General features: G+C 42.2%; 2 protein-coding genes across 2 annotated transcripts; both read right to left on the bottom strand.

Moving 5' to 3' along the window:
• Positions 1–10084: 10084 nt before the first annotated feature.
• On the bottom strand, positions 10085–17539 carry LOC139707483 (intelectin-1-like). The gene is made up of 7 exons (XM_071618785.1): positions 17479–17539; positions 15724–15825; positions 14519–14766; positions 14035–14193; positions 13525–13645; positions 12481–12584; positions 10085–10237 (listed from the first exon to the last, which is right to left on the bottom strand). Exons 1-7 carry the CDS (start codon positions 17534–17536, stop codon positions 10085–10087), a joined length of 945 nt encoding a protein of 314 aa, XP_071474886.1. The 5' UTR covers positions 17537–17539.
• Positions 17540–35077: 17538 nt separating this feature from the next.
• LOC139707482 (intelectin-2-like) lies at positions 35078–48293 on the bottom strand. The gene is made up of 7 exons (XM_071618784.1): positions 48221–48293; positions 46802–46912; positions 44634–44881; positions 43715–43873; positions 43072–43192; positions 40386–40489; positions 35078–35230 (listed from the first exon to the last, which is right to left on the bottom strand). Exons 1-7 carry the CDS (start codon positions 48276–48278, stop codon positions 35078–35080), a joined length of 954 nt encoding a protein of 317 aa, XP_071474885.1. The 5' UTR covers positions 48279–48293.
• Positions 48294–60948: the final 12655 nt, after the last annotated feature.

Raw genomic sequence — 60948 nt, 5'->3', positions numbered from 1 at the left:
CCAGGCTCTGATCCCCAGTACTGAAAAAACTAAATAAATAAAGTAAAAAATGCACAGTGAAAAAAACATTTTTCCACACACATAACCAACAAATGATTAATATCGATTAATACTAATTAATGAATAAAGACTTTCTATTAATCAGTCAATAAGATGAGAAACATGGCAGAGGTTGTGTCTCAATGCTAGAGCACTTGCTTAACATGTGTGAGGCACTGGGTTCAGTTCTCAGCACCACATATAAAGAAATAAAAATAAAGGTCCATCAACAACTAAAACAATTTTAAAAAACAAAATAAAATGAAAAACAGATAAATAATCTAATAGAAAAAATTTCAGAAGTATGAATGGGAGTTATACAGAAAAAGAAACATATAAACCCAATAAATGTGAAGAAATAGTCAATATCACTAGTAATGGGGAAATGCAAATCAAGAACATTTAATTAGAAAAAATAAAAAATACTGGTAATAACAAGTACTTAGAGAATATGGATCGATTGGATCAGTTATATATTGCAGATGGAAGTGTAAATTGGTACAATTTGTTGGAAACAAATTGATATTATCTTGTAAAGTCAAATATTCATAAAGCTAATGATCTAAAAATTTAACTTCTAACTATATACCTTTATACCCAAAAGAAATTTTAGCATACATTGTTATGGTCTGGATATGAGGTGTTCTCTGAAAACTTATGGTAAGATTATGAGATCTATAATCTAATCAGTGGACTGATCCATTTGATAGGTTAATTGATCCATTTGATAGGTTAATAACTATCATACTCAGTGGTAACTGTATGCAAGTAGAATTTGGCTGAGGAAGTAGGTCACTAGGGGCATGCCTTTGGGGTATATATCTTGACCCCAGGCTCCTTGTGCATTCTCTCTCTCTCCCCCCTCCCCCACCTGTCTCTTCCCCTCTCTCTACCTCTCCCTCTCCCTCTCCCTCTCCCAATTGCTGGCTGCTGTGAACTTGACATCTTTCCTCTTCCAGGTCCTCTGTCATGATGCTCTGCATCACTCAGGCTCAGAAGAACAGAGCCAACCAACTATGGATTGAACCTCTGAAACTGTGAATCCAAATCAATTTCTCTTCCTCTAAGATGTTCTTGTCAGATCTCAGTCATAGCAACAAAAAGCTACACCTAGAAACACACACAATGATGCTTATAGAAGTATGGTGCTTAATTTAGAAAAGCAAAACCACTAGATTCAAAATGAATGCCCAATAATTGGATAATAGAAAAACAAATCATGATAAATTCATACATGGAACTGCAATAGCAATGAAAGTGAATGGGTGACTTTGCCACAGCATTGGAGGTCATAGGGAAATGTCATAGGGAAAAAGTATGCCCCAGAAAACAACATGCAACATAATAGCAGTTTTATATAATTCAAAAACAAAGAAATTTAAAAATACATTTATTCAATATGTTACATACTTGTGTTGATAAAAGTAACTTAAGCAACAAAACAATAAACACAAATTGGCATTATGGCAACACCTGAGGGGGAAGTGAGGTGGAGTGACGCAAAGGAGCACTGGGGTAGGGGTAGGTGACTGATAACATTAAAGTTCTTGGGTTATGTCACGGGTTATAAGTATCTATTGCATTATAAGGGAAAGGAAGAGGAGGCAGAGGCAAGAGGACCACAAGTTCAAAGCCGGCCTGAGCAACTTGACAAGGCCCCAAACAACTCAGCAAGACCCAGTCACAAAATTAAATAAATAAATAGGGCTGGGGATGTAGCTGAGTGGTTAAGGACCCCTGGGTTCAATCCCCAATTTCAAGGAGGAAATATTTGTGTTTTGGCTCATGGTTTCAGAGGTTTCAGTTCATGCCCAGTTGGCTTGATCACTTTGGGCCTGTAGCGAGGCAGAACATTATGGCAGGGAATGTGTGGTAGGGCAAAGCTGCTCACATCATTATGGCCTGAAAACAGGCAGAAAGAGATGGAGGGAGGGGAGAGAATGTGACTGGTGCCCCAACATCTCCTTTGCAGACGTGCTACCGATGTTGTGATTTCCTCCCTATCTCCTAAAAGTTCCATCTCTTCCAATAGTGCCACAGGCTGAGAACCGAGCATTTTATACATGAGCCTTTAGGGAACACTTCCGATTAAAACTACAGCAATTGGCTTGATGGTAGGTTTATAGGCAAGGTAGAAACTAATAGTAGAAAAACAGCACTCCATATGATACAGCAGTGAAACAAGTTCAAACCAGTAACTGTGGGAACTTGGAAGTACATACCATACCTAGTTCACTTGAATCCTAAGGAGAGACATCAGAGAAGCAGAATATTCACCGGGTGTCACCCGTCTCCAACGGCCTTTGGTAATATATTACAAAAGAGATACCCACAGGGGGAAAAGATGATCTGTTTTGCAAGTAGGAATGAAAGAAGTAACTGAGTCAGTGTCTTTGACAATAAATATATGGAAATTTTTCATTAGTAGATGACCTTCAATAACGACACACAACACACTACACACACACACACACACACACACACACATACGAATCTAGCTGCTGGGGGAACTGGGAAATATTGTTCCTACTCTATATATTAAACTTCTACAATCTGACTTCCGAAATTTTTTCAAACAAAATAGATTTCAAAATTATCTTTTAGATGGAATAATATTTCAGAAATTCAATTTTTGAAGATGCCATGTGGCTTGATTCTCTGCAGAATATTGATTCTAACATTTGATCATTGAGGAATAGATAACCAAAGGGTATATCCAGTAACCGCCACCAAAAAGACATGTAATTACTGGAATAGACTTCTAGAAGTCCTGAAACCAGGATCTGGTGGGAGGAGTGATTGCAATATAGGTTTGCCATGGGTTGATATTCTGGAATAGAGTACCATTAAGTTCCAAAATACCAGTATTTGAGGGACAATAACATATTTTTAGTGCTTTTGAAAAAATATGAAATCTGAATCTTACTATCTATCCAGAGAGGTGTATTCTGCATTAAAATTTTATATCAAACAAAAATATACTCCTTTTTAAAAATGTTCATCATATCCATCCATTGTTTTAAAACCTCTGATAATATGTTTGTAACTTAGCTTTGAAAAAACAGCATGTGTGCTGGAGTTCTGAAAGTTTGTTTTATGGTCACAACATCCTAGTAGCAAACCCAGATTTTAGCTTGCTGTGGTCTATTCCAGCAATTCTCTTTAAAAAAAAAAATCTTACATATTAGAATATTCTTTTCTCATGTACATTCATCTGAGCATAATGTGCAATTCATTTCCTTGATACTTTAAAAATAAAAAAATATATATTACCTGAGCAAACTGGAAACCAACTTTTCCTAAGAATTATAAAAGACAAATAAATCTTTTAGGGCTGAGGTACAAAAACTCTCCCCCAGAAAGTTTGCGAAGCACAAGATCCTTATTTAGCGGAGAGCTTTCAGTTCCAGGAAGTAACCATGAGCTGCCTGTAACTGATAGCTGTCTGGTAAATGGGGACTCTGTGGAAGGAGCCACCAGGGCCTGATCTGGGTTGGTAATGAATTCAACCCATTCATCTACTGACAGACACCCAGACTGGTTCCATAGTTTGGCTATTGTGAATTGTGCTGCTATAAACACGGACATGCATGTATTGCTACAGTATGCTGACTTTAATTCTTCAGGGTAAATACTGAGGAGTGGTACAGCTGGGTCATATAACACGGTTCCATGCCTAGTCTGTTGAGGAACCTCCATATTGACTTAGAGATTTGCATAGTGGTTATACTAATTTACAATCCCACCGAAACTGTAAAAGTGTTCCTTTTTCTCTACGTCCTCTCCAGCATTTATTATTTTTTAAACTATGAGTCACTTCCTTATAGTGAGTAGTTCAGTAGAGCACAGCTAACGCAGTTATGGAGATATTCCTAGAACTACCGTTCTGAGAAAATTTCATGTTCCTTAGCTGTTGGAAGGACTCTAGAAAATGAGAATCTGAAGTTGTTGGAATTGGGCATAGCTTTACTCACATTTTTTCACATTTTTATGGCAGTAAAATGCACAAAACAAAATTTACCATCATGACCATTTTTTTAATTTTTTATGTTTTAATTAATTGTACATGACAGTAGGATGTATTTATGCACTTTGATATATCATACATAGATGGGATATAATTTCTCATTTTTCTGAGTATGTGTTGCAGAATCATATTGGTCATGTAGTCACATATATACACACAGTAATAATGTCTGTTTCATTCTACTATCTTTCCTATCCCCACATCCCCTCCTCTCCCCTCCCATCACTTCCCTCTGCCTAATCTAAGGTAACACTATTCTTCCCTAGTGTCCCCCCATACCTTATTGTGAATTAACACCCACATGTTAGAGAAGACATTCTGCCTTTGGTTTTGTGGGGTTGGCTTATTTCTCTTAGCATAATATTCTCCAACTCCAACCATTACTGCCAAATCCCATAATTTTACTCTTCTTTAAAGCTAAGTAATATTCCATTGAGTATACATACCACATTTTCCTTATCCATTCATCTATTGAGGGATACCTAGGTTGGTTCCATAGTCTAGCTATAGTGGATTGAGCTGCTAAAACATTGATGTGGCTGTATCAGTATAGCATGCTGATTTTAAGTCCTTTGGATATAAACCAAGGAGTGGGATAGCTGGGTCAAATGATGGTTCCATTCCCAATTTTCTGAGGAATCTCCATACTGCTTTCCATAGTGGTTGCACCAATTTGCAGACCCATGAGCAATGTATGACTGTACATTTTTCACCACATCCTCTCTAACATTTATGGTTGCCTGTATTCTTAGTGACTGCCATTCTGACAGGAGTGAGATGAAATCTTAGAGTTGTTTTGATTTGCATTTCTCTAATTGCTAGAGATGTTGAACACTTTTTCATATATTTGTTGATCAATTGTATCTCTTCTGTGAAGGGTCTGTTCAGTTCCTTAGCCCATTTATTAATTAGGTTATTTGTTTCTTGTTTTTTTTTTTTTTTTTTTTTTTTTTGGTGTTAAGTTTTTTTAGTTCTTTATATATCATAGAGATGAATGCTTTATCGGCGGTGCATGTGGTAAAGATTTTCTCCCAAACTGTAGGCTCTCTCCTCACTTTATTGTTTCCTTTGCAGAAAAGAAGCTTTTTAATTTGAATCCATCCCATTTATTAATTCTTGATTTTACTTCTTGCGCTTTAGGAGTCTTGTTAAGGAAGTCAGATCCTAGGCCAACGTGGTGAAGATTTGGGTCTATTTTTTCTTCTGTTAGGCATAGGGTCTCCATTCTAGTGCCTAAGTCTTTGATCCACTTTGAGTTGATTTTTGTGCAGGGTGAGAGATAGAGGTTTAATTTCGTTTTGCTACACATGGATTTCCAGTTTTGCCAGCACTGCTTGTTGAATAGGCTATCTTCTCTCCAGTGAATGTTTTTGGCACCTTTGTCTAGTATGAGACAACCATAGTTATGTGGGTTTGTCTCTGTGTCCTCTATTCTGTCCCATTGGTCTACGTGTCTATTTTGGTGCCCATACCTTGCCATTTTTATTCCCATAGCTCTGTAGTATCGTGTAAGGTCTGGTATTGTGATGCCTCCGGCTTCGCTTTTCTTCTTTTTAAGCATGTAGTTCAGTGGCATGACATTCATACTGCTGCACCACGGTCACTGCCATCCATTCCCTGAGCCCTTTTCACCTTGCCAAGCTGAAACTCTGTACACATCTGTCATGGTTTAAATATTAGGTTTTCCCCCAAAAAAGCTCACGTGTGAGACAATGCAAGAAGATTTAGAGGTAAATGATTGGGTTGGGAGAGCCTTAACCTAGAACTGAGTGGTGACTGGAGGCTGGAGGAGGTAGATCATCAAGGGTGTGCCTTTGAGGAATGAATTTTGTCCTTGCTGAGCAAAGCGCTCTCTCTCTCTCTCTCTCTCTCTCTCTCTCTCTCTCTCTCTCTCTCTCTCTCTCTCTTTCTCTCTCTCTCTCTCTCTCTCTCTCTCTCTCTCTCTCTCCTCTCTCTCTGCTTCTTAGTGGCCATGTTCTGAGTCACTTTCCTCAACCACTTTTTCTGCCATGATGTTCTGCCTCACCTCAGGCCCCGAGGAATAGTCAGCCATCTGTGGACTAAGAACTCTGAAGACATGAGCCCCAAATAAACTTTTCTTCCTCTAAAATTGTTATTGTTTGGTTACAGCAACCAAAAGGCTGACTAAAACACCACTAAATAATAAATCCCCATTCCCCTCTCTCCCAACCCCGGTCAACGATTCTATTTTTGTCTCCACAGATTTAACTATAGGTACCTCAGAAAGTGAAATCATACAGGATTCATCTTTTTCTAACTGGCTTATTTCACTCAGTTTAATGTTCTTAATATTCATCTATGTTGTATTTTGTCTCAGAATTTTTTTTAATTTTTTTAATTGTAGATGGACAAATACCTTTTATTTTATTTGTTTATTTTTATGAGGTACCAGGGATCGAACCCAGTGCCTCACACATGCTGGGCAAGCACTCCACCACTGAGCCACAACCCCAGCCCCTGTATCAGAACTTTATTCCTTTTGAAAGATGGATAATTTTTCATTGTATTTATAGACCACATTTTGCTTAAGTGAACATATATGTTGCTTTCATGTTTTAACTGTTCTGAATAATGATGCTCTGAACATGGATGAACAAATGACTCTCAAGAATCTGCTTTTAATTCTGTTGAATATATACATAAGTGGAATTATGAATTGCATGGTATTCTATATTTAATTTTTTTGCTGTTCTTCCCAGGATTGAACCCAGGAGTGCTTAACCAACGAGCCACATCGCCAGATCTTTTTTTTTTTTTAATTATTAGTTGCTCAAGACAATACAGTGATCTTTATTATTATTATTATTTATTTAGAGACAGGGTCTCACTAAGTTCCTAAATTACTGAGGCTGGCTTTGAACTTGTGAGCCTCCTACCTCAGCCTCTTGAGCTGCTGGGATTACATGTATGTGCCACTGCACCCAGATCTTTAATTTTGTGTGTGTGTGTATGTGTGTGCGTGTGTAGTTCCAGGAATTAAACCCAGACTTTACTACTGAGCTACATCCCCAGCCTTTTGTTTTTTATTTTAGGACAGAGTCTTTTGAGTTGTCCAAACTGGCCTTGAACTTGAGATCCTCCTGTCTCTGCCTCCTAGTTGCTGAGAATACAGGCTTGCTCCACCATGCTTGGTCTATGTGTAATTTGGGGGGAACCTCCAAACTCTTTTCCACAACACTTTCCCACAACACAAGGATTCCAATGTCTCCACATCCTGGCCAATATTTGTTATTTTCTGCTTTTTTGTTTTGTTTTGTTTGTTTTAATAGTAGCCATCCTAATGGGTATGAAGTGGTGTCTCATTAGAGTTTTGGTGTGTCTTTCCCTAATGATTAGTGATGCTTAGCACCTTTTCAAGAGCTTATTGGCCACTTGTATTTCTTCTTTGGAGAAATGTCTATTTGAGTCTTTCGCCCATTTTTGAATTGAGTTGTTTGAAGTTGTATTGTTGAATTTTAGGAGTTCTCTTTAAATTCTGGATATTGGTCACTTACCAGTCATATGATTTGCAAATATTTTTCCCATTCTATGATTGTTTTTACTCTGTTGATAGTGCTTTTTGGATTGTATATATTTGGTGAGGGGTAGGAAGGATACTAGGGATTGAACCCAGGGACACTTTGCCACTGAGCAAAAGTCAGTGACCCTCAGTCATTTTTATTTTTTATTTTGAGACAGGGTCTCAGTAAGTTGCTGAGACTGGCCTCAAACTTGTGGTCCTCCTGCCTCAGCCTCCCCAGTTGCTGGGATCACAGGTACGTGGCACCACACGCTGCTAGATGGACAGAATTTTTAATTCTCATGAAGGCTAACCTGTCCACTCTTTCATTTGTTGCCTGTGCTATTGGTGTCTGAGAAATCATTGCCAAATTCACTACTATGAAGACTTTGACCTGTTTTGATCTAAGAATTTTATAGTTCTAGGTCTTAAATTTAGGTTATGGATCCATTTTTGAGCTAGTTTTTGTGTGCAGTGTTAGGTAGGGTCCAGCTTCATTCTTTTGCATGTGGATTTCTAGTTTTTCCCATTGAGTGGACCTGACAAACTTGTTCCAAATCATTTGACCATAATGTGAGGGCTAATTTCTGAGCTCTCTAGTTGATTCCATTAGTCTCTGTGCCTGCCTTTATGCCAGTAGCATACTGTTTTGATCACTGTAGCTTTGTAGAAAATTTTGAAATCAGGATGTGTAGACTTTGTAATTAATTGCCAATAAACTATTTTCCTGGATTCTATGAGCCACTGTAGCAAACTATTAAACCCAAGAAGGATGTCTCCTAGCCAGAGAGGAATAATGGACACTTACAGTAGGGAAGAATAGGAAGGGTTGGTTATACTCACAGTTGCATTCTAGAGGAAAACACAATAAAATGCCTAACATTTAACCAAGGGCTAGTATTGATGTCATCCCATCCCACCTGTACCAATAACACAGTGGGGATGATTGGGTCACTTGGCCCCTTTTGAACAAGGCCCTGAAGATGGGATCCCAGGAGGGTTAGCCACTACCCTAGAAGAGGCATCCTCAGAGGCCTGCCAGCCCCATCCTTCCCTAAGGAGAAACCCACCACCAAGGCTGACAGACACCAGATATGGATATTAGGTGTCTTTTCCTTCTTTATTGCACCCTCAACCTCTCTCCCCCGCAAAAAGACTATTTTCTTCTTTAGGAGTTTCAGGTTGAGGATGCAAATTGAGCAGTCCATATGAGTAAGTTAAGAGGGAGAAGGATAAAATGCCTCTTCCTTGACCTTTATTCCACTGGCTGTTTTAAAGGGTTACCAGAAGGGAGTTGGGGGATGGCATATTCCCCTATTAGTATTTCTAAGCCCTAACATTCCAAGCACAAAAGTGATTGAAGTAGAATTGTTCAGAGCAATAGACAGTGTCACGAGCTGTCCACGGGTTGCATGTGGGTCACCGCACATGGAAGCCTAGTGGATAGAAACATCTGGTGTCTGGGAATGACCAGTGGACATTCTCTCTGGTCAATTGCTCAGGGACAGTGTGAATTTCTACTGTGCTCTGCTGTGGCCTACACAGCACCTGAGATGGGTATGTCCTGCCAAGATGTCAATCAACCTTCTGACTGCAAGACATTTCACAGAGCAAGACTTCGCCCTTGAAACCTGCCTTTGATGTACCCCCTTAAGTAAACCACCAGAGCCACCTTTTCTCTGTCTAGTTCCCGAGCCCACGTTGACTAGACCTATCAGGGGCTTTGCTGTTGTAAATATATTTCTGACTATTTGTGTTTGTTATTCACTCATTATTTGGGACATTAAGTTTTAGGGTGGCTTACGTTCTCCTGGGCAGGAAGAAGAACCCTCCAATGAGATGCTGGCCATTGACCCTGTTAAGACAGTCTTTTGAAATCTCCTAGAATTCATAAAAACACTTATGGTTTGGATATGAGGTATCCCCTATATTAATTCAGGAATATTCAGAAGTGAAATAACTGGTTTATGAGCACTGTAACATAATTAGTCCATCCTAATTTGAATGAACTGACTGGGCAGTAACTGTAGGCAGGTGGAGCATACCTGGAGGAGGTGGGTCACGGGGGGTGTGCCCTAGAAGAGTTCTTCTTGCCTGAGACCCCATCCTACTCTTCTTTCTCTCCCTCCTTCTTGCTTCCTCTCTCCCTCTCTCTCTTTCTTCCCTCTTCCTGGCAGCCATGAGTGGAGTAACTTCCCTCCACCACACCCTTCCTCCATGATATTCTGCCTCATCTTGGGACCAAAGCAATGGACTTGATCCACCATGGACTGAGTCTCTGAAATCGTGAGCCAAAATAAACTGTTTCTCCTCTAAGTTGTTCTTACCAGATATTTCAGTCACAGTGACACAAAGCCAAGTAACACAAACCCCAATCCCTGAATTAATATGATTTATTCTTCTTTCCTCTGCTACATTCTAGCTACTGGGCAAGTGGTTCTCCATCCTTGGGACCCCATCATTAAGAGAAGAGCTCTGGGTCCCGTAGTCTGAAGTTCTCAACGATAGAAGAGAAGCACAGCTGCCTCTGTTATCTCCCGGCTGCTGCTGTAAGAAACATGAGCTCCATATCCATTCCAGTCAAAAGCAGAGAAGTCTCCACACTGATAGGGTTTACTCTCTGGGAAGTACCCTCCTCCACCGATGCAGTGCTAGGAAACAAGGAGTGGGGGGGTGACAATGAGAGGTCTGCTGATGAGCCCAAAGACCTTAATGGCCAAATCCAGAGGAATCTTTGCTACTCATCAATTCTCCATGGGCAGTGTTGATCTATGTCTCCCATAAAAACTTCTCTACCCCTAGCTTTAGTGACATACCATCTCCTCTTGACTTTCCTTCAACTTTTCTGAACATTCCTTCTTGGATTCCCTGGATGGACTCTTTCTTCATGAATTCCTTAAGTGCTCCTCCCTAGGAGGGGACACATCTCCCTTTCCTTTATAGATTGTTTGATCCTCTTTGGCTACAGTTACTGACAATTCACTGATGGCCCCAAAGCTCTATCTCCAGTCCTTTCTTTTCTTGGGCTGAAGACCTCAAACTCTATCACTGGGACCTCTCTGAAGGCACTTCAAGCTCCCTCCAACCAAAACACAGTTAATTACCTCCAGACATCATTTAATATGGGGATACTTTGTAAAAAATGCATCTTTGGGCAATTTTGACACTGTGTGAACATGATAGTTTATTTACAAACTAAGATGACCATGATGTCACAAGGTAATATAATCTCCTGGGACTTTTGTCATATTTGCAGTCTGTCATTGATCAAAATATTGTTCTGCAGCAGCATATGACTGCATATCCTTCATTGACCCCAAACCTGTTCATCATCCAGACACCCTGACTTAATAAATGATATTCTCTTACCCAAATGAAAACCATGAGCTTATTCTAGACTTTTTCTCTTTCCATCCTCTGTGTTCAACTGGTCATAAATTTAAAATCTTTGGACTTCATCAGTACCTCCTGCTCATTTATTTCAGGCCTTCTTCTGAACTATGCAACCACCTCAATACTGGTCTCCTGGTCCTTAATCTCACCCCACTAGAATCTGTCACCACTGTGCTACCAGCATGCTTGTCACAAAGACAATCAAGTCAATCTTCCTGTTCAAGTATTTTATTGGCTCTCATCAACTATAAAGTTCAAAATCTTTGTTGTGATGTTAAAGTCTCTTCTTAATTCAGTTCCTGTCACTACCCCCACATACATCTCATGCATCAAAACTGCAAAACAGCTTGTTGCCCCCTGAATGCCACATGCCCTCTGAAACACTGATGATTCTGAACACATTATTCATTTCCTAAAGTGCATTGAGAACTCATAAAGTTCTTTCTCTCCAGCTCTCAAGACTCAGCACAGAAGTTCCCTTTCCTGCAATCACTTCCTTGACACCTCATCAGAGTTAGGTGTTCTTATAGCCCCTAGTTATTTGTTGTTGTTGTTGTTGTTGTCATATTGTTTTGTTTTGTCTTATTTTTGTTGCTGAGGGATGAACCAAGGACCTCACAAAAGCTGGGTAAGCACTCAACCACTGAGTTACACTCCCACCCTCCTGGTTTATATTTCTACTAAGACCTTGGGTTCATCAGATAGTAATTTCACCTTTGTGTGAAAGTCTGCCCTGTTGGATGAGAGCAAGGAATATATGTGTCTCCTGTTCTAGTACAGTGTAGGTGCTCAGGGCAGGTAAGAGCAGGTGTGTGCTGGCACATGTGCACACTACATTACACATGCCTGAAGCCATGGCTTCAAGGTGCCAGGGGAGCCAGATAGTCACAACAGACCTGCTCCTTTAGTGTTTCCATACTGAAAATTCCCCATCATAACCCCAGGGTCCTTCTTGATGATGAAGCTGCCTTGTCCTGCTCTGGCAATCAGTCCCCATGGTAACCTCTGGCCAGAGAAAGTACCTGTGGTAGGGAGTTGGGATGGCCTGAATGAGGTTCTAGCAGAATATATCCAGGACTTTCCTGGTAATGTGTCAACACATGGTCCATCCATGCAATCTCTGGACAGGGGTGGGAAGGCCAAGGTTGACTCTGGCAGCTAAAGCTCAGGTGGAGAATAACAACACCTCATGTTTCTCAAGCACTCTCAGCTTCAAGAGGTTTCCATGGGTTGTCCCTGAACATAATCCTCACCCTAAATCCAGGTAACAGAATGTTTTATCCCAAAGGGTGAGCATGCAACTTGATATTGATCCTGAACAGTACAGGATGTCTGTGCCTGGACAGGAGGTCCTGCAGCCCTGGTCCCTCAGAGACTCAGCAAGGAGGAAGGGAAGTCACAGTCCCACATGTATACATATGCTCACACTACACTCAACACACATACGCACCCACATACTCAGCCTCATTCATGAGCGCCTTTGGTCCCCACAAAGACTCACAAATTCAGTGTTACATCCGGTGACCCTCATTCCGGCACACAAGGCATTGGCTGCTCCCTCATTATTAAATACTCTGAACTGGATAAATCCTGCAGTGAATTCCTCTGAAAATGAGATGCAGAAAACAGCACTCAAGTCGGATGCCAGAAATAGCTTCCTTTAGGCTGCCCAGAGAGAGTGGATGCCAGGCTGAGGCTCAAGAGTGGAGGCCAGCACTACTGTGGTCATGATTGGTGCATCCCAGCCCCAAACTTCACCAACCTTTTCCCAACCCCAGAACTCAAGAAGTGGATCTCAGAGGCAGCCCCTATTCTACTAGAATTTGTTTAGAGAAATTCAACAATATTGGGGAATCACAAACAAAGGCTCGTTGCAGCAATTAGTTTTTCTTGCCTGCCCCCCTTTCTTTTTTGAGACAGGGTCTCACTAAATTGTCCAGATAGCCTCAGACTTACAATTCTCCTACATACACCAGGATTTTAAATTCTCAAGACCTAAATGTATTTACAACAGCTTTGAATTCTATAGAATAGGCTCAACCTCCACAAAGGTGATGTTACCAAACTTAGATTCACACTAAACAAATATTTATCCCTCACAATAGAAATAAAACTGTCTCACCATTTTGTCTGTTGTTTGTTGTTGTTTTATACACGAACCTGGCCTGGTCTCAATAAGTTGCTGAAGGGTTGATAATGGGGTAGCTAAGAATAGAATCTGGAGCCAATTGGTCATAAATTTAAAATCTTTGGAATTCATCAGTACCTCTTGCTCATTTATTTTAGGCCTTCCCAGCCCACATGCTGCCTCTCCTGCCTGTGCACTGTGATCTCAGGTAGGTTCCTGAACCCCTCAGTGCTTCAGGTTTCTGGTCAACAAAGTGGAGTTCATAATAGTCCTCAAGGGTAGTTGTGCAAATTAAATGTGACAAGACATGTAACACTTATAGAAGAGAACAAGGCTGTCGTGATAAATAACTTCTCCCTGTCATAACTGAATTTATCATCTTTGCTATGAAGAGTTCAAGGAGCATTAAGAACTCACGCTGGCCATAGGGTGAGTAATACGCTGCAGTTTTCTGAGCATCGCCAAAATCGTAGACCACAGGTATCGCTGGACCATTGTCAGTCCAACACTTTCCTATTCCATATTTCACTGGGTATTTCTATAAGGAACAAAAAAAAATCATTGAATAAGGACAATAGTTTTGGTTTGGGTAGATTACTGTCATTCATAAAGAGGAAGCAGTGTTTTCTCAGTAGCTGAGATTATTTCAAAACCAGTCAAAATATGAATCTTTCCTTTTTGCTGTATTTCTCCAACAGCCCCAGCCAAGTGGTGCACTTTCTCTCTCTCTTCCTGCCCCAAATATCCTCTCCCCTGGGTTTTTATCTTCTCTGGCTCAGAATTTCTGAGGAAAGTGGGTCAGAAGCCATCAGCAAATTAGGATGAGGGGACATGAAAGGGCCATGGAAAGGTGCTTCCTGCCCAACCTCACACACCTGCCTCTCTCTACACCCAGGACAGCCAGTCCCAGCCCACAGCCCTGTGTACCTGGTAGAGGCCAAACAGATTATGTTCCAGATGCTGGAAGAAGCCAGTTCTGGTGCGGTACCTCAGCAGAGAGCTGTTCCGCCAGTTCTGCATGGGGCTCTTGTTGGGCACATGCCAGACGCCCAGGTCTGCAGCCTGGATGTCATAGTAGCCAGGGTTCTGGAAAGCAACCAACACTGAGACTGACCAGCCCAGGTCCCACAGGGGCAAAAGACACACATGGGCTCCCTCAGCTGAGCTGACAGCTCTGGGCTCCAGGGGGACAGATGGCCAGCTGTGCTCACACACACCCACCTCCAGCAGGTCATGCCCCCACCACCACCCCACTGCCTCATGGCCTTGTGGGAGGAAGCTGGGATTCAAGGCATGTGACTATTTCTCTCTTCTGCTCCAGCCCCATGTCCGCAACCCCCCTCCCAACTTCCCTCCTGCATGCTGTGGCGCAGCCACAATCAGGTCCTCACCCTTTCCCAGTGGCACCCACCTTGTAGTCGTCACTGGTGGCCGCCTCTGCAGACCCGAAGGTGTTGTAATTGGCCCAGTTGCCATCCCCCTCTGGGTAGTCTGCTCTGTTGCCCTGCTGGCTGGACCACCGATCGCCCACCGTGCACTTCCCAGCCATGTTGTTCTCGTGCACACTGGCCACCAGGGTCCAGCCACCACCCGCAGAGGTCATGTCACAGAAGGTCTGGTAGACGGCACCATTCTTGGCCCGGAGGAAATACAGGCCATCTGTGGAGAGAACAAGCCCAGATCCTCCCTGTCTGGGAGCTCATGCCATCTCAGTGCCATGACCAGGACAGCTCTGGGAACTAGAAACATGGCCTAAGGGCTCCTCTCCTGAGTCCTGTCACTATGCATCCCCAAGTTCAGAAGACCACATCTCTCTGATTGAGGCAGAACATAAAATTATCCAATCTCTCAGCAATGTTCTTCACAGAGTTAAGCACAGAATATTTACATGACCCAGCAATTCCACTTCTAGGATATACTAAAAGAATTAAAAACAGAAACTCAAACAGAAAGTTGTACACATAACATTTATTGTAGCATTAGTCACAAGACTCAAAAGATAGAAACAACCCAAATATTCAACAGATGAATGGACAAATAAAACATTGAGTGTATATGTAGATCTACACACACACACATCATACACAATATATAGAATGCATACATTGACATATATATCTATACACAATGAATAAAAAGGAATGAATTATTTATGCTTAGCAAAAACATTATGCTTTGTGAAATAAGCCAGATGCAAAAGTATAGCTACCTCATGATTCTACTTATACGAGGTAACTAGAATAGGCAAACTTATAGGACAGAAAGTAGAACAGAAGTTACTAGGGCCTTAGGGAAGGTAGAATGCAGATTTATTTCTTAATAATTATGGAGTTTTTGTTTGGGGTAATGAAATTTTTCTTGAGATGGATAGTGTTGATGGGTATAGTGATACAAGGCTATGATACCAGCAACTGGGGAGTCTGAGGAAGAAGGATCACAAATTGGCCAGCCTCAGCAACTTAGGGAGACCTTGTCTCAAAAACAGGGAGGGCAGGCCTTGGGATGTAGCTCAGCAGGTCCAATCCCCAGAACTTAAAAAAAAAAAAAAATTTAAATAAACTAAAAAAAAAAAAAAACTTCACAAAGGACAAAATTCTGACAGGGCTTGTTACTTACCATTTGCACCAAAGTATTTCTCTTTGATTTCTTTGCAGCTTCCAGGCAGAGATGCATACAGTGAAGACCAGGTCCATTTCGTGGGAACAGTACTGACCACACCTAGAGAATATGCAGAGTTTCATTCTCTTTGCTGCTTTGACACAAAACCCAGCCTTCCCTTACCACTAATCCCAAACTCACTCCACCTCTGTGGCAGAGCCTCGCTGCCTGGGTTGAAAGACCCTGAGCTATCCAGCATCATCCACCAGCCCATCTGAGCCAGCATCCAGCACAGGTTTACCTCCCTCCCTCCACACGACCTCGTGCTGGGCCAAGCCCTGACCTGGGCACTTGGCATTTAAAGAAATTCAACATCCCCAGGAACTTACCTCTAGAGGGAGTTGCCAAAACCAACAGAAAATTCTATTAAAAGGAATGAAGGATAAGCTCAGGAGAACAAGAGAAAGGCTCTGAGATGAGAATAGAGAAGTCTGAAGGGAGCCGGGGGTTGTCTGGGATAGGATGACTTAGTGACAGAGGCTTTCTAGTTCTGGTGACACTACAGTGTACTCTGAGAGAATAGACATGATTCATCAGTTGGAAGAAAGAAAAAAAAAAGAGAATTCAAGGCAAAGACAAAAACATGTGCAAAGACCTGGAGAAAAGAATGAAGCAAAGCCCGGCTTGAGGAGGAAATACAGGTAGCTTAAGGTGGTTGAGGCAGAGGGTGAGGTGACAGAGCTGAGACTCTAGCCAGGAGACCAGCAGGGGCACAGAATGAAGAACCTTGTACACGAGTGTCAACTCTGCAAACCAGTCTAAAAGTCTGGAGGGGTGGAAGCATCAGAAGCTTTCAAGTCAGAGGGATTCAGGCCTAAGTAGCTCAGGCTTCCAGGGCAGAGTCCTTGGGTTCTATTTGCCACACCTGAGCCTCAGTTTCCTTCTGCCTAAGATGAAGCTAATAACTAGTATTTTTGTAAAGATCAAGTGAGGTTATATGTAGAAACATGCTTTTCTCAGCCAGGCATGGTGGTAAACACCTGTGATCCCAGTGACTTAGGATGCTGAGGCAGAAGGATCACAAATTCAAAGTCAGCCTGGGTAACTCAATAAGACCCTATCTCAAAATAAAAAATAATAAAACATGCTGGTGATGTGGCTCAGTGGTAGAGTGCCCCTGGGTTCAATCCACAGTACTGAGAAAAGAAACAGGCTTTTCTCATTAAAAGGTAGGTAGATAGATGATAGATAGATAGATAGATAGATAGATAGATAGATAGATGATAGATAGATAGATGATAGATAGATAGATAGATAGATAGATAGATAGATAGATAGATAGATAGATAATAGAAAAACAGATTGTAAAATGCCATTCCTATTCTTGTTGTAGAGAAGAGTATGAAGAGAACATTCTCTGGACACAGAGCATACCCCACAATTGCCATGGAAATCCCAAGGCCAAGGCACTCCATTTGAGTTGGAAATAGCAAGGAGAGAACACGGTTCTTACAAGGGTCCCCTCAGGACCACACAGAGACAAAGAACCAGATCCAGGATAGGTCTTAGCAATACTCTCACTGCTAGAAATCAGCACTCAGACTACATCCAAGGTGGCCTCTGTGCATCTCAAAGACATCATCTCTGGTTCAGGAGAGTCCCCCATTCTGGAATCAACCCTACCTAGTTGTGTTTTCTTTGAAAGCTGTATGCAGGTGAGGGAGGGTGCGGGGAGGGACGGGGGTGGACTGGGCCCCTAACAGGGAGACTCACCAGCACTGCATCCTCTGCTGGCCACAATGAGAAACAGCAGAAAGCTGAATTGGGTCATTGTTAGTCTTAAAAAACAAAGATGAAAGTCACTGTCTTGATTATCTTTTTTTCTTTAACCCTGTCCCCACTCCTTTCTAATCTTAGAAAAATTCAAAGCTCTCTTTGTCTCTTTCTTTTAACTCCAAACATCTCTGGAAACTAAATCAGACCTGAGCTCCCCAAGGGCTCCCCAAACTCACACAAAGCAAACACCTTCCTTCAACACAAGGCCAGGAGCTGAAGTTCCCAGCAAGTGGAGACTGGATCTTTCTCTGCAGAGGCTCCTAATGAGAAGTGAGAGCTGAGCCCTTTATGGAGAAAACACAGGGGGCACAGCCCAGGTCTCCAGACTCACCCTCCCCTGGCATGATGCCCAAGGAGGTGAGGCCTCTGGTTATGACAGGAAAGATACACAGTGATAATTCATGGAATTAGCAGGACAAATATTAGAGGTCAACTACTAGCATTGTTCATACATTTGCAGATTTTGTGGACTTGTGTATTTTCAAAAAAGACAATAGAGAAGACTAACAAGAGTTGATGTTGATTTTGGCTTTTTGTTTGTGCCTTTCTTTCCTGCTAAGTAAAAACTATTTTTCAAATACCTATCATCATCATTTCATAGAAAAAGGAAACTTTAACAACAAAATAGGAAAGGTATCTTTTCAGAATGAATATAAGCCTTTAGCTTGAATAAATGTAGTTCCATACAAAGTTTTGCTATTTTGTCCTTAATTTTCTCATTTTGCCACAAACTAGTAAAACTTTACTGCACACTGCATTTGGGATTAAATCAGTAAAAAAGCCCCTTTAGTTCTTCAAACCTCTTATATCATTCCTGTCCCAATGTTATCCAAGTCCCATCAGCTTATAATAAAAGTAATCAGCTCCTCCTCAGTGACACCACATCCCTAATATATAACTTCATTGTCGTACTGATAACATTGCAATCCATAGGAAGATTGTGAACCTCTCTTTGATTAAGCCAGTATTTTTATTTTTGTAGATCCAAGATAATCAGAGATATTGAGAGAATAGAATAAAACAGTGTCCATGAAGGAATGCCCACTTCTGCCCCTCTCCTCTCCGTGCACTGCCTGCAATGCTAACAGCAATCTCCTGCTCAGCATTATCGCCAGCCTCAGACCTCTCAAGAAGTCCGAGTTCATCAAAAAGAGGAACACAAGGCTCATTCAGCTCTAGTCAGGCTCTAGTCATCATTTCATAGAAAAAGGAAACTTTAACAACAAAATAGGAAAGGTATCATTTCAGAATGAATGTAAGCCTTTAGCTTGAATAAATGTAGTTCCATACAAAGTTTTGCTATTTTTCCCTTAATGTCAAAAGTAAGAATAACCAATAGAAACCCAGGGATATCAACAACTGGGTTCAGAGAAGATTCGAGGGTCACAGATTGATTCCCAACATTGGTTATGGGAGCAACAAGAAAGGAAAGTCCATGCTACTCAGTGGCTTCTGGAAGTTCCTTGTCCCCAATTTCAAGGAGCTGGAAATGCTGCCAATGAGCAATGAGTCTTATTGTGCTGAGATTGCTCACAGTATTTCCTTCATGAACCTCAAAGCCATCGTGAAAAAAGAAACCCTACTGGCCCTCAGAGTCACCAGTTCCAATGCCAGGCTGCACAGTGAAGGAAATGAATAGGAGACTCCTGTGTGTATTTCACTTGTACTTAAATAAACCCAGAAAAAACTGCACACACACACACACACACACACACAGAGAGAGACACACAAAGAAAATATATATTCTTTTAGTACTTTTCTTATTAATTCTCAGATTTTTTTTCATATTTTGACATCTTTAGTATCATTATACATCCCATCTTTAGTAGTGCACACATCATGGAACAGTCTACTACTGACTGATTGAACCTAAGAATCTAGGAAAATGGTGGACCTGTTTGAGGGATATTATCCCTTCTAACCATCAGCATTCAGTCAGCGACTGTGTCCCATCGATTGTACCTCCTACTTCCTCTGCAATCTGTTCCCTATGCCACCTCCTCCAAATCCCACTGCCCTTGACACTTGTTTAGTTAAGGTCTAGATTATATAGGACACATTCAGTGGTGATTAATAGAAACTCCATCTCAAAGTGGCTTAAACAAAAGTAAATATATCACTTAATGAAGTAAAAAAATCTAGAAAGAGGGTAGGATTTATGCTTAACTGACTCATTAGCTTTTGTCCACCAGGCTTCATCCTATGACTGAGTTCAAGATGGTGACTGGTATTCCAGGCATTACCTACAAGCCGAGGGAGGAGGCTCATCTTTTCCTGTGGCTCCTTTTCAGGAGACAGCAAGCTTTCTCCAGAGTCCCCCAGCTTCCTGTTCCTAATGTCTCATTGGCCTGAGATGGTCACATGTGGCACTCTCATTGTTTAGAGCACACTCAGACTGGTCCTCTAAACAATGCCAACCTATTTTCTCACAGTACTGGAGACTAGAAGTTGAAGGTACACATGCCCAGCTCTAGTTCCTTCTGAGGTCTGATTCCTTCTGAGGCCTCTCTCTTTAGCTTATAGTAGCCACCTCTCTATGTCTTTACTGGTCTAAGCTCTGAGTGCAGTGCATTCCCGGTGTCTCTCTTTCTGTCCGAATTTCCTCTTCTTATAAGTATACCAGCCATATGGGATTAGAGTCCATCCTAATTACCTTATTTAAACTTGATTGCCTCTTTAAAGTCCCTGTCTTCAAATGCCATCACATTCATACTCAACATTTAAATATGAGAACATGATTCACTCACACACCCATTCCTGAAGCAATCCCTGGCCAGGGGAATAGATCTGTCCAGATTGCCCAAAACCATTCATCTGGGCCTGTGGTTAATAATGGTAAGTCATATAACAATGCTTTCCCTAGTCTCTATTTCAAACATTCCTAACCCTCTTCAATCTCTAGTATCGGCCCCTTTCAATCCCTTCTCCATATTTGCGCCAATAAGAATCCTTGTAAAACACAAACCATCCCTACAATCCCATTAAAAATATTCCTGTTCTCCTACATCAGCTGGACAACCAAGTTCAAAATCCACGGCATTGGAGTTGTATCGGTTATCTATTACTAATAACAACATGCTCAGGGGCTGTGGTTGTTGCTCAATGGTAGAGTGCTTGCCTGGCATGTGTGTGAGGCACTGGATTCAATCCTTAGCACCATATAAAAATAAATAAAATAAAGGTGTTGTATCTCCTACATCAGATGGACAACCAAGTTCAAAATCCACGGCATTGGAGTTGTATCGGTTTATCTATTACTAATAACAACCTGCTCAGGGGCTGTGGTTGTTGCTCAATGGTAGAGTGCTTGCCTGACATGTGTGTGAGGCACTGGATTCAATCCTTAGCACCATATAAAAATAAATAAAATAAAGGTGTTGTATCCATCTACAACTAAAAAGAAATAATAATTTAAAAAAAAAATACACTCCATAACATAGTGGCTTAAAATAACAACCATCTTTTCTTTTACTTATTAGTGCAATTTGAATGTGGTTTGTCTCTGTTGTACATCAGCTAAAATATTTAAGTGCCTTCTCTTATGTTCACTCATTAACAAATAAACTATCACGATGGGATTTTAGGGTTGATCTATTCAGACATCTGGAAGCAATAGTGTGCCCATAGCTGGTGGCCAGGGGGGTTGAATGGATGCTGGACACTTGCTCTCTCCAGTCTTTCTCTTCCCCACTTTGGTCTTATATGTATTTTAGCTCAATTTCCTCCATCACTGAATTTCCATATGCTGCAGAACACAGGAATCAGAGGAGTTAAAAGGATAACTGTAGGACCAGTAAGGACTATTTTAACATTGGCAATGACAAGTTGAGGACAGAGGAGAAAAAATAGTAGGAGAGAGCAATGGTAGCCAAATGAACTTTCCACTTACACTACAATCTATGTTGGGGTACAGGAGGGGGCTAGTTTGAGGCTAGATTGTATGTATGACAAGCTGAGAGTTATTGGGAGGTGAGGGAATGCTGATAGGTGTAGAAAAGAATTAGAGCACTTGCCTAAGCATGCACAAGACTCTGGGTTAAATCCCAGCACTGCAAAAACAAATAAAAGAAGGAATAGATGATGGTTTTGACAGAACAAAGCTTTTGAAGGACTTAGATTCATCATCAATGGCCAGTGCATGTCAAAATAATTCAAAATGTACCCAAGACAGGAAATTGACAGTATGTATATATGTGCATCAAGAGAGAAGCATGTGGAAGAAAGTCCCTCCACCCCCACCTCACTCCAGCCCAGTATCTATCTCTAGTGACTTGGTTATACTTTCTTATTTTAAAAAAAGAAAGCTTTATTGTAAACACACAGAGAGAGAGAGAGAGAGAGAGAGAGAGAGAGAGAGAGAGATCAATAAATTACAAAAAGGGTCATTATTATCCTGTTCAAGAAATAGAACTATCAGCACCCCAAAAGCTTCCCATATGCTCCTTTTAGATTATAAACCTGTATCTTCTCCCTAAAAGTCATCATTGGCCCAACTCTTATGGTAATCAGATTCTGTGCCCATGCCACACTGTCAAAAATATTATAGATTTGTAGCCAGGCATGGTGGCACACACCTTATATAATCACAGCTACCGGAGGGGTGGGAGGGAAAAGGCAAGAGGAGATCAAGTTGGAGGCCCACCTAGGCAACTTAGTGAGACCCTGTCTCAAAATTTAAAAAAAAAATTAAAGGAGCCGTGTCCTGTGACTTATGCTTATAATTCTAGTAACTCAGGAGGCTGAGGCAAGAGGATCACAAATTCAAAGCCAGACTTAGCAACTTAGTGAGGCCTTGAGCAACTTACTGAGACCCTGTCAAAATAAAATATAAAAAAAGGATTGGGGATGTGGCTCAATAGTTGAGTGCCCCTGGATTCAATAGCCTATAGCCCCCCCCCCCAAAAAAAAAATAAGGGCTAGGGGTGTAGCTAAGAAGTAAAATTCCTCTGGGTTCAATCCCTTGTTCAGAAAAACAAAATAGATAGATAGATAGATAGATAGATAGATAGATAGATAATAAAGTGTCTTAATACCCATTCTTCAAAACTGTCTTGGTGACTACTGGCCTTTGCATAAAACTTTTTTTTTGTTTTGTTTTTCAATACTAGGATAGAACCCAGGGTCTCACACATGCTAGGACAGTGCTCTGCCACTGACTGCAACCCCAGTTCTTACATAAAACCTTTTAAATCTACTTAAATCACACACTCCCATACAACACACACAAACCTTTGGGATTTTTATATGAATTACATTGACTCTATAGATAATTTTGGAAAGAACTGATGCCTTTAAGGTATCAAATGTCATATATCTCACATTTATTTGGGTTTTTATTGCTTTCTCATAATATCTTAAAAGTGCTCTGTAAGGAATTTTGCATATCTTCTTTTATATTTATTCCTATGTACCTGACTTTTTGTTTTGTTTTGGTACAGGGTATTGAACCCAGGGACACTTAACCACTGAACCACATCCCAGCCCTTTGTTGTATTTTGTTTAGAAACAGGGTCCCACTGAGTTACTGAGGCTGGCTTTGAACTTGAGATCCTCCTGCCTCAGCTTCCCCAGGTTGCTGGGATTACAGGCATGTGCCACTATACCAGGCTTGTTCCTGACATTTTTAGTGCTATTGTTAAGTGCTTATCATTTTAAATTTCATTTTCTGTTTGATGGTTATGTAGAAAAATACAATTGATTTGCATATCAATTTCATATACAGCAAACACTGTCTTCTCTCTTACCCATTCTGATCACGGATCTGGAGATTATTTGGAAAATCTGCATAACATCTGAAAATAAGGAGTATCATTTCATCCTTGCTCATCTCCACACCTTTTGTTTCTCTTTCCTGGCCTACTGCACTGTGGTTACTTTCTGTATCATGTTGAGTAGCAGAGAACTAAGTAGAGATCCTCTTCTTCCACCACACAAGAAAGATTTCAATGTTGCTGGGGGTTTTGTTGTTGTTGTTGTTGCTTGGTTGATCGGTTGGTTTTTGTTTTGGTACCAGGAATTAAACTCAAGAGCATTTGACCACTGAGCCACATCCCCAGCCCTATTTTGTATTTGATTTAGAGAAAGGATCTCACTGAGTTGCTTAGTGCCTCACTTTTGCTGAGGCTGGCTTTGAACTCAGTGAACCTCCTGCCTCAGCCTCTGGAACCGCTGGATTACAGGCATGCACCACTGCGCCCACATTTATTAGATTATAAGATCCCCTTTTTAAACTAATTTTCATTAAGAGTGAATATTTAAAATATCTATAAATAAATGTTTTATCATGAATGAATCTTGGATTGTATGTATCACCTTTCCATCTATCAAAATTATCATATTATTTTTTACCCCCATTTTGCTACAAGCCAATAAAACCTACTTCTAGAGTGACACTGGTTCCCAAGTTGCATTTTAGAATTATTGCTCCATATGCACTTCTTCCAACATCTGCTCCCTCCCCCTGTCCCAGGCTCATTCCTCATCTCCTTGAGCTTAAGTGTTACTTACAACTCTCCTTTCTCATTACTGGAATAAAACAGATTAATTCTTCCTGAGTGTTCCCTCATCCCTCCTGCAGAGTTGTATTAATGTAATACCATCATCACTTTATTGTTTATTTTCCTCTCACAGCAGTTCTTAGGAAAAAAATTTATGTGTCACTCTATTTGTTAAGCCAACACTTTCCCTGAAGATTTACACACCTCCTGATGTATCAATAAGAGCAAATAGAATTGTATCCGGGACTGAGACAATTGTTCACATAAAATTTATACTTCCTATTATACTAGATTTAACACTTTACTATCTCTGCTATCAAATGCATCTTCATTCAATGGCATATCATAGTTTACTTTTCACCTTGAATGGTACATAAATAATGATGCAGTCTATCACCTTAGATTTGATGAGAAATGCTCGCTCTGACTTTAGCAGAGAGTTGGTGTGCTGGAATGAAGAACTTCCTGCAAGCCCAAAGACTTGAGTCCAAATTCTGGATGGGGTACTAATTAGATATGTGACATTGGGCAAACCACTTCATCCCTCTCAACTTCAGTTTTCATATCCACAAAATGTGTGTAATAAGCTTTACCTCAGGGATGAATAGAGGTTCACTGGAGTAGACAAAGAGGATGAAGGGGGGTGAGAATATGAAAGATAGTGGAATCAAGTGGACCTAAGTTTCCTGTGTTCATAAATGAGTACACCAGCAGTGAAATTCCACATCATGTACAACCACAAGAATAAGATCTTAATCAGAATAAGATATATACTCCATATGTGTATAATCTGTCAAAATATACTCTACTGTCATGTGTGTCTAAAAAGAGCAAATATTAATAATGAAAAACAAAATAATCTCTAATTACAGGATTGCTTCGAGGAGGGAAATGACGAGCAGAATGAGAATGAGAAAAAACGACCTCAGAAAACCATGACTTTTCTTTTCTCCCACTGACAACAGAAGTTCACTGCAGCAGAGAAACTCAAAACTCAATTAACAAGGGGATATGGAGCCTGCATTTCACACAAACCTTCTGCTCCACACCAAGCACACTGTATAGCATTTAAGAGGATTCAGGGGATATTTGTACAAGAGACAAGGAAGGAAAGAAAGGAAACACGAAAGGAAGTAAAGAGAGGAAAGATAGAAGGAAGGAAGGAAAGAGAGAGAGAAGTATGGAGGAAGGAAGAGAGGAAAAGAGGGTTGGAGGGGAAGTGTCTGCAAGTTTAAGAAAAGGCGTCAAGTATATCGAAAACCATGATCTGCCAGGTGTTATGGTACACACCTGTAATCCCAGCTCCTCAGAAGAAGGAGGCAGAAGGATCACAAATAAAAGTCCATCCTCAGCAACTTAGTGAGACCCTGTTTCAAAATAAAAAATAAAATGGACTGAGGACATAGCTCAGTGATAAAGCGTCCCAATCCCCAATATGTATACTTGTGTGTATAGACACACACACACACACACACAATACACATATATACAAACTGGACTGAAGAAGGGATCAAGGAGTACAGAGAGAAGAGGGAAATTGACTTAGGGCCAGCAAGGTTCTTTCTTTGTTTAAAAAAAAAAAAAAAATATATATATATATATATATATATATATATATATATATATATATATATATATATATAAATTAGTTTTTGATAGACTTTTATTTTATTTATTTATATATGTGCTGAGAATCGAACCCAGAGCCTCACAAATGCCAGGCAAGTGCGCTACCGCTGAGTCCCAGCCCCATACCCCCCAAGCTGGGTTCTTGATAAGTAAGTAATAGAAAAGAATTTCAGCCCACACCTGCAGAGGAATAGTCAGAGATTAATTTAGGGAAGTAGATAAATACTTAAACAAGAGAGAACGAGGACAATTTCAAGAGAGCGGCGATGCCTTTGGGGATCAAGCAAGAAATACACATTCAAGAGAGAATGTGGCCCATCTCCAGAGCGAAGGGCATGTTTGAGGGATTCTGAGCTCTTCTCTCAAAGGAAACTCGAGGAGGGGTGAGTATGAGATGGTGTGTAGTGATGATATCAACCTGGTGATCTCTCTGGTGGTCTGTTCAGCCTCAGGATCCTCCAGCTGCTGTGGTCTTCATTATCTGATGATAGATAATGCTGGAAAATCCCCTAAATTATAGGTTCCCCAAGGCATCCTATCTCTCTTTGCTTACTCTGTATATTGGGGGAGTTAATGAACAGTGCACAGGTAGATTTACAGATTCCCCAAGAATCTGCAAGGAAGACAGGCTGGGGTAGGGGGGTGGGGAGGTCACAGACCTGGAAAAGTGTGGGGAACTTCTGAATTTGAATCTTTCCCCCCGTCCTCCCTTTATGTCTCCTCCTATTTCTCATTCCTCCTTTCCTACCTCCATGTACCTTTCCAACATCATCACCTCCTACTCTGCTCCGGGCTTATTCAGCTTCTGCTGCTCGGGTTCCTTCTGCTCCCTGAACACAGCGGACTCACCTCCACCTGAAGTGTACTGCCTGTGCTGCTCCCTCCGCCTGGGACATGCTACCCCAGACCCCTTCATGGCTCAGCCCCTCACAGGAATCTACTCGAAACTGAAAACCACCACTCAACACATCCAAGTCCCTGCTCTACTCTCTTTTTTCTAAAATACCTGTCAAAGCTTGACATTCCATTTACTTTATTTATATTGTATGCTTTCCAGGACTAGAGCACAATCCTCAGGGAGGCAGAAAGTTGTGCCTGTTTTGCTGCTCTAACCCCAGTGTCTAGAACATGACCTGGCATGTAATAGGCTCTTGGTTAATTCTTGTAAAAAGAATGAAATTTATCTGGGCGTGGTGGCACACTTTTAATACAGTGACTAGTGAGGCTGAGGCAGAATTGCAAGTCTGAGGCCAGGGTTTAGTGAGACCCCATCTCAAAATAAAAAATAAAAAGGGCTGGGAATATCATGGTAGAGCATCTCTGGGTTCAATTCCCAGCACCAGAGGAAAAAAGTGAAGTTTATGAATGAATGATTAGAAGACATTCATAAAATATGCTGTTAATTCTACAGTAACCACTAAAAGAATAGAAACAAAGTACATAATTTTAAAGCTCATATAGAGGAGAAAACAAATAACAAAACAAAATTGTAGCTAGGCATGGTGGCACATGCCTGTAATCCCAGCTACTTGGGAGGCTGAGGCAAGAGGATATCAAGTTCCAAACCAGCATGAGCAACTTAAAAAGACCCTGTCTCAAAATCAAACAAAAGGGCTGAGGATGGGCCTGGGGTTGTGGCTCAGTGGTAGAGCCCTCACCTAGTACATGCAAGGCCCTGGATTCAGTCCTCAGCACCACATAAAAATAAATAAACAAAAGGTATTATGTACAACTAAAAAAATAAAATATTTTTTTAAAAAAGAGCTAAGGATATGGCTCAGTAGTAGAGCACTGTGGGTCTAATCGCCAGAACTGCAAATAAATATTTAATATTAAACAAAAGAGAACAAGGAACAAAAACACAATTGTATTAATTCTCCATGGTTGTTCAATCAAATTACCACAACTTGGGTGGTTAAAACAACAGAAAGTTATTCTCACACAATTCTGGAGATTTGAAGTTCAAAATGTAGGCATCCTCAGAGCCATGTTCTTTCTAAAGAGCCTCAAAAAGGGTTTTTTCTTGACTCTTTCTACTTTCTTTTTGTTGTTGTTGTCCCAGGGATTGACACAATGGGTGCATAACTACTGAGCCACATCTCAAGCCCTTTTTTAGTATTTTATTTTGAGATAGGGTCTTGCTGAGTTGCTTAGGGCTTCCTTAAGTTTCTGAGGCTGGCTTTGAACTCACAATCCTCCTGCCTCAGCCTCCCTGAGCCACTGGAATTAGGAGCGAGCCCCACAGCACCCAGCTCCTGGCTTCTTTTAGATTGGATCATCATTCCTTGTTGAAGCCGTGACATTACAGTGTGCACATCTACCTTTGATTTGAATGTGAGGGATAGCGAAGCATTCTAGAAATAATTTCTGCCACAGTCTGGCTGGGCACAAATCAGGAGCCACTGAAGCAGGAACAAACTTTTTCTGAACTCCACAAGCACACTCCACACACGCTCCCCGGGAACTCTCCAGAACGCCACACAGCTCCTGCAGGAACCACCAACCGGAAATCCCTCCTCCGGAAATCCCTCCTCCCGCACTTCCCCAACCAATGGAAACTCTCCGGGAATCCCCACAAGAGCTCCAAAGTAGCTCGAGAACTCCAAAGTAGCAGGCCGAGGTGGATAGTAAAGGTCTAATATACAACCGAATCAATCCAACATCATCTTAATGGCTTGCCTCTCAACCAATACTATTGGCAAAATGCCAGGGGCCATTCCGATTGGGCTGTGGCTCTCAGCAATTTCTTTCTCTTTTATCTGATTCCAACTGGTTGAGCAGAATGAAAGAGTCTGACATCATTAGCACCTAGGGACCAAAGTGAAGGGGAAATGGAAGCAAGAATTTCATGTGTGTCATGATCATTGAAAGAGCTGGTAATGAATGGGGCATTTCAGAGGGGATGGTGTCCTCTGCCTGGCATTGGCTCTGGTAACTGTCACCATCTGGCATTTCTTGACCTGCGGCAACATAACTCCATTCCTTGCTTCCATCTTCACAGGGCCATCTGCCCTCTGTAGGTTTCTGTCTCTGTCTCTTCTCTCTTTCTTATAAGGACACCAATCATATTAGAGCTAGGGCCAGGCCTAACCTGGTATAACTCCTCTTTCTTTAGTAATCACATCTGCAAAGCCCTATTTCCAAATAAGGTCATATTCATAGGTACCTGACATTAGCTCTTTGACATACCTTCTTAGGGAACACAATTGAGCCCCCAACGGCAGTCGTCATCCTAGGTCTCCAAATGTATCTGCAATTTTAGATACACCGGGTCCAGCCTGCTGTGGCCTGATGTTTGTGTCTTCTCAGAATTTATGTGTTGACACCTAATCCCCAATGTGAGAGTATTTGGAGGTAGAGACGTTGTGAGATGAGGTCATGAAGGCAGAGCTCTCATGAGTGGGATTCATGCACTTATCAAAGAGGTCCTGAAGCTCCCTCTCACCTTCCACAGGGGAGTTCACAGAGGAGACAGTGAGCTATGCAGAAGCAGCCCTCACCAGACCCCAAGTCTTCCAGTGCCTTGACCTTACACTTCCCAGCCTCCAGAACTGAGAAATGTAAATCTCTGTTTCTTTTAAGCCACCCATTCTAAGGTATTCTGTTGTAGCAGCCTGAACGGACTAAGGCAAGCACCCAATCACAAATCACCTTCCAAAGGTACAGAAAAAACAATGACAGAAACCAAGAGAAATAACAGATGATGTAACAAACTCAGGAATCCAGGTAATAGAGTTATCAGACACAGACTTGGTGTTTGGTATGTTCAAAATAATAAAAAAACAAAGCACCTTTTTTTTTTTAACCAGAATTGCCTAGCCATTTTTATTTTTTATTTTGAGACAGGATTTGCTAAGTTACCTAGGGCCTTGCTATCTTACTGAGGCTGGTTTGAAATTTCGATCCTTCTGTCTCAACCTCCCAAGTCACTAGGATTATAGTCATGTACCACCACACCCAGCAGAAGACAAATTTTTAAACAAATAACTGAAAAATATGATAAAAACTGAAAATTTTAGTTTTATTGCAGAAATGTCCTGTTCTTAAGACTAATACAAATTAAGGAAGAGCCAGAGACTTTATTGTTGTTGTTTTGGTGCTGAGGATTAAATCTAGGGCTTCACACCTGCTCTGCAGACACTGCACCACTGAACTACATTCCCAGCTTCCTCTGAGTCATGTTAATGTTAAAATAGAATTAGGGTGATCCCTAAGTACTAGCACCTCTGAGCACCTGCCAGGAGCAAATTTAAGTCCTCTCTGGAAGGCAAAAGTCATCATCCTCTCTGAAATGCCCCAGTTCATTACCAGTTGTCTCAATGACTATGATACACAAGATATTCTTGCTTCCATCCCCCTTCACTTTGGTCCCTATGTGCTAATAATGTCAGACTCATCCACTCTGCTCAGCCAGTTGGAATCAGACTTACATTATCTTGTACAAGCCTTGTAATTATCTCCTGATGTTGCCATTATAAAATCTGCTGCTTACCCAAAAAAAATATATTATGAAATTGTTATGGAGAAAAATACATTGGTCATCCTTCCTCCTTCTGATTAAGGATCCCTGACCAAGGGGTGATAGGTGAAGGACTTCCTGGCATTGCACAATGGATACCTTGACCTTGAGATATTTTTTAGTTTTGGGGATTGAAGTCAGATGCATTCTACCATCCTACCCCAAGCTACATCCCCAGTCTCTTTTTTGAGACGGTCTCACTATGTTGGCTGGCTTTTGTTTCTCAACCACAGCACTATGGACATTGCAGGTCAGATCGTTCTTTATTGTGAGAAGAGAATATCTTTTGCAATATAAGATGGTTTGGGGGTGTGTTTGTTGAGGGGGAGTTGTCGGCGGTTGTCCTGCACATGAGCTAGGCACACCCCGTCAGCTTTGAGTAACATTGAGGACATTGACCTGGCATCACACACTGTGCGAAGCAATGGGCCTTCCCTTCACTGGGCAAGGAAGTGCCTCTGCTCTGGGCTTGGGCATCACCCAACGGGATTGGGCAGCCCCTCCTCTAAAACATCATCCCCTGCCTTATTTGGGTGGAATATTCTATCAAATGTCTTTCTCCTAATAAATAGAGGGGTTCAGGGTGCGCTATCTCTTGTCCTCTTGCCCAGGCCCAGTGCTGTCCAGTGTGGAGCTGACCCTTGAGGTTGCAGAGCCGCCCCGCCTCCCACAATTGAGAAAAAGGTACTTTCATGTTCGTGTGGCCTTTTCATCACCTGCCCAAACCACGCAGAGTGACCCTGATTCCATCACCAGTGTGGATCGTGCGCGATAGGTGTTGTGGTGCTTGTTGGTTTTTTGTCTGTCTGTCCCTGGAGGTTGAAGCCAGGAGTGCTTTACCCCTGAGCCACATCCCCAGTCCTTTTTATTTTATTTTATTGTTTTGAGATAGGGTCTCACTACAAATGCTGAGGGTTTCTGGAAATTGCTGAGGCTGGCCTTGAATTTGAAATCCTCATGCCTCAGCCACTTGGGAAGGGAAGAGTCAGTGTCCTTGTTCTTGATGACTATCTCTCCCTACCTCGGAGTTACAAGACCTCCCCCCAAAACAGTCTTCAGTCACCACAGCTATGGTGCACTCTTCTACCAAACTGGGGAGAAATCCCCCTAAAACATAAAGATTAGTATTCTAGATGTTAATATGAAAATTTTTCCAATACTGATGTTATCTTGGCAATAGCTTTGTGACCACAACACAAGGAAGTACTTCCTAAAGATAACACAAACCGAGTGGACATGGTGGCACATGCATATGATTCCAGTGACTCAGGAGGCTGAGACATGAGGATGGCAAGTTCAAGGCCAACCTCAGCAAGGCCCTATCTCAAAATAAAAAAATAAAAAGGGGATGTAGGTCAGTGATAGAGCACCCCTGGATTCACTCTCCTCTATAAAAAGAAAAGAAAGGAAGAAGAAAGAAAGCAAAAGCATACTAACTATAAACTAAAACACTGATAAAATGGACCCCGTTCAAATTCTGTTCATAGGGCACCATCAAAACAGTAACCAGATATGTGGAAGCTAAAGAGAATACAGGAGAAAGTGGGGGGTCTCATGAAAATAGAGGGGAGACCAGTAGAGTAGAGGAAGGACCGGGAAAGGAGGAGCGGAGGGAAAGAGGTGCTGTAAAATGAAAGTGACCGAATATGTCATGTGCGTGTCGGAATATGTAGCACCAAGGCAACTAGTGTGTATAATACATCAAGAAAAATGGAAAAGGGAGTAAAGAGACCAAGTGGGGAAGAGAGCAACTTAGATACACATGGCACATCCTGCACAGGGCAGCCTGCCCCCACTCCGCCCCACGCCTGCGTGCCTGCTGCTGTCACCCAGAAACTCCCCGCTCCGTGTTGCAGACAGTGACTCTCACCCCAGCACACAGAGCGTTGGCTGCTCTCTCCTGATCAAACACCCAGAACTGGACAAACCCTGCAACAAATTCCACTGAAAAAGAAGATCCGCACAAGAGCCAAGTACTAAAGAGAGTGACTCTAGCAGGACACAGCCCATTCACATCTCTAATCCCAGCAGCTCAGGAAGTTGAGGCAGGAGAATCAACAGTTTGAGGGCAGCCGCGGCAACTTAGTGAGGTCCTACCCAATTTAGTGAGGCTCTGCCTTAAAATAAAATTTAAAAAGGACTGGGGATGTAGCTCAGTGGTAAAGTACCTCTGGGTTCAATCCCTAGTACCCAAAAAAAGAGTGACTATAGCCAGGCCCAGTGGCACACACCTGCAATCCCAGTGACTCAGGAGGCTGAGGAGGAAGGATCACAAGTTCAAGACCAGCTTCAGCAATTTAGTGAGACCCTCAGTAACTTAGTGAAATCCTCCCCCAAAATTAGAAATTAAAAAGACCAGAGCTGGAGCTCAGTGGTAAAGTGCTCTAGGGTTCAATTCCCAGTGCCTAATAATAATAATAACAAGAACAACAAGGATAACTAGAGCATCTTCTTTTTTAACCAGACCAGGATGCCCTGAGCCAAAAGTTTAGGCCAAACATCCAAGCTGTAGGGATGGAGGCCACACCCCTGTGGCCAGTGGTTGGTACGTTCCAGCTATGAACTTGGCCTCCAAAATCTTTCCCACAGTGTCTAAGCCATTTCATTTCCAACAGTGCACAAGGATTCCAAGATCTCCGCATCCTGGCCAACACTTGTTATTTTCTGGATTCGTTTTTGTTTGTTTTTAAAGTAGCCATTCTCATGGGTTATGAAGTGGTATCTCACTAGAGCTTTGGTTTGCATTTCCATAATGATTAGTGGCGCTTAGCACTTTTCATGTGCTTTTTGGGCATTTATAGTCCTTCTTTGGAGAAATGTCTGTTTGAATCTTTTACCAAGTTGTGAGTTGCGTTGTTTGGGGTTGCATTGTTGAATTTTAGGAGTTCATATATGATAGGCAAATATTTCCCCACTCTGTGGTTGTTCTGCTCTGTTAATAGTGCTTCTAAATTATAAACACACACACCTATATTTGGGTACTAGGGATTGAACCCAGGGGCACTTTACCACTGAGTTATCAGTCCTTTTTATTTTTTGTTTTGAGACAGGGTCCCACTAAGTTTCTGAGGCTGGCCTCAAGCTTGTGACCCTCCTGCCTCTGCCTCCCCAGTTGCTGGGATTACAGGCATGTGGCACCATGCCCTGCCAGATGCACAAAATGTTTAATTCTCATGAAGGCTGATTAGTCCTTTCCTTCTTTAGTTGCCTGTGTCATTGGTGACAAGTCTGAGGAATCATTGCCAAACTCACTACTATGAAGACTTTGACCTGTTTTGATCTAAGAGTTTTATAGTTGTCGGTCTTACATGTAGATTACGGATCCATTTTGAGCGAATTTCTGTGTGTGTGTGTGCTGTTAGGCAAGGGTCTAGTTTCATTCTTTTGCCTGTGGATATCCTCTTTTCCCAGCACCATTGGTCAAAAAAAGGTCCTCTTCCCATTGAATGGTCCTGGCAACCTGGTTCCAAGTCATTTGACCATAATGTGAGGGCTCATTTCTGAGTTCTCTGGTCTATTCCATTAGTCTCTGTGCCTGTCTTTATGCCAGTAGCATATGGTTTTGATCACTGTAGCTTTGTAGCACATTTTGAAATCAGGAGGCATGGACTTTGAAATTAATTACCAAGAGTAACTAAACTATTTTCCTGGATTCTATGAGCCACTCTAGCAAATTATTGAACCCAAGAAGGATGTCTCCCAGCCAGAGAGGAATGATTGACACATAGAGTAGTGGAGATAAGGAAAGGCTGATTATAAACATGGTGGCATTCTAGAGGAAAACACAATAAAATGCCCAATATTTAACCAAGGGCCCAAACTGATGTCATCCCGTCCCACCTGTACTGATAACCCAGTGGGGATGATTGGGTCACTTGGCCCCTTTTGAACAAGGCTCTGAAGATGGGATCCCAGGAGGGTTAGCCACTACCCTAGGAGAGGCATCCTCAGAGGCCTGCCAGCCCCATCCTTCCCTAAGGAGAAACCCACCACCAAGGCTGTCAGACACCAGATATGGATATTGGGTGTCTTTGTCACACACCCAATCCCCCACACAAAAAGACTATTTTCTTCCTTAGGAGTTTCAGGTAGAGGATGCAAATTGAGCAGTCCATATGGGTAAGGTAAGAAGGAGCAGGACAAAAAGCCTCCTCCCTGCCCTTTACTCCTCTGGCTATTTTAAAGGGTTACCTGAAGGGTGTTGGGGGATGGCATATTCCCCTGTCAGGATTCCTAAGCCCTAAAGTCCAAAAGTGGTAAAAGTAGAATAGTTCCGAGCAATAGACAGTCTTTTGGAATCTCCTGAAGTGCTTTACTCCCTATGTAAAAAGATCCTGTGTTAATTCAGGAATACTCAGAGGTGAAGTAACTGGATTGTGAGCACTGTAACTAATCAGTCCATCCTAGTCTGTATGAACTGACTGGGCAGTAACTGTAGGTAGGAGGGGCATGGCTGGAGGAGGTGGGTCACTGGGGTCTAGTGACCCTAGAAGGATCTTCTTCCCAGAGGCCCCTTCCTACTCTATTCACTTTCACACGTGTGTCTCCCCCACTCCCCCCACCTTCTGCCATAAGTGGAGTGACTTCCCTCCACCACACCTTCCATCATGATGTTCTACCTCACCTTGGGCCCAAAGCAATGGACTTGATCCACCAGGGACTGAATCTGTGAAACCATGAGCCAAAATAAATTTTTCTCCTCTAAGTTGTTCTTGACAGATATTTTGGTCTCAGGGATGCAAAGTCAAATAACACAAACACCAATCCCTGAATTAGTATGATTTATTCTTCATTCCTCTACTACTAACATTCTAGTTCCTGGGCAAGTGGTTCTCCATCCTTGGGACCACATCCCTGGGAGAAGAGCTCTGGGTCCCATAGTCTGAAGTTCTCAACGATAGAAGAGAAGCACAGCTGCCTCTGTTATCTCCCTGCTGTTGCTGAAATGCACCTGAGTTCCATATCCATCTGCGTCAAAAGCAGAGAAGTCTCCACACTGATTGGGATTACTCTCTGGGAAGTATCCTCCTCCACCAATGCAGTGCTAGAAAATAAGAAGAGAAAGAGGTGGTGATGAGAGGTCTGCCGGTGAGTCCAAAGACCTTCATAGCCAGGAGAAAATGTGGTCCTCCTCAATTCTCCATTGACAGTGTTGATCTATTTCTCCCATGAAAACTTCTTAATCTTCAGCTTTAGTGACACACCATCTCCTCCTGACTTTCCTTCAACTTTTCTGCACATTCCTTCTCAGATCCCCTGGCTGGACTCTTCCTTCATGAAATCCCTAAGTGCTGCTCCCTTGAAGGGGAACACATTTCCCTCTCCTTTATAGGATTCTGATCCTCTTTGGCTACAGTTTTAATTGCCGGGAGCTGCTACATAGGAGATGAGCACATACTGTTAGCCTTGGGCGATGGAGGTGTGGAATTGGCTTCTGGTGTGTACAAAGCAAGTGGACCTCACCTCCACTCAGCAGGGGAATGAAGCTCTGGAGATGGGTGTCCCCCAATGATACTAGGCTATACCCCCCTGAAACCCAATCACTTTCCTCATTTGGTGGAACTTTCTCAAGACTCCTCCTCAATAATTAGGGCTTCAGAACATGCTCCCCTCTCTCTTTTTGTCTGCCTCTATTGCTTCCCTTGTGGGAGTTGGGGCTGAGGAACCATTGCTGAACCCCAAGAAAAGGATACTTTAGGTGTCTGTGTGATTATGTAATAGCCAGCCCAATTCACCTGGAGTGACCCTGACTGATTTAGTTGCGTGTTGCAACAACTAATAATTCACTGATGGCCCCAAAGCTCTATCCCCAGTCCATTTGTTTCTTGGGCTCAAACTCTATCACTGGGACCTCTCTGAAGGCACTTCAAGCTCCCCCCAACCAAAACACAGTTAATTACATCCAGACGTCATTTAACAATGGGGACACTTTCTGAGAAATGCATCTTTGGGCAATTTTGACACTGTGTGAACATGATAGTGTATTTACACAAACTAAGATGACCATGGTGTCACAGGTAATATAATCTCCTGGGACCTCTGTCATATTTGCAGTCTGTCATTGATCAAAATATTGTTATGCAGCAGTGTATGACTGTGTATCCTTCATTGACCCCAAACCTGTTCATCATCCAGAAACCCTAACTTAATAAATGATATTCTCTTACCCAAATGAAAATGATGAGTTCATTCTAGATTTGTTGTCTTTATATCATCTGTGTTCAACTGGACATAAGTTTAAAATCTTTGGAATTCATCAGTATCTCCTGTTCCTCCTGTCAGCACTCCCCTATTTCAAGCCTGAACTATTGCAACCACCTCAATATTGGTCTCCTGGTCCTTAATCTCATCTCATTAGAGTCTGTCACCACTTTGCTACCAGCATGATTGTCACAAAAATGATCAAGTTGATCTTCCCTTAGTACTTTATTGGCTCCCATCATCTATAGAATAAAGTTCAAAATCATTGGTGTGATGTGAGGTCCCTTCCCAATCCAGTCCTTGTCACTACCCCCCATACATCTCATGCACCAAAACTGCAGAACAGCTTGCTGCCCCCTCAATGCCACATGCCCTCTGAAACACTGATGATTCTGAATACATTATTCATTCAACATAAATTGCACTCATATTCATGAAGTTCTATCTATGCATCTCTCAAGAGTCATCACAGAAGTTACCTTTCCTGCAATCATTTCCCAGACACCCCCATCAGAGTTAGGTGTTCTTGTAGGCCCTCATTGTTTGTTGTTGTTGTTGTGTTGTTTTATTTTGTCTTATTTTTGGTGCTGAGGGTTGAACTTCAGAAGATGGAAAGATTTCCCATGCTCCTGGATAGGCAGAATTAATATTGTCCAAATGGCCACACTACTAAAAGCATTATAGAGATTTAATGCAATTCCTATTGAAATCCCAATGACATTCTTCATAGAAATAGAAAAAGCAATCATGAAATTTATTTGGAAAAATAAGAGACCCTAAATAGCTAAAGCAATCCTTAACAAGAAAAGTGAAGTAGACCTTAAACTATACTACAGAACTATAGTAACAAAAACGGCATGATATTAGCACAAAAATAGATTTGAAGACTAATGGTACAGAATAGAAGATACAGAGACAAACCCACATAAATATGGTTATCTCATACTAGACAAGGGTGCCAAAAAAATTCACTGGAGAAAAGATAGCCCATTCAACAAATGGTGCTGGCAAAACTGGAAATCCATATGTAACAAAATTAAACCTCTATCTCTCATCCTGCACAAAAATCAACTCAAAGTGGATCAAAGACTTAGGCACTAGAATGGAGACCCTACACCTAAGAGAAGAAAAAATAGGCCCAAATCTTCACCACGTTAGCCTAGGATCTGACTTCCTTAACAAGTCTATTAGAGTGCAAGAAATAAAATTAATAATCAATAAATGGGATGGATTCAAATTAAAAAGCTTCTTCTCAGCAAAGAAATAATTAATAACGTGAGGAGAGAGCATACAGATTGGGAGAAAATCTTTACCACATGCACCTCTGGTAAAGTATTAATCTCTAGGATATATAAAGAGCTCAAAAACTTAACACCAAAAAACAAATAACCCAATCAATAAATGGGCTAAGGAACTAAACAGACACTTCACAGAAGAGATACAATTGATCAACAAATATATGAAAAAGTGTTCAACATCTGTAGCAATTAGAGAAATACAAATCAAAAGTACTCTAAGATTGCATCTCACTCCTTTCAGAATGGCAATCATCAAGAGTACAGGCAACAATAAATATTGATGAGGATGTGGTGAAAAGGTGCACTCATACATTGCTGTTGGGACTGCAAATTGGTGCAACCACTATGGAAAGCAGTATGGAGATTCCTCAGAACCACCATTTGACCCAGCTATCCTACTCCTCAGTTTACACCCAAAGGACTTAAAATCAGCATACTACAGTGACACAGCCACATCAATGTTTACAGCAGCTCAATTCACAATAGCTAGACTATGCAGCCAACCTAGGTGTCCCTCAACAGATGAATGGATAAAGAAAATATGGTGTATAAACTCAATGGAATATTACTCAGCTTTAAATAAGAGTAAAATTATGGCATTTGGCAGTAATTGGTTGGAATTGGAGAATATCATGCTAAGCTAAATAAGCCAATCCCACAAAACCAAAGGCCGAATGTTTTCTCTAATATGTGGATGCTAATTCACAATAAGGCAGGGGCACTAACATTTCCTTAGATTAGGCAGAGGGAAGTGATGGGAGAGGAGGGGAGGGGATGTGCGGACAGGAAAAATAGTAGAAGGAAACAGTCATTATTACTGTTGGTATATATGTGACTACATGAGAAATTATATCCCTTCTATATATGATATATCAAAGTGCATAAATGCATTCTACTGTCATGTAAAACTAATTAAAAACAAATAATTTTTAATCAATAAATATGAAAATTATTACTAATTTCTATATATCAATTATATTTACTTCCTAAGAATGTGAATCTTTAAAGTGCAAGATTTAAGAGAACATTTAATCAAAACCAGAGTTCTCCAAATTAAAGCTGTATGATAATTCAAAATATAAAAATAACAAATTAAAAATTCATTTATATAGTTCAGGGTTCTCTGACTGGACCTATTACCAATAACATATATTGTAACACTTATATGGTACTCTCTACACTGGAAAGTAAACTTGGTTGTATTTTCAAAGGACAATTGAGAGATATGACTTGTTTAGAGGGTACTATTATAAGATATAAAGATATTTTAAGACCGTCTCTCAAGAAGGGATTGGAAGTTCTCTTAATTTGTCCATTTTGCATTCTAGATATAACATTAAAATGGATCAACTAGCCTACATACTATAAAATTATTAAATGATCAGGGAAAGTGTTTCATTTTCATTTGTTATTAGGTCTAATCTCAATCACTCTCATGAAACAAGGCCTTAATAAATCACCTATTAAGGAAAAGAAATTAAGGAGACCCCCCTCCCCAACTTAATACAGATAAGAAAGAAATCAGGGAGATTTTCGGAAGATCCAAATACATATATTGAAATATTTTAGAACTTATGCCAGATGTTTGACCTCACCTAGAAAGATATTATGCTATTACTTAGCTAAACTTTAGCCTCCAATGAGGAGGCCACCCTAAAAGCAGTTTGGGGAAAACCTACATCTTGCTCATGCCCCAATAGCACAAACTCTCAGCTTCAAAAGGCTTTCGAGGGTTGTTCCTGAATATAATCCTTACCGTAACTCCAGGTAACAGCATGTTTTACCCCAAAGGCTGAGCATACAGCAATGGTACATTTGAAACCTCAAACCTTATTATTGGTCCTAAACAGCACAGGATGCCTGTGCCTGTACAGGAGGTCCTAAAGCCCTGGTGCCTGAGACTCAGCAAGGAGGAAGGAAAGTCACATTCTCATATTGATATATGTACATGCTCACATAAAGATGAGTACTCTAGATGTTAATTTTTCCAGTATTAATGTTATATTTGCAATAGCCTTATGACCTCAACACAAGGAAATATTTCTTTAAGAAAGCAGAAGTTGAGTGGACACGGTGGCACATGCATATAATTCTAGTGACTCAGGAGGCTGCAACATGAGGATAGCAGGTTCAAGGCCAGCCTCAGCAACTTAGCAAGACCATGTCTCAAAATATAAAGGGGATGTAGCTCACGGATAGAGCATCCTTAGATACACTCTCGTGTATAAGATAAAAAAAGGAAAGAAAGAAAAGAAGGAAGGAAGGAAGGAAGGAAGGAAGGAAGGAGCAAGCCAAAGCATACTAACTATAAATTAAAACATTGATAAAATGGACCCCATTCAAATTCTGCTCATATGGCACCATTAAAAGAGTAACCAATATGTGGAAACTAAAGAGAAAAAGGGGAAAGTTGAGCATCTCATGAAAATAGAGGAGAGACCAGTAGAAAAGAGGAAGGACTAGGATAAGAGGAGGAGAGAAAAAGACAAAGTGAAAAGTGGTCAAATTATGTCTTGTGAGTGTAGGAATATGTAGCACCAAGGCCAACTGGAATGTATAAACACACCAAGAAAAATGGAAAAAGGAGAGTAAAGAGACTAAGTGGGGAAGAGAGCGATTTAGATACACATGGCACATCCCACACAGGCAGGCACCCCCGACCCACGCATGCGTGCAGGCTGCTGTCTCCCAGAAACTCACGTGCTCCGTGTTGCAGCCAGTGACTCTCATCCCAGCACACAGAGCGTTGGCTGCTTTTTCATTATTAAACACCCTGAACTGAACAAATCCTGCAACAAATTCTCCTGAAAAAGAAGATGCAAACAAGAGCCAAGTATTAAAAAGAGTGACTAGAGCAGGACACAGCGGCGCACATCTGCAATCCCAGCAGCTCAGGAAGTTGAGGCAGGAGGATCCCAAGTTCAACACCAGCACACCAATGTTGTGAGACCATCAGTAATTTCGTGAGATCTTATCTCAAAATTAAAAATTAAAAAAAGACTGGACCTGTAGTTCAGTGACAAAGTGCTCCTGGGATCGATTCCCAGTATTAAATAATAATAATAACAACAACAACTAGAAGCATTTTCTGTTTTAACCAGATGAAGATGCCCTAAGCCAAAAGTTTAGGCTACAGCCAAACATCAAAGCCCCACACCCTTTTGGCCAGTGGTTGATGCATCCCAGCCCTGACCTTGACCTGAGGGAACCTCTGTCATCTGGAGTAAGAGGCTGGAACTCACAGAAGACTTGTTTTCCTAAAGATTGTGGGAGAAATTAGACTGTTCAGAAAGCTCACTAGGCCCACCATGGTGGTGCAGCCTGTAATGTCAGTGACTCAGGAGGCTGAGGCATGAGGATGGTCAATTCTAAGCCAGCCTCAGCAACTTAGTGAGACCCTGTCTCAAAAAAATAAATAAATAAAAAGAGCTGGAGAGATAGCTCAGTAGTAGAATACCCTTGGGCTCAATCCCCAGTACCACTAAATAAAGAGAAAATAGAAAGAAAGATCGCTATGTAAAGTTGAGCAGGTTAAGCGATTGTCAGATGCAGCCACCTGTTGCAATTGACACCCATCTCAGCCAGTGACCATGGGCTTGTCTTCCCAGCATCACCTGCCTTCCCACTGTCATTAAAGTCAAAGCAAACAGTAGGGCGCAGCAACCAGTGTGGCCAAACTAGAAGGTTCCAGCGAGGGGTGAAGGGAGATAAGAAAAATAAAGACTCACACACACAGACATATGATTTTGAAGATAAAGCTGGGGTCGGGTGGAGTGCTGCTCTCTGATGGAGAAGCAGGTCTGAAGAGTTACTCCAGCAATCTCCATTTATATATGTCTCATTATCAGGTTAAAGACTCTGCGTGAATTATTCTTTGTATTCAGGAAAGTTAAAGGACTAGAAACACTTATGCAGCTTTTCCACAGCTGCAATGTGCAATGTTAGGAGCTTTGTGGAGTGCTTGAGAAAGTCTATTTATAAAGGTACTATTAAGAGGACAGGCTCAGGAGTCACAGAGCTGGTGAAAACATTGTGTAGTCAGCAAGAGAGTTCCTCTATTCCCGGGAGCTGTGTGCCTGAGATCATGGTGGAAGCTGATAAGACTCGTACACAGAGCCTCCTCATGCAGGGCATTCCCACAGCAGCTAAGCATCCTGTGCCCTGGCGCAGAAACATTCCAAGGCACCAGGCATGCCACAGTCATGAGGTTATCAGAGACTCCCAATCTCAGTCACTGCTCTCCCATACTGTCACTGCTCTCCACAGTAGAAGAGTGGTAGCTCAGTGGTAGGGCTCTTGCCTAGCATGTGTAAAGCACTGGGCTCAAATCTCAGCACCACATATATAAATAAATAACATGAAGGCCCATTAACAAACATACAAAAATTGTTTTAAAAGGCAATGGCTTTTGATTTTCTGATCCGAGACTTAATTTCTGTGGTTTTATTATACTGAAAAAAAGTCTTTTTTTTTTTTTTTTAGAGTAGGGGGTATCAGGGATTGAACTCAGAAGCACTTGAACTCTGAACCACATCCGCAGCCCAATTATGTATTTTATTTAGGGACAGGGTCTCAGTGAGTTGCTTAGTGCCTCACTTTTAAGAAAATTAATAGCTATCCTTCAAAATAAAAATAAATCTTCACTGGATTCAGTGTTGCATATCTGTAATCCCAGTGATTCTAAAAGCTGAGGAAGGAGGATCATGAGTTCAAAGTCAGCCTCAGAAAGTTAGCAAGGCCTCACTCAGTGAGACCCTGTGTCTAAATAAAGTATTTAAAAGGGCTGGGGGTGTGGCTCAGTGGTTAAGTGCCCCTGGTTCAATCCCCAGGACCAGAATAAACAAATACATAAATACAAATAAATCTTCCTCACCACTTTGCTAGTTCTTTCCTGTAAACATTAGCCTTTGCCTTTTCTTAACTATTATAAGAGGCTGCACAGGGAGGTAGTTAGGAAGGCTGGGTTTATGCCCTATAAAATGGAGAAAATTGTAATCCTAACCGCATAATTTTCTTGTATGTAATGACACAGAATCATGTCAAATTCCTAGGAATGAGTCTGACATATTATAACAGCTCAATAAGAGAATACTAGCTTTTGGTTTTTTGGTGGTGGTACTGGGGATTGAATGCAGGGCTGCTCTGGAACTGAGCCACATCCCCAACCCATTTTATTATTTATGTTGAGACAGGGTCTTTCTAGGTTATTGAGGCTGGCCTCAAACTTGCAATCCTCCTGCCTCAAGCCTCCAGAGTAGCTGGGATGACAAGTATACACCTCTGACCCTGTCTAGCAGTTCTTTATCATTGTTATTTACCCTCTTTCCCTCTTCCACCAAGAGTTCAAGAAAGGACTTCTGATTGGACTTTGGGAGCAAACACTCACTTTGTCCATTAGGTGAGTAGTAAGATGCGGTTTTCTGAGCATCACCAAAGTCGTAGACCACAGGTATTGCTGGGCCATTGTCATTCCAACATTTCCCTAATCCATACTTCACTGGGTATTTCTGCAGGAACCAAAAAGAAAAGTTTTGTAAGGACAGTAGATAAGCCGCCATTTTGGACAGGAAAGGGATCCCCTCCAGTCAACTGTCATTACTCAGAAACCAGTCTTAATAATGACGACTCCTTCTCCCCATAGCAGGATCTCCCCAAGAGTCCCAAGTCCTCTGTGTCTCTTCCTCTTTTTTCTCTCTCTTCTCTCCCTTAGGCCTCTTCCCTTGCCCTAAGCTGGGATATCGCCATCTATCTGAGCTGGTGACCCATGCTGGGTTCACAAAATCTGACTATTCCAATAACTTAAGAAAATGACAAAGAAATCATGCAAACACACAGATGTACCTGTGCTCACACACACCCACTTGTGGTTTCTGGGATATGCATGATATTGCAGTGAACTCATTAAAATATCACTCAAATAGAAGTGGCTTTGATTTTCCCAGCCACTCAATCATGACATGGCTCCAGAGAGCTGATTTGTCTCCTGACCCCATAAATTTAAGTGCTCCCCAGCCAGCAGCTCTGTGTACCTGGTAGAGGCCAAACAGATTATGTCCCAAACGCTCAAAGAAGCCAGACGTGGTGCGGTACCTCAGCAGAGAGCTGTTCCGCCAGTTCTTCATGGGGCTATTGTTGGGCACATGCCAGATGCTCAGGTCCGCAGCTTGAATGTCATAGTAGCCAGGGTTCTGGAAAGCAATCAACACTGAGACTGACCAGCCCAGAATGTCCCACAGGGGCAAAAGACACACATGGGCTCCCTCAACTGAGCTGACAGTCCTGGGCTCCAGGTAGACAGATGGCCAGCCGTGCTCACACACACTCACTTTCAGCAGATCATGCCTGACCACCACCCCGCTGCCTAATGGCCTTGTGGGAGGAAGCTGGGATATTGCCATCTATCCAAGCTGGTGACCCATCCTGGGTTCACAGAATCTGAGTATTTCAATAACTTAAGAAAATGACAAAGAAAGCATGCAAACACACAGATGTACCTTTTCAAAATCAGGGGGTGGCTCTGTGATCTTAGGGGTCCGTGGAAAGAGAGAGAGACACTAGAATTCTTTATTCTTATATAGGGGACACACAAGGGGAGATTCCATGGAACATTCTATCCCAAAAAGGGCAAAGGGGTAGGATTAGAAAGGAAGAGGAGTGTGTAATTCAGCTTCATCAGGTGACACCAACCCCTGGAGTCACACCTTCCTTATCCCAATGGAGGTAAAGCCCAATGTATTGCGGGGTGCAATAACTGTTCAGTACCCCTTTACTCAGGACTTAAGGGTGTGCACACAGCTTCTGTTCAGAGAGGCTCCCGACACTGGGATGCAAGACATTAATTATTTCTCTTCTGCTCCAGCCCCATGTCCTCAGCCCCCCTCCCAACCCACCTCCTGCATGCTGTGCCCAGCCACACTCAGGTCCTCACCCTTTCCCAGTGGCACCCACCTTGTAGTCGTCACTGGTGGCCGCCTCTGCAGACCCGAAGGTGTTGTAATTGGCCCAGTTGCCGTCCCCCTCTGGGTAGTCTGCTCTGTTGCCCTGCTGGCTGGACCACCGATCGCCCACCGTGCACTTCCCAGCCATGTTGTTCTCGTGCACACTGGCCACCAGGGTCCAGCCACCACCCGCAGAGGTCATGTCACAGAAGGTCTGGTAGACGGCACCATTCTTGGCCCGGAGGAAATACAGGCCATCTGTGGAGAGAACCAGCCCTGAGCCTCCCTGTCTGCGAGCTCCTGGTCCATCTCAGTCCTAAGACCAGAATGCCCTGGGAAGCTAAAAGTGTATTCTGAAGGTTCTCACACTGTTCACTTATCTCCATGGGGAGAATAAGAATCCTCAATGGGTATCTCGTGTTTCTTCCCTTCTAAAGCAGAGGTGTTGACCACCATTGTTCTGTGCTCTTAGTCACACAGGTGACACACACCATCTGGCAGCGGAGTCCTGCTTTGTCAGGCACACCAGAGGGTGTAACGGTGTGTCACCAGACTTTTGGGGTACATCAGACCTCACAGTCCTTCCCTGCCTCATGCCCTCCCACCTCAATCTGATGATCCATCACCCCAGACACATATTATCCTTCAAGGCTCTGCTTAAACTTCTCTGAGACCTCTTCCCTAAGACTCCCACCAGACAAAGCTGATGACTTCCTCCTTTGTCCTCCCACTCTGCATTGTCCTAACACTAATTCTTCTCAAAGAATTTATAAATCACATAGAGAAAGATAGTTTAGAGAGTGCCTCCCTCTGGACAGGAGAGGCCAGAAATCCTCATGAAGCCTCATCTCAGCAGAGATCAGAATGAGGCCCCTGGACTTCTCAGAGCACATGCCTCCTGCGCTTTAATGTGGGACTCAGATTCCCCAAGTTCAGAGTGGGTCTCTTCTCCACAACCTGCAGGAGGCTGGTCCCTGAGAGCACCTGGCCCATTTCTCCCTTGGCCCCAGAGGCAGCTCACTTAGATCTTACCAGAAAGCCCGTGATTCCCCACAAGCCATGGCAACTTGGGAAGCTTGTGAGGGGCTCCTACGTGGTCATTCCTCCCCACCCCCCTGACTTCCATGGAAGCTGTCGCTGCTCAGCCATCAGGACAGTTCTCATTGCCTCCCAGATTCTGAGGAGGCCTGAGGCTTTCTGCTTCATCTTAACTGTACCCCTTAGGGTTCCGTCACAGCCCATGAGATTGCTTAGCTGCAACACAGATTGGCTCCTCAGCAACAGAGCACCCTGTGACCCACGTCACATCGTCAACCGGCCCTTTCTCCTCGGCACACAGGACAAGGAATCAGAAAAGCTGACACCTTTGCTAATCTTGATCTTGCTGTTTCTGTAAGAAACTACCTGACTCTACAAAGAGCTCATTCGTTTGCTTTTTCTTTCTTTTTTTGGCCTTGAACTTGTGATTCTACCCCCTCAGCCTCCCATGTCACTGGGGTTATAGGCATGTGCCACCGCCACCAGCTTGTTTCTTTACTGGCCACATTTGTCAGCCTGCTTGACAAACTAACTACACATAGAGATGTCACCTGGCCAGGCACAAGAAGATATTGATACTCTGGCTTCGGCTTTGATGGACTAAGGAATTTCTATGTCTCAGCTTCTGGAATCTCACGCTTTGTGCCGTCATCCCTGAACCTGCAGCAGACTAACTCAATGGTTCACAAGTAGAGGAGGATCTTAGGTCCTCACGGTTCTTGCCACCACCCAAGATCACTGGCAAACTGCATGTTCCCTGTGTTCAGAAGAGCATGTGCTGCATGGAACACAAATGCCTCAAATTCCCACCAGAGTCTGGTCACAGTGGTGCACACCTATAATCTCAGCTATTCCAGAGGCTGAGGCAGGAGGATCACAAGTTCAAGGCTAGCTTGGGCAACTTAGTGAGACCCTGTCTCAAAATAGAAGAAACTAAAAAAGCTGGATTTTTAGCTCAGTAGTAAGAGTGCCTCTGGGCTCAATCCCCAGTGCAGAAAGGAAGAAAGACCCACTGGAAACCTCTTTGGGGTGAAAATTGGAGCCAGAACAGATTCTGTTTCTCTTGATTTCCATGACTAGGCTGTGTTGCACTAAAAAAGGTTCTTCAAAGAGAGAATGCTGGGTTGGTTTATTACTTACCTCTTGCTTTCTGGCAAGTTTCTTTGATTTCCTTGCAGCTTCTAGGCAGGGAAGAAAAGGAAGAGGCACATTCTTCGTCCTCCCAGAACATCTCAGGAGAATGGGTCACTGCTAGAGAACGTGAGAACAGTTCTCATTAACAGGTCTGGTACCACTGAGACCGTCCTTACCGGACATTAGTTTCCACCTCTAGCCCACTGCATCAGCTCGTCACTGTTCTGAAATTCCAAGAAGTCAGGGACTCCCTCTGCTAAGACTGTCTGATCCAGAAGCTAGCACAGGCTGAAGAGTCGGAGTCTTCTACTCAACCAACTTTACTTAATCCTTACTGTGTGCACCCCCCAGACACTGGGCACTCAAAGACAATTTGGCACACTTCTTCAAGAGATTGCATCCTAGAGGGAGGAAGGACACCGAGAGGGACCCAACTGAAACTGGGTAAGGAGAGGCCCACCTGTGGGGACAGGAAAAGACAACTTGCTGAGAAAGACCAGAAGTAACTCAGAGCAGGTTGATTCTTATAGAATGAATGGGAACTGGCTATGAGACAGGAAGGAAAGGGAAGAGAACACTCCAGAAGGCATGCAAAATAGCATGAGGGGATGACCAAGCAGAGACCCATCTGCTGAAACCACAGGTCAGTGTCCTCCTTGGCTGGACCATAAGATGTGATGGGGTTGAAAACTAAAGCTGAGAAATTAGCAGAGACCAGTGGGGAAAGGGCCTTGTTTATTGCTCTAAAAGCACAGAAATGAAGTCAAGCATGGTGGCTCCCACCCGTAATCCCAGCCTCTCAGGAGGCTGAGGCAGGAAAATCATAAGTTTGAGGCCAGCCTCAGAAACTTAATGAGACCCTGTCTCAAGATGAAAAATCATAAAAATGGCTTGAGATGCGCTCAGTGGTAAAGCATCCCTGAGTTCCATTCCTAGTTCCACAAAAGAAAAAAAAATGTCATCAATAAACTCTTCTTACTTGTGGACTGCAAAGGAAATAGTGTATGAAAATGTGCCTTTTCACTTGGCGATGGAATGAACTGAAATAAACAATAGACCAAATAACACTGGAACACATCACCATCATGTCTGTCATGAGAAATGGAACAGGAAGGATGGAAGTTAGAGGAAGATTCCTGACACCTCGGGCTACCAGCTCCCTCTACAGATCCAAGGCCAAGGCCACAGGAGCCAGAGCAGCTGGGAGAGGACAGTCTCTGCCCTGACCTCCTTGCAGCCAGACCCAGGAGAAGCCAGAAACCTGCCCAAGTCCACTTCTCAAGCTGGCAGCCACAGGTGTGTTCCGTGCACCTCCACGACTCCTCTTCTGGCCCAGGGCTTTAAAACCCAGCCCAGCTCTACTCCCTGTGCTGCGAGGCGCCCCAGAGGGGACAAAGGGAACTGATGCTCCTTGGAGTGATTTACCTGCGCTGCACCATTCGGTGGCCACAGAGAGAAACAAAAGGAAGCAGAGTCTGGTCATTGTCCTGAAACGAGAAACAAGAGGCCAGGATCTCTGACTGGGCCACCTTTGTCTTCCTCCCATTCTTCCTCCCTGACTTTGCTGAGTCAGGAAATCTCCAGTGGAAAGTGATCAACCATCTGGAACTCCTGAAACAGCCTCCATCCCTGTTGACCCCAATAAACACCCAAGGGGCCATGGGCTCCTCCCTCCCTGAGACTGACACCAGACCTGAGCTGGTGTCCTCACCCTCCCCCACCACCATCCATGGATCTGTCTCACACTCAGAAACATCTTCCTAGCCAGGCCCGGCAGCGTGCATCTGTAATGCCAGTGACCTCGGAGGCTGAGGCAGGAGGATCCCAAGTTTGAGGTCAGTCACAGCAACTTACCAAGAGCTTGTCTCAAAATCAAAAATAAAACAGACTGCAGATATAGCTCTGTGGTAAAGCACCCCTGGATTCAACACCCAGAACCCAAGAAAGAAAAGGACCTTTCCCATCCACCCAAGTAGCTCCCACCTTCCTGCCTCACAGACCACAGAAGCTGAAAGTCCTTCCAGGTGGAGACTCTGCAGAGGGTCCTGATGTGGGTGAGGTGCTGAGCCCTTTTATGGGAAGAACCAAACCACACAAGCCCCGCCCAGCCCCAGCTGCTTGCCCCTCCCCCTGATTCTCCCCTTTAAAGGTACCAAAGCTTTATTCTCTGGAAATGAGATGGGATGGGTGATGGCTGGAGGAGCAGGGAGCTGTGCTCTTAGTCACACAGGTGACACTTACCATCTGGCAGGGGAGTCCTGCTTTGTCAGGCACACCAGAAGGTGTGTCACCAGACTCTTGGGGTACATCAGACCTCACAGTCCTTTCCTGCCTCACGCCCTCCCACCTCAATCTGATGCCCCAGCACCCCAGACACATATTATCCTTCAAGGCTCTCCTTGAACTTCTCTGAGACCTCTCCCCTGAACTCCCACCAGACAAAGCTGATGGCTTCCTCCTTTGTCCTCCCACTCTGCATTGTCCAAACACTAATTTATCACACAGATCTCACAATTCCATTGTTTAACTAATTTTTTTATTTAGAAATTATTTAAAATTTTAAAATGTTGCAAAAATTAAAATAATACAAAACACATATATATCCTTTACCTACATTCACCTATTCTGAATATTTTACCCATTGGCTTATCATTTATTTATTCTCTCTTTCCATACACATACACATGCATGCACACACACTCACTTTTTTTTTGTCTGAACCATCTCACAGTAAATTACGTACAACATGGACCTATAGCTCTAAATAAATATGTCTTTTAACATGAACATTTAGCCCTAAATAAATGTCTTCTAACAATACAATTATTCTCACATACAACCACAATACAACTAACACTTTCATAGCATTGGGGATTTTGTTGTTGTTGTTGTTGTTTGTTTATTTGTTTTGTTTTGTTTTGTTTTGTTTTGTACCAAGGATTGATCCCAGGGGTGCTTAACCACTGAGCCACATCCCCAGTCCCCTTTCATTTTTTATTTTGATACAGGGACTTGGTAAGTTGCTGATGCTGGTCTTGAACTTGCAATCCTCCTGAGTTGCTGGGATGACAGATGTGCACCACCATGCCCCATGTATCATTAATTCTTCAGCATAACTGATATTTCTCTGGGGTACAACAGCCCAGAGGTTATGCGGGCTTTGTAATGGCACTCAAAGTTCTCCGGCTTTCATCCCCTCCCATTCTAAGGAGACTCCTGGTCCTCTTTGAAACCCATAATTCCCAGGGGATGTGGGCTAACAAACAAGAAGTCTCCGTTCTACACAAACCCCAGCCCCCCTGAGTCCTCTCAGTGCTGCTCACTCTGAGGCCCCAGCTGACCACTGACGGTGTGACATTGTGTCCTGCTGCCTCTGATGCTGAGCCTGGAGTGGGGGAACGTTGCTGCTCTTCAGACACTGCTTCCTCTTCAGCACCAGCACGTCTCATTGTCATCCCAGGCACAGGAGCCACCCACCTTGGTCAGTGCGAGGGGAGCAAACCGGCCGCTCTGTCCATGGCACCAAAGCAGGACTTACTGTGTTTTTCAGTGTTTCTTGAATATTGCTCTCTCTTGGACCCAGATAGGAGTCAAAGGAGGTGAGGATATGTGGGGACAAGTGCAGGGAGTACTGCATATGTAGCACATGTTAGGGGCACCTGAGTGGCAGGCCACTCCCGTTGTGCTAGGCATGTGAGCAGCAGGTCGCTTGCCCCCCTTAGGTACAGGCCCCATGTTTCAGTCCCTGGCTTGCTCCATGGCCGGCTCCTCCATTGGTTGCTCCAAGGACAGTTGGCCAGAAATTCTATTGGTGGCTGCCTTTAACCTGCTTAGCTACTGCCCCAGGGTATACACATGGTAACTGCAAAATAAAATCAGACCTGCTTCCTGCTTCGTCTCTGGAGGTCTTGATTCATGACTCCGCAGCTGCACTCTGCACTACCCTGTTCCGTGGACCTCCTCGCTGGATGAAAAAGAGCCTACGCAAGGATAGAGGACATGGCTCTGGTTTGATCCCCAGCATTGAAAAAAAAAAATCATTAAGTTAATGAAAGAAACTGACTACAACTGGTACTAAAACATACACAAATGTTACATATGGTTCATCCAAAAAACTTTCTTTTCTGTTTTTTGTTTGTTTGTTTGTTTGTTTGTTTGTTTTGTGTGTGTGTGTGTGTGTTTTCAGTATTGAACCCAGGAGTGCTCTGTCTCTGAACTACATCCCCAACCTTTATTTATTTATTTATTTTGAGGCAGGATCTCACTAAGTGGTCCAGACTGGCCTCAAACTTGCAATCTTCCTGCCTCAGCCTCTCGAGTCACTGGGATTACAAGTATGCATCACCACACTAGCTCAATAAATTTCTAAAAAGAAATGAAAAATGTAAAACTCCTGGTAGGGGTGTGACTCGGAGGCAGAGTATGTGATTAGCACATGTGAGGCTGTGGGTTTAATCTCCAGTAACAAAAAAATTAAAACAAAAATTTAAGCCAGGAGTAATGGTGTCCTGCCTGTAATCCCAGTGATTTAGGAGGCTGAGACAGGAGAATTACAACTTCAAGGCCAGCAATTTAGTGAGAACTTATCTCAAATTTTTTTTAAAAGCTGGGTGAGGGGATGGCTGGGGATGTGACTAAGTGGTAAGCCACTTGCCTAGCATGCATGAAACCCTGGTTTCAATCATTAGTACTGCAAAAAAAAAAAAGAAGGAATTAAATTTTTCTCTGCTTTGCTCCATTACCCCATGCCATGCTTCCACCATCGGATACTCAGGTAATGTTCTAATACACACAACAACCAGGTGTTTCCCACTGCTTTCAGGAGACAACGGAAGGGGCAAAACAATCCAGAGAAAAACTCCAGGAGCCACAGTCAGATGGTAAGGAGCAGAGGAGGCCAGGACGGTGGCACACACTGTGATCCCATCACCTGGGGAGCTGAGGAAGGAGAATGGCAAGTTCATGGCCAGTCCTGGCAACTCAGCAAGGTCCCACCCTCAAGACAAAAAATAGAAGGGGCCTGGAATGTAGCTCAGTGGACACAGCTGGGTTCCATCCCCAGGACCCACCCCCAAGATGAAGTAGGTGAGAACCAAGGTCCTGACTGAAAGGCAGATTCCCAGGAGAGACCCAGGCCTCCTCAGGACTCCTCGGTCACCCTGGGGACGGTGCTGGCGGATTTCCAGCACGAGAACCAGCCATGCCCAGGAAATGTGAGTCCAGGAGCCTGGAAGAGAGAAGAGCTCACCCTAGACCATGGGCTTACAGATGTTCCTTATCCACTTAGTACATTTCTTTGTAAAACCTGGAATTTTTCAATTTCGTTTTTAAATTCTCTGCAGTTAATTTTCTTGTATGATGTGAGGTGAAGATCTAAACTGATGTTTTTCTATTTTCAAATTTCTTTTCTTTTCCCAGTGTTATTTTTTTCCTATCATAGTTAATGCTTTCATAGGCATTAAATACAGTCTTAGGGTCATTTTAATTGTTTTTACACTGGTACTATGGTAGGAGTGTGACTCAGAGGCAGATTATTATCCCTTAATAATATATTTTGATTCTGAGAAAGGCTAATATCCACATTCACATGTATATAGTATTTATTATGTAAAATCTTATTAAATGTTTACTTGCTATTCTTCTCTGTGTGTGTATATATATATATATATATATATATATATATATATATATATATATATATATATATCTCCAAATAACTTTAGAAATCAATCAAAAATTCCTCTTTACCATATTATTCAAAGACAAATCCCATTGACTCCTGATCACATATGTATAAAGAGGGTTCTGGGTGTAGCTCAGAGGTAGAAAATTTGCCTAACTTGCACAAGGTCCTAGGTTAAATTCCCAGCTCCACAAATAAATGAACAAACAGAAAGAAGAGTGCATATATCCTGAGTTGGTTATTTATTTACTTTCACAAAACTGCTAAGCATTTAATAATTTATCAAATATTCTTTGAAAACAAGATTTTTAATCACCAAATATTCAGTTGCATTAACTTTTTTTAGTAATTTAATTGTCTCATGGCTGAACTGTCAAGCTATTTCCAAGTTTTTACTATAATAAACAGCACTGCACTAAACATTCTTATACATATATCTTTTATTTACACATACAATTATTTCCCAGACATAAATTTCTAGAAGTGAAATTTCTGGGCAAAATAGTATGAACACTTTTTGAAGTCATCTTTATTTGTCTGATAACTTGTGCCAATTTTTCTTCCACTAGAAATGAACAAAGGCCAATGTTAGTGTATCAAGGATATATTTTGATGAAAAGACTAGAAAACCTTTTCATAGTAGATTAACTAGGTAAGGGGATTACTTGTCACAAAACAAAAATTCCAAGTGTAGGTCAGGCAGGACTGGTGTGGGAATTAACAATGTTAAAAAGATATTTGTCTACTTTGATCTTACTGTTTCTCCATCCTTCGTACATGATTTTTAGCTTTCTGATCGCAGGATAACTGTGGTCTCTCCAGGCATTATATTTGTATTCCAGAAAGAAAGAAAAAGAAAGCATCCCTAGCTAGTACAGAGGCTAGGAATATTAATATTCGCTACCAACATTAGAAGAAAGGAAGGGAAAACAGAGGTTTGAATGATGAACTGAGTTTATAGCCAGAAATTATAATTTACTGATTTTTGTTCACTTTCAATTTTTTTAAAAGCAAACTTATAATTTGCACTTCTTTGTTTATTAATGAAGTTGAATATTGGTAACTATTTTTGGCCAGAGGGGGGTAATGAGGATTGAACCCAATGGTGCTTTACCACTGAGCTACATCCACAACCCTTTTTATTTTTTATTTTAAGACAGGGTCTCACCAAGTGACTTGGACCTCACTACAGTGTTGAGATTGGCCTTGAACTCACTCCTCTTGCCCCAGCCTCCCAAGCTGCTGGGATTCCAGGCACATGCCACTGTACCCAGCTTCAAATGTTTATGCTAATATGAACCTTGGTTTTTCTATTTATTTACAAATCTCTGTTTATAGATCTTTTTCTTTATATGGTTTAGACCTATTATTTGTGTGTGTGTGTTTCTAATTTCCTCATTGGATAGATCATCTTGAGCAGATATCACAATTTTTCTTTGCAAAGAATCAGATAACAAATACTACAGACTTTTTGACCACATAATTCTTTCTTGCACACTCTTTACTTTTTTGACTTTTCTATTTGCTCGCTTGCTTGCTTATTTGTAACAACCTCTGAACATGTAAAAATCATTCTTAGCTCGCTGACCATACAAAACCAGGCCATGAGCCACATTTGCCAAACCCTGATCTTGAACAGATTGTGACCTTCATGTTATTCCCCTCTGTTTTCCCACCCTCTTACTTCCTCCTGAAATTTAGCATATGACCTGGTCTGCAGTGGATTCTCAGTATAATTTTTTTAAAAGAATGAATCTGATCTCTGCTTGCTAAATTAGTATTCTCCCTACTGAGGCTTAATGATCGTGGTACTTCTTTGATTGTGAAAAAAAAAAAAAATCCTCCATTGATAGCATTCCAATTGTCTGGTGTGAGAAATGCAAAATTCTTGGGAGACACCCACACCTTTTCAGTGGCCATTCCTACTGAGATAGATAGCTGGGGACACTGGAAGTCAAGTAGACGCTGGGTGCTTAAAATATACCCACCTTGTCTCCAGAGGAAACAGAGAGAAGTAAGGAGAACAAAAGTTACCCTCACAGGGCTGGGGATATAACTAGGTGGGAGAGCCCTTGCTGAGAATGCACAAGGCCCTGGTTCAATCTCCAGCACCAAAGGAAGAAAAAAGAATTCCCCTCACCTAGAATCCTCCCTACCATCCTCTTATAGTAATCACCCTCCATCTGCCCAAAAACCCTTAAGAGAAGAGCCTGTCCCTTTGAATTACCTTGGTTTTCTCATAGGTAAGTTAGAAATAAGAATTCAGGTTCACAGTTCTTTATCCAAAACTCAGCACCAGCTGAATATTAGAAAATTTGAGGATTTTCAGAAGAGTTAGGTTGAGACAAGCATGGTGGTACACACCTGTAATCTCAGTGACTCTCGAAGCTGGGGCAGGAGGATCACAAATTGGAGGCTGGCCTAGGCAATTTAGTGAGACCCTGTTCCAAAATAAAAAATAAAAAGGGATGGGGGTGTAGCTCAATGGTAAAGTGCCCCTAAGATCAATCCTCAGTATCAAAAGCAAAACAAAAGAAAAAGGAAAAAATAAAAGAAATTGGTCAAGCATACCATATATAGCCCAACATTTCTAACAGATCTACAGTAGCCCTCATAATTGAATATGGTACTCATCTTTTGGAATTATGAATTAGGAATTATAGATTTGTACTGACCTGATAAGACTGATAAAGGATTCAAAATGAGATAAGAAATGGTCATGCCCTTTGCACAGTACAAAACACTGAGAAAACATTAGATCATATCAAATTCTTAGTAAGTGTGGGCTAGCTCACCATCTGCTGCCTAATACCTGCTCCCCAGATAGTGTGGCATCAAAGGAAAGTCAAATCAAGCCCTCCTGAATATGCCTTTTGTGTCAAGTGGTGGTGGAGTTGAGAGGATGAGGGGCTGGGTGACAGTAAGGTCAGGGGCAACCACCACTGTCCCCAAGGTCTATTCTTCATGTCACAAAATGCCCTGTTTCTGGCAGTCACCAGTTAGTTGGTCCTTTAAGTTTGTAAGATCGATGCCGTCCCATGACTATAAATTATCAGGATGATGCCAGTCCAAATGTCTAGATATTTCTCTAGTAATAAAACACAATTTTTAACAGGACTCAAAATTCCTTAGTTATTCTGCAATATAAAGTCTTCTAGCCAGGCACAGCTGTGAACGCCTGTAATCCCAGAAACTCCAGAGGCTGAGGTTGGAAGATCACAAAAATTACAAGTTCCAGGCCGGCCTCAGTGACTTAGCAAGACCTTGCCTCAAAACAAAAAATGAAAAGTACTGGGGATGAAGCTCAGTGGTAGAGCACCCCTAGTTCAATCTCTTATACCACAAACATTTTTTTAAATTAAATTAAAAGAGAAAATAACATCTTCAAAAACTAAAGTGATAACAACTGCATGAAAAATAAGTAAAAAAAAAAATATTAAAGCATGGAAAAAAGTTCCAAGTGTGCATATTTATTATCAAATGTTTCAATACGACTCAGTATTACTGATTGATTTATCTGTGACAAAACTGGAAACTCATAATTCTTTTTTTTAATATTTATTTTTTAGTTAGACACAATACCTTTATTTTGTTCATTTATTTATTTTTATGTGGTGTTGAGGATCGAACCCAGGGCCTTGCACATGCTAAGCGAGCGCTCTACCACTGAGCCACAACCCCAGTCCAATCATAATTCTTGTACAAATTATAAATTGTGCCCTAAAAAAATCAAGAAATAGAATCCATTCCATGCTCTTAGAAAAAAACTAACCATGAAAATTACTCCATCTCTGATTTTTGTGCATTTCTTTCCATCGGTTGGGCTGGAAAGAGGAGCATTGGGGGAAATACACATACCTCCACCTAACTGATGAACCCAGACCTGTCACTTGACTTCTGAAGGTGTCACTATTCTCATCTGGGAAGTAGAAAGAAGGGGTTTGAGGTTTGATAGATCCAAAGAGAGATGAGGAAAATGCAAGAGTGACCTTCAAGGACACACCAGGGAGCCCCGGGGCTGGGCAGCCTGTGGCCTCACTGTTAGCCCAGGAATGCTTGTTACTCTTACCCAACAAACAACATTGTGTATTTGGGAGACACAATCTTCAATTTTTTTTTCCATACTAGAGATTGAACCCAGGGGTGCTCTACCACCAAGACACACCCCAGCCTTTTTTATTTTTTTACTTTGAACGAGGGTCTCACTGAGTTGCCAAGACTGGCCCTGAACTTGTGGTCCTCCTGACTCAACCTAAAGAGTAGTTGGAATTACAGGCTTGCACCACAACTCCTAGCTACATTTCCTATTCATTTATTTATTTATTTATTGCACCAGAGATTGTACCCAGGGGCACTTAACCACTAGAGCCACATCCCTATTCCTTTTTATTTTTTTATTTTGAGACAGGATCTAGCTCTGTTGCTTAGGCCTTCAATAGGTTGCCGAGGCTGGTGTTGAACTCCCAATTCTCCTGCTTCAGCCTCCCGAGTTGCTTGGATCACAGGTGTGCACCCTCATGCCTGGCCACGTTTTCAATTTTACTCCAAGTTGGAGGAGACTTCTCTCAGCCAAAGATTCTATCCACAGAGTACAGCAGAGCCTACGCCGCCTGGCCAAGAGGCTTGCTGCAGCGTCAGGGGTGGAACACACAGCAGAAGCACCCATTCCTGGGCAGAAAGCAAAGGAAGACCAGATCCAAGGGGTTCCCCTGAGCACGCGCACATGCAAGGATAAAGCAAGACAGCACCCCGCATGGCAAGGAAAGCAGACCCTGGCCATCCCCTTGGGAGAGCGCTGTGTCCTTGGTTGTAAAGTGAGGATGCTAACACCTCTCACAGGGCTATCATGAGGATCAAATGGGGTGGTTTATCTAGAACACTTTGGGAACCATAAAACACTGTACAAACACTAGACATCGTCTTTGACATTGTCTAGAACACACCATCTCTTCCCTGGAGCCTGCTCCCCAGACAATGTGTCATCAAAGGGGATCTTCGGTCAACCCACATTTGACATGAATGAGCCTTGTTGTGTCCAGTGGTCCCCAGGGTTGGTCAGGAGGAAGAAGTGGGGCTGAGAGGGCATCCTCTAGAAGCTGGGCCTGAGGAGGTTCCCCCAGAGGCCTAGGACATCCTTTGATGTTTAAAACAGTCCCTATTTCTAGGAATCGCTTATTGATCCTTGTGGCTACTAGTTAATGCTAGATCTTTGCCAAGATTGGGATTGGATGTTGGGCACAGTGGTGCACTCCTGTAACCCCAGCAAGTCAAGAGGCTGTGGCAGGAGGATCACAAACTTGAGGCCAGCTTGGGCAATTTAGTGAGGCCCTGTCTCAATATTTTAAAACTTAAAAGGGCTAGAGATTTAGCTCAGTGGTAAAGTACCCTTGATTTTAACCCCAGTACCCAAAATTAAATGAAGAAATAAATAAGATTGGGATTGGAGTAAAATATTGAAGTGTCTTCCTGGTAATGACAATTTTAAAATTGGACTTCAAAAATTATTTGCAAAAGTTCTTTCAATTTAAAAATTTTTTCTCAAAATTGAAATGCTTTTAACTGTAAACAAACAAACAAAAAACTTCAATTGAGCAGCTGGGTGCAGTGGCGCATGCTGTAATCCCAGCAGCTCTGGAGGCTGAGGTAGGAGGATCACAAGTTCAAAGCCAGCCTCCTCAAACTTGGTGAGGCCTTAAGCAACTCAGCAAGACCCTGTCTCTAAATAAAATATATTTTTAAAAAAGGATGGCGATGTGGCTCTATGATAAATCATCCCTGTGTTCAATCCCTGATGCCAAAAATTATTATAATAATAAATTTTAAAAACTTCAATTGAAGCATGAATTTAACTCTTTTTTTTAAGTTGGCTGTGACACGTGATTGACACTCCCCCTCCCCCTTTTTTTGGTTGTAGACGGACATAATACCTTTACTTTTGTTTATGTGTGCTGAGGTTTGAATCTACTGTCTCACACATGCTAGGCAAGTGCTTTATGACTGAGACACAGCCCCAGCCCATGAATTTAACTTTGAGAAACGTATATTTATGATTCAAGAACAACAACAACAAAACTCAACCTTCCATCCTCCTGCCTCAGTTCAAGTTGAATTCAATTAACAAATGGGCAGAGGCCAGGGGGGAGCTCAGTGGTAAGGGCTTCCTAGCATTGTCAAGTGCAAGTGTTGGGTGGAGTAGCGGAAAGCATAGTGCTTATACTGAACTTCAAAGGGTAAGTCCTATGATTGATTTGTACATGCTCAAAAAACATGCAGGACACTTTTCAGTCTGAGACTTGCTTTCACTGGAATATAGATGACAGGCTATTTGTTCTGCTTGTGCAGATTCAACCAACCTTAGATCCAAAATATTCCCAAAAAAAGTTGCATTGGTACTGACTATGTACAAATGTTTTCTTTTTTTTCTTTTCACTATTCCTTAACGGGATAACAGGGCTGGGGACATAGCTCAGTGGTAGAGCAGGTCTAGTGTGTGTGAGGCATTTGGGTTCTATCTCCAGCTCCTGCCAAAAGAATACAGTGTAACAACTCTTTACCTAGTGTTTACACTGTATCAGGAGCTGTAAGCCAGTACATTTAAAGTATATAAAGGGGGCTGAGAGGTCAAAGTTCAAAGCCAGCCTGAGCAACTTCATGAGCTACTCAACAATTTAGTGAGAACCTATCTCAAAATAAAATTTTTTAAAAAGAAAAAGGACTGAGATGTATGTAGTTTAGTGGTAAAGCACCCCTGTGTTCAATCCCCAGTACCAAAAAAAAAAACAGTATGCAGGAGGATGTGCACAGGTTATATGCATGTACTACTCCATTTTATATAAGGCACTTGAGCATCCTCAGATTTGGTCTGGGAACCAGGGAAGGGGGGCATTCTTCAAACCAAGCCCTGGAGGGTGCAAGGGATGACTATATCATTCAGTGGGGAGGTGCTGGAAAAGAAGACTCATAGCCCTTACCTGCCTCAAGTCATTGGAAACCACTTACATTTACCAAAGAACCTGACCATTGTGAATAGCCTGTCTGAATTAGGTCAATTTGTTAAGTTCATTATGTACCTTTAGTAGATTATTATCTAGGAGTCTGAATCACAAACCATGGTTCTCCCTCAAATGTCATTTCAGTGGGTCTCATGGTAAAGGTCACTATTAGGCAACTGAAACAATGTTTTCATTCACTAGTCTGTCCTCAGTGCTTAATAGTGTCTGCCATATAGTAGGTGTTCAATAAAATTTGTTAAAGTAATGCTTTAATACGTAAATGTGGAGCTGGGGATGTGGCTTATTGGTAAAATGGTTTAGTAGCATGCACAAGGTCATGGGTTCCAACCCTACCATAAGAAAGAAAAGACAGAGGAAAGAAGGAAAGGAAGGAAGGAAGGAAAGAAGGAAGAAAGGAAGGAGAAAGTTCAAGACCAGCCTCCACACTTTAGGGAGACCCTGTCTCAAAATTTAATAAATAAAAAGTTTGGGGATGTAACTTAGTAGTAGAATGCCCCTGGGTTCCATCCACAGTACCAAAAAGAAAGGGAGGGAGAGAGTATGGTTAACAGAGCCCCATTCCTCTAGAATGAGTTAGGTGCATCCTAAATACACCTCTATCACCAAGTTTAACGAGCTCCATTTAAATAATTGTTCTGTTGGGGTTTTGCTGGCTATACTTAATTCTGTTGAGTAGGGTCTCCTTCATCTTTGTATTTCCAGCTCACAGCACAGTGTCTAGCCCAGAGCTTCTGTAATCGTGCACCATAGCACCCTGGTCTGGAATAAACAGGCTACAGGTATCCCAGGAGATGCTGACAGTCATAAATGTTTCATAGTGATACATAACCCAAAACTGTTTTCACAACCATTTTAAATTTTTACTTCAGTTAAAATTATATTGGAGTGACTGACGATGTAGTTCAGTGGTAGAGTGCCTGCCTTAGCATAAGTAAAGCCATGGGTTGAATCCCCAGCACATAGGAGATTTATATATTTGAATGTTATTTGTATGGTACATTGTGTATAGTTTCTAAATTCAGTACTTATTATCTTGGCAGAAGATAATAGGCATAACGCATAACACCAGAGAACATGTTTTTATTGGCTACCCCAAGGAGCACCTCTCCAGGCAAAAATTATCTTTTTTTTTTGACTCATGATTCAAAGGTCTGCAAGTACTAGTCTAGCAGGATTCAGAAAAAAAGTGTGAGTTACGAATCAAATCATATAAGATCGCATGAACAAACTGATGAATGAAACCAAAGCACTTGTTTTGCCTTATTAGTAAGTGCCAATCACCAACCTCCCTCAGACTGGATTTTCAAGCTGCAAATAGAACATTGATTATCTTATAGGATTATGAGGCTTAGTAGGGAATGGTATAAGTGAATTTTCAGCTATAAAAATCTAATTACTGATGCTTTGGGCACAAAAAACTATACTACCAATTCCCTAACTGATTACTCTTTTTTTTT

The sequence above is a fragment of the Marmota flaviventris genome, chromosome 10 (genome assembly GCF_047511675.1).
Source record: "Marmota flaviventris isolate mMarFla1 chromosome 10, mMarFla1.hap1, whole genome shotgun sequence".
In the NCBI taxonomy this organism is placed as follows: Eukaryota; Metazoa; Chordata; class Mammalia; order Rodentia; family Sciuridae; genus Marmota; species Marmota flaviventris.
This window is presented reverse-complemented; position numbering and strand designations above follow the sequence as displayed.

Coding starts and splice junctions, on each gene's coding strand:
- LOC139707483 (XM_071618785.1), bottom strand. CDS start 17,536: ATGACCCAATTCAGCTTTCTGCTGTTTCTCATTGTGGCCAGCAGAGGA. Junction 14,194..14,518: donor CCACCAGTGACGACTACAAG/GTGGGTGCCACT, acceptor GTTGCTTTCCAG/AACCCTGGCTACTATGACAT. Junction 13,646..14,034: donor ATCTGTTTGGCCTCTACCAG/GTACACAGGGCT, acceptor TGTTCCTTATAG/AAATACCCAGTGAAATATGG.
- LOC139707482 (XM_071618784.1), bottom strand. CDS start 48,278: ATGACCAGACTCTGCTTCCTTTTGTTTCTCTCTGTGGCCACCGAATGG. Junction 43,874..44,633: donor CCACCAGTGACGACTACAAG/GTGGGTGCCACT, acceptor ATTGCTTTCCAG/AACCCTGGCTACTATGACAT. Junction 35,231..40,385: donor CTGGCTGCAACACGGAGCAC/GTGAGTTTCTGG, acceptor CTTATTTTCTAG/CACTGCATTGGTGGAGGAGG.